The sequence below is a fragment of the Macaca thibetana genome, chromosome 6 (assembly GCF_024542745.1).
Source record: "Macaca thibetana thibetana isolate TM-01 chromosome 6, ASM2454274v1, whole genome shotgun sequence".
NCBI classification, from domain to species: domain Eukaryota; kingdom Metazoa; phylum Chordata; class Mammalia; order Primates; family Cercopithecidae; genus Macaca; species Macaca thibetana.
Window position 1 is genome coordinate 142,943,814 of NC_065583.1, and position 58,277 is coordinate 143,002,090.

The following is a 58,277-nucleotide window of genomic DNA, read 5'->3' on the forward strand; positions in this document are numbered from 1 at the left end:
GTTAAATATCAGATTTAGAAAAGCAATATTCAACCACGTAGACTGGCAACTCCAGTAGTGTTTGGAGCTCCCCATCCAGATGTACTACAAACTCTTGGAGACTTGGATGTGTTACACAGGGGACCGGTGGGGTTTCCGTTTCGGACCAGGAGATTATAATCACTTTAAGAACCTCCTTACTACAAGGCCAAAAGTGACAAGCCCTCTCTCCAGACCCTCGCGTCCGCCCTCCAGACTGTGGTTCCCGCGCCGGATAGGGAAGCGGGAATGCGGACGACAATCCGCATCCTGCCAGCCAGACGTCACCAAGCCGTCTTCCAGGAGGCAGGAGGAGAGAGCCGACTTTCCATTGGGTCAGTCGAGGGGCACGGCTGGCTCCCTATTGGCTTACAGGAGGGGGCGAGAGAGAGGCGTGCCTCAACGTCACACCCGCCCCTAGTCTCCTTGCTGCTCAGGATTATGGGAGGGAAGGAAAGTCCAGGAAAAATGACCCGGAACGACCTTTGCCGGCCTGGGCCAGCCCTCTTCCGGAGCTGATGTCTCCTCCCACCAACCAGGAGAGTTCCGCCCTACGCCCCGCCAGTGCTGGAGGATCAGGTGATTGCGGGCAACACGGTCACGTGGCTGGGGCGCGCCCGCAGATTGTGGCCATGGCGGCCGCATTCTGTAGTGTGGTGAGACGAGTGGAAGAGCTCGGGGACCTGGCTCAGGCCCACATACAGCAACTTAGCGAAGCTGCCGGTGAAGATGGTGAGGGAGCGGAGGAGAGGGAGGCGGGCGGGGCAGACGGCGCTAAGGTACTGGCGCTCGATGGCTATGAGGGCTAGAGGCTGAGGCCTGTGTTCCCTTGGGTCCTAGGCCGCAAGTAGCCAACAGAGGTCTGTTGTTTCTGATCCTCGCTGCTCCATCGATTGCCCACTCCCCAGAACTCACATTGCCAAGACGTTGTCTTCGGAAACCGCATTTTTCAGAACTCATGGAAAATCTGTCCAGATCCGTGCTGATGTAAACTGTCTCGGTAGCAATTTGGTAAAGGGCAGAATCTAAATAAAATACAGAAGTTTAAATAAATGGCTAAGGTGAATGATAACACTCAAATTGGTAATGGTCGTTTGCATCCTGTAAAGATAAAAAGGCAGGTATAACAGTTCCACTTTTTCATTGCTGCGTTGTAAATTTGCATCTTACGTTTTGGAGTCTAAACAACATTCTGTAGAAGAGCTTTACATTGGTGTGTAGACTATTCTGCCTATACATCATGCCAGTTCTCACAAGGGCTCTGTTAAGTATTGGCATAATTGTTTTGGAAAGGTGTAAGCTGTTAGGAAAAACTGGGCTAGGGTATTACCTCAACCTTCTGAATTTAAGTCCAATTCTCTTCATTAGGTCTCACCTGCCTTTAGGTTCTACATTATTCCTTTTCGAGTTTGAGCTATTACTACAGATAGTTTTTAAAATTCTTATGGACTCACTCATATCATTGGACTCATAGGAAAACAGTGGTGGAACATTTTCTTAAGCGATTGAATAGTTGGTGAATTTCTTGTTAAATAGGATCTATGATGAAATGCCTTAGTTTCAGTGAATATTTTTTGCCGGATTATCTTTTCTCAGGAGTGTTTTGTTTTGTTTTGGTTTTAGAGACAGAGTCTCATTCTGTCGCCCAGGCTGGAGCCCCTCTAGTAGTGGGACAACAGGCGCACACCATCACGCCTGGCTAACTTTGGTGTATTTTGTAGAAACGGGGTTCATCATGTTGCCCAGGTTGGTCCTGAACTCCTGGGCTCAAGCATTCCACCCGCCTTGGCTTCCCAAAGTGCTGGGATTACGGGTGTGAGCCACTGTGCCCGTCCAGGAGTGTGTTCTTTAAAGACCTACTACAGACCATCCTGAAGCGGACTTATATTTTGGTCTGTGGATTCACATGAATAATTCTTGGGTAGTAGGAGCTATTAAGTTGAAAGTGTATCTAAGTTACCTGTAATTCCCAGATTCACTTGAACCAGTCCAAAGAGACCAAAGAGTGTTTTTTATTCACTTATCACTGAACCAAAAGCCATTCTCATTTCCCTTGGAAGAGTTCTTTAATCTGGAATGAATGAGAGCTGGAAATAAAAGTCATGTGCTATATATGGAATTCTTGTTTAGAGGCTTTATACTTCTGAAAATTTGCTAAAATAAAATGACAATGTTAGTGGTTCATATTATGAGCCATGGTCAGTATGGAAATCAGTTCAGCATGGAAATCAGTTCAATCTTAAAAATATTACAAGATTTATGAACTGTAATTAAAACAAAATTTCATGTACTTGAATTGAATTTGACATTTTTCCATGCAACAAGAATAATATACATTCAAAATTTGTTCTTTAATGTAACGACTATGTATTTATACTAGGGTATAGGGGTTTGATAATTTCCATTGTCTTCGTCAAATTAGATGAGATACAGCCAGATATTATTTCATCTAATAATGCATTTTTTATTTTAGCCAATTTTTGTTAATTTATTTCTCATTGTACAAGCACAATCTGTTTACTCTATGGAAGTATGTCATGAGGGAGTTTTTCCAGAGATTATATAAGAATCAGTTTCATCTTTTGCTTTGCCAGTCATTACTTTGACTAAATAGTTCTAGTAAAACTACATTTTATGGGCTTTTCCAAAATGTGAGCTATGCCACCACCACACCCCTGCCACAGTAATTATGTCATCAGTTTATGTGACATACTCTTTCAGCAATGGTTTAATGAGTTCGATGCAAATCTTTACATTGAAAATAATGCTGCAAGTTAAAAAACATATCAACACATTCTCTAAAGAAGCACCTAAGGAGTGTCATGTTCCATATAATTTCAGTTTATAGTAGGCTCTTTTTCTGTGTTGTGTGGATGTCACTTCTGGGCTAATGAGAGGTGGGAAGACAGTGCTAAGAAGCAGATTTCAACTCAAGTGAAAGTGGATCTTACAGCAATCAAAATCCAATCTCAGGCTTTACCTGAGAAGACTTAAGGCAGCAGTCACATGATTGCCAACAGACATAACCTGATGGTGCTTTTGCTGCAACAATGAACAGCTTATCTGTCCGTGTAACTCCTGAGGCTAGATCAGGTAGGCCTACACCAAGTGCTACACTATCTGTTCATTGGCCTGTGAAGAAGAAACAGATATATTTTAGAATATCAGAGTATGTTTCAGAAGGGAAGCACAGAGAGGCAAACTCAGGGAGTTTAGTGTCTTGATAGTGGGTGTATCTAAATGTGACTACATGAAGTGCTGCAGAAGGGTGGATAGTACCTTGGAGTGGACACATAAGAAAAGGTGAAATCATAGAAGCAACAAAGGGATTATGACATTAGAGAAAGGGAAAAAAAATCAGGAGATGGTGAAGGTGGAGGGAGGGTGAGTTGTGATTAGAAGACTTATTAGAAGTGTTTAGTTCCTTTTCTTCCAAGTTTTGAGGAAATGAGGTAATTTGTTTCTAAGTTTTTAAAGGAATTAAATACATAGATGTATTATATAATTTTAATCGTAGTAGATATAAACAATTATAAAATTATAATTGCTCATAATGCTGGCATTTTATAAGGAATGCGATTTTGTCAATCATGGTTTTTTGCATGACATTTGCAACTACATTTATGAAATTGTAAGTTTTCAGTGGAAGCCCTTTCTGTAGATTTATGTATATTATTTGTATATTCAGTAAGTTTTAAATTTAACTATTTTGAGTGCATTATTATCATGAAAGAAGCATAATGAGAATACAGACTGCATTTGAGAAATGGCAAGATTGACTCTAGAAAGTTTTCAGTATTTTGCTTTCTAGAATAAATTTTCATGATAAATTTACTTAATTAGGATTAGGCATTATGAGATATTTCATATTTTAGATATTATGAGCCATGGTCAGCATAGATATTATTACTATAATGCTGTTTCTCCATATGCCATAATATTATTTCATCTTGTCATTTCATCATTTCATCTTCATACATAATTTGTTTTTTGTTTAAATAACACTCTGAAACTATGTGATGTAATTCTCATGTTTTTATTTCTTATAGATCACTTTTTAATTCGGGCCTCTGCAGCATTAGAAAAATTGAAACTCCTATGTGGAGAAGAGAAAGAATGTTCAAATCCATCAAATCTTCTAGAACTTTACACACAGGTACTGAAAGAGATGTGGACTCTGGCATTTTATGAGGGCAGGTTGTTTATTTAGATGATTGACTCCAATTTTAGGTAAAATGAAATCAGTTTATTCCATATTTCAAGTGTTTAATTTTGTTCAAAAAACTATGAATAAAACACAAAAACTTGAAACTTTGAGGCAGTATGAAAAGAAGTAAGATTTATTAGATGTGTTAATTAGAAAAGTCAGGAAAAAAATCTTACAGATAATAGAATTGTTTTCCTTTAGAGATAATTGAACAGGACACTAGTGTGTGCAATGTCCAATCTCTTGAAAGTTTCAGAGGGAGCAGGGGGGGATATAAGGGCCCTGACTTTTTTTTTCCCCCTGAAATTTACCTTCCCTAGGATTCTCGATATTACTCTCCCTGCTAGTGTCATGCATATCTATGCGATTTTTCTGTTCACCCACTTGTTTTTTAACTTTCCTTTCCAAATCAGGCTGCTATGTGGACAATGCCTTTTTTTCTTGGTTTTCTGAAATGCTGCTGAGGCATGCTAACATCAAGAAATGTAATTTTATTACAGTAACTAACATTTATATAGCACTTTGTAGTTGATAGAGTGTTTTCATATGCCCTTTTTGGATTGCTAAGGGATAATAAAACTGAAGTGGTTACAGAAAGTACAGTAAACTTAGGCTTCCCAAGTGCCCATTTATAGCATTTAAATGCCTCGTGCTGTTCTTCCTGTTAGGAAGTTTCTAAAGATAGCTTCTGCCTTCAAACACCATGGCTGAGTAAGCCTAACAGCTACTCACAAACCACAGAGAACTGTTTAAGTTTGGCAGGTATTTTGCTTGGCTTTCTTTCCTTTCAGAAAACTCTGGGCTTGTCTGCATATGTTGTATGTCATCTCATTTTTTTCAAATGAGAGTGTTCCAAACATTTAACTTAGTTACTAGAATAAGGCAAAAGACCTAGACATACAGATTTCAATTTTCCAAATCCTCTTAAAACCTATTTATGGTTCTGAATCAACAGATCACCTTTCATATGATGATGAAATCATATATGATGATCTCTCCTTACTGGCTTAGGCCTTTCACACAATAACACTTACTGCTCCTTTTCACAGAAAGTAAAAGCACTAACTGGGTGCTAGGTAACATTTCTAGTACTTTACATATGTTAATTAATTTTATACTCCAACAAGGAACTTTGAAAAGTATTTTAGTCCGATTTATCATTTAGTCAATTAAGAAGCTGAAGCTCAAAAAAGATAAAACTGACTTGTCTTTGGTTAGTTAAGTGATTAGTGGTAGAACTGACACTAGAACCCAGTTTCCTTAGTCTTAGTTCAATAGATTGAAAAAGGAAAAAGGATTGAGGAGTTTTATATGCTTTAACAGCATCTCTAATATTTAGGAATACTGGGGGCTTAGTGTTTGAGTTGCATATGTTGATGGTATGTTTACTCTATTGGGTAGCAGGATACATATGCCCCTAATACTGGCTCTGTATTTGGGAAAACAAATAAATCCTTTGAAGGTTCAAAACTGGAAGTAGTGACCTTAACTTGATACAGCAGGCATTTAGGAAAATTTCAGGGATTATATAAATAGCAGAATATAATAATTATGTTTTTCATAATTCTATATAATTAAATTCTGTAAATTAAAGCTCTATTTTTTTTTGAGGGAAAGAAAGATTATCATTAATTCAGTACTTTAGTAAAATACCTATGAAGTTTTCTTTAAAATCTTTCTCAAATTATATTTACATCTAGACATTTTGCCTACTTCTCAAATTTACATATTGAGCTAGAAGATTTAAATGTGTAATAAAGCACCTATATGTGCAAGGTGAAACTGTAAGAATTGTTGTTTTTCAATTTTAAATCATTGATAAATGCCTTTCTTTTTTTTTTTTTTTTTTTTTAGGCTATTTTGGACATGACATATTTTGAGGAGAACAAGCTAGTAGATGAAGATTTTCCTGAAGACTCTTCTTCACAGAAAGTAAAAGAGCTGATCAGTTTTCTTTCAGAACCAGAAATTTTAGTCAAGGAAAATAATATGCATCCAAAAGTAAGTTTTACGTTCCTGTTAATTATGATGGAATATTGCTGGTACTGTCCTGCTCTTTGGAGTCTCTATTTTTTTTCTTCTTGATTGTATCTTTGTTTCTTAAATTAAGATTGGAAGAGGGAGATAAAAGAGCTTAACGCTTCAAACCAATGTTGCAACAAAAGTATCATATTTTACTAAATGTATTTCAGAATATTTGCATAATAGAATTTGTAATAGCAGTGCCTACTCATTTTTTTTAACATAGATATTCCCATATCCACTCCGTTTACTTTTGCAGATGCTGTTTTCTTGAAGGTCACTATTAATCTAATTACCACATCTGTTGTCCTTATAGTCCTTAGTCTCTCGAACATTTACTCCCCTTCTTAACATTGATCACCCCCTCCCTCTGAGACCCTACCTGCTCCTTTTCCACTTCTTCATGTCTGAAATGTCTTCTCTTGCTAGCAACTGTCCTGCCTTCCATTCTAGAAGCACAGGTACTAGCCAAGGATGTCTCCTTCATCACTGATAGTCTCTATTCTGTCTTTACTTGACAACCTGTTCACAGGCTTTGTACTGTCATCTCTATTTGAATAATCCTATTATTTTTTATCTCTAGTCCTGGATACTCTTTCATGCAAATAATTTCTCATCTTTAACTGCCTGCTGTCTATCTACCTAGATATTTTTTTTCTCTGTTTATATATCAGGGGAGGCTGTGGAAACATTATCCCCAAATTTAAATGACAAACCGCTTTAAAATTTTTGATTTATTAGAATTATTTTTGGGTGTAAATTTTCATTATTTTATTCGAGTGATAGTAGAAATAGATATGATCTCACTTCAAGTAATGTATTTGTGAAAAGTTACCTTTTTAATGAAATGATGACTACTTATGTTGCAAACCTGTTAGGATAATTTGCTAGTAAAAATGTGTTTTAAATTATTTTGTAAAACTACTTATAAATTGAAGTAGTTATTTTAATTTTCATGCATTAATAGGCTTGCATATTTATAATTGATTGAAACTAAGGCTTCCCTGTGTAAGTAGCTAAACAAAGGGCACATTTTGTGATGTGAGAATGTTTTCAATTGCTGAGTTTTTGAAATTTAACTTCAACTTTTACAGACATCCAGTTTCCCTTTTTAGCTATGTCTTTTTGTGTGTGTTTCAGCACTGCAATTTGCTTGGGGATGAGCTACTGGAATGTCTGTCTTGGAGACGAGGAGCCCTGCTGTATATGTATTGTCATTCTCTTACCAAAAGAAGAGAATGGCTCTTAAGAAAATCCAGTTTGCTTAAAAAGGTAAGAAGACATTCCCTACACATTTTTCATTGTTGACATTTATAGGTTTCAAAAAGCTGTCTATGTTGTACTACTAAGAGGAGTGGATCAAAGGGTCTTTGGTTTGTATTCTATATCTTTTATTTACTAGCTGTGTAATCATAAATAAATTGGGCTTGTTGTGAAGACTAAATCAGATAACATGTGAAAGCACTTTGTAATCTGTGAAGTTCTTTTTTTTAAGGATTTGTATTATTTTAAATATAAGATAAACTATATTACTTTCTAAACTTTTAAACAAATTTTGTCCTGAAAGAAACACTTGTGAGCCTGTCAGCAGATCACTTCTAAGGAACTCACATGACCCTGCTTCTAGAAAATGGTGGCCCTCTGATTCACTTGACCATTATGACTGAATCATTAAATCCAAAATATGAGTCTTGGTATTGTATCACTAAGGATTCTAACTTGGGTTAAATGTACACATAATTTAGGTGGGCTTGGAAATGGGAGGCCACACTTGCAGATATAAAAGTTTGATCATAATATTTCTAAATTATAAGTACATATGTGCTTTGAATACATTGTTGTTGAGCACATCTTTATTATCTTTATTCTTTTCTTCCTCTGATAACATCTTTAACAAATATATTACTGAAATGTGTTTCTGGTTAATGCATTCTTTTTTTTTTTAGTACTCTTACTACTAGAGCATTTCAAGGGGTATATTTATATTAGCAGAGTCTTGGGATAGTGGGTCTTTATACCATTGAAATAGAATAGGTGTAAGCTATGTCTATATATTAACCAATTTTCTCTTGAGTGAAGAATGGAAAATATTAATATTTGAAGTTTATATATCTCTGCAGATAAAACTTTCAATTCTTTGGCTCTGACTTTTATTTAGTACCTTCTTGATGGAATCAGTTACTTGCTACAGATGCTAAATTATCGATGTCCTATCCAGTTAAATGAAGGAGTTTCTTTCCAAGACCTAGACACAGCTAAATTACTGAGTGCAGGTAATGTGATCTCTCATTAAATTTTCTAAGTGATTTAAAGCTTCTTAAGATTTTAGGAAGTTTATTAGATTTCACTTTGATTTAAATAAATGTCAAGGTAGATTATAGACAAAAAAGTAATCGGTCATAAAAGGGCTTATACAAAATTCAAAGATAAAATCTTTTGATGTGATACAGAAAAATATTTCTAATCCCTTGTGTTAAGTAATTTTGGAAGTTATGTATTGTGTTCCTTCTGCTCATTTTGCATCCTCACACAGTTGTGTAATTAGTTTGTTTTCACACTGTTATAAAGATACTACCTGAGACTGGGTAATTTAAAACAAAAGAGGTTTAATTGACTTTCAGTTCCACTTGGCTGGGAAGGTGTCAGGAAACTTACAATCATGGTGGAAGGGGAAGCAGGCACGTCTTAAATGGCGGCAGGTGAGACAGAGCATGTGTGAGTGCAAGAAAAACTATTATTTATAAAACCATCAGATCTCATGAGAATTCACTCACTATCATGAGAACAGCATGAGAGAAACCACGTGAATGATCCAGTCCCCTCCCACCAGCTTCCTCCCTCAACACCTGGGGATTATAATTCAAGATGAGATTTGGGTGGGGACACAAAGCCAAACCATGTCAATCCTCAGTCAGCATTTTATCAGAATTAGATTTGGCTACTTGTAACTAACTGGAAGTAACTTGTAAACAAGGTAGATATTTAGTGATCTTTCACACAGGAAAGGTCCAGAGCTGGTACAGTGGCTCCATCTCATCATGTTCTTACCTTTTTCCTCCATTCATCTTTAAAACAAGACTCTCTCTTTATGGGGAGGCACTTTATTTAGAATATAATACTTTCCAGACTGTGCAGCATGCATCTCTGTTTAGGACATTGCTTTTATTCTCAGTATCCCGAGATGTTCCTGGAGCTCCTTCAGTCTCACCTGTGTTTCAGGCTACAGGCATAGCAAAAGGGAATTTCAGTCTAACAGAACTTCAGAAAGTCTGTTCTGTTAGACCGTCCTTCTCAGAAGTTTCTTACAACCTCCATTTCACTGGCCAGAATTTAATCATATGACTTTACTTAGCTGTAAGGAAACCTGGAAAGTATAGTCCTTAACCTGATACATTGCCATCCCAAATAAAATTAAGGTTGTTTACTAAGAAAGGGGTATTGGGGAGAATGAATACTGGTTGGCAACTATACATTTCTGCCACAAGCATCTGTGTACTTGAAAATTCAAGGAACTGAATATAGAGCATCATCTGGGTTTTAGACTTGTGTGTGGGAAGAGAAGAACCATTTACTTTTACCATCTCCTTATAAATGGAAGAACTGAGGTCCAGGTAAACCCAGATGAATTGGTCAAGGTCAAATAGCTGCAAGTAACATTAGATCACATGTGTAAATTTTTTTACTTCATCTGAAGTTTTGATGGGAAAAAAATGAAATATGAAGAATAATTAGAATACCTCTTTGGAAATATTCTAGTATTTTAAGTATGTTTTAATTCTTTCTGTTTCTTTGTTAGCCTCTCCAGGATTGTTCTATTTGAAAGCATTTTATAGAAAAAAAAAATGGTGATTTAAGTGACATGATGTCCAAAAATTATTACTTTCTGCTCATTTAGACAAATATTTCATTCTAAAACAACTTATTGTGAATACAAAAAGCTCCCTCAGTGGGCATGACATTTTGACAAACATGGGGTATTTGATGTATTTATGGCAAGTATATACTAGTTATTAGTTATTTCAGATAACTAGGAACCAATTAGAGGCATTGAAAATGCCTTGTTAAAAATTTCTATTTTCACACATAGACTGATTAAATTGAATTCTTAATGTGGGACACTTTAAAAGAAAAAGGTGGGGGTAGGCACTAAAGCTCATTTAGAACCAAAGGGAGTGGTACAAATCACCTGCTTTCCTAATTCTCCCATTTCTAGTTATAAAGTAAGACACTCTCATAGCCTGGAATTTTTTCTTCAGGAAGCAGGTAATATTGGTGGCATCTCTTTGTCATACTTTGAATTTACTAGCTCCTAGTTTCAGTTGCTTCTTCAACAAGGGAATTAAAAGGGTCAGATAGGGTAGCATTTTCCAGACAAAAAGAAACAGTATAGGCACCACAGCAGTTTTGCTACATACTGTCCTAAGTCCTCTTATGGTGCTGGCTTTTTGTTCTCATCTAAACAAGTTTACGCTTGAACCCGGGAGATGGAGGTTGCAGTGAACTGAGATCTCGCCACTGCATTCCAGCCTGGGGGATAGAGTGAGACTCCGTCTCAAAAAACAAAAACAAAAACAAAACAAAAAAATGTAAGTTTGCCTCCTTTAGGAGGCCAAGGCAGGATGATCACTAGAGAAAAGCCAGGAGTTCAAGACATAGTGAGACATCATCCATCATCTCTACAAAAACTAAAAAAAAAAAAAAAAAAAATTATCCAGGCTTGGTAGCGCGTGACTGTAGTTCCAGCTACATGGCAGGCTGAGGTGAGAGAATCAGTTGAGCCCAGGAGTTTGAGGCTGCAGTGAGCCCTGATTGCACAGCTGCACTCTAGCCTGGGTAACAGAGTGAGACCTGGTCTGAGAAAAAAGAAAAAAAGGTTGCTTTGCCCAAATGTATCTGTCTGAACATGATTAGATTAGAAGCCGGGAAACCTACTTTCATAGGCTGAATTACTCCTAAGTCCCTTTTGGAGAGGCTCAAATTATTTTTTGTTAGTCGATATAAAATACAATTCTGAATAATTCTTAATATTTAGGGAGAAAAGTTCTATATGAGACATCAAATTTTCTATGGCTAGATCTTGGTGATAATTTACCTAATTTTAGATAAAACTCAAAACTGTGTATGGTTTTTGTTACTTTTTCTAAGGTAAGATAATCATATTATTGTTTAGACATTATCTGTATATCATTAAATTTTATGCAGTAAGCCCTTGTGTCTCACCTCTGAGCCTCATTGTTCTGTGAAGTGGGGCCAGAGAATTTTAATCTTTGGACATGGCCTTATCAGATGAATGTGTTATAAAAATTCCCTTGTCAGAATAAACCTGGAATCACATGGGGGTAAATAAAAAAACTGTCCAACTTTTATACCCTTTGTTTACACCCTTAATACAACTGAGGACCCTCCCTCCCCTACAAATCAGAGCTGGTATCACAAAGGGTTGTATGAGTGGGAGGGAGGTGATGAAGAGAGGTTGGGTTAATGGGTACAAACATACAGTTAGAAAGAAGGAATAAGTTCTGAAGGCAAAAGTTTGAGAACCACTATTTATTGTATAGCCATTTGTATTAGTCCATTTTCACGTCGCCGATAAAGACATACCCAAGACTGGGAAGAAAAAAATAGGTTTAATGGACTCATGGTTCCACGTTGCTGGGAGGCCTCATAATCATGGTGGAAAGCAAAAGGCACTTCTTACATGGCGGTGACAAGAGAGAAGGAGAGAGAAATGAAAGCGGAAACCCCTTATAAAACTATTAGATCTCTTGAGACTTATTCACTACCACAAGAACAGTATGGGGGAAACCACCCCCGTGATTCAGTTATCTCCCTCTGGGTCCCTCCCACAACACATGGGAATTATGAGGGTACAATTCAAGATGAGATTTGGATGGGGACACAGAGCCAAACCATATCACCATTCATTCAGCTATTCTGCTGAGCCTGTTGTTTCTCTTGCTACTATTTATAAGCAGAAATTGAGGTGAAGTGAAGGTGAATACTGCAGGAACAAATTTTGATACTTTAAAAAACTTGCAATAGATTCAACACAGAAACTACCACCGTTCTGAAAGCTGAATTTTTCATATCCAGTGCCATCATAGTCACTTTTGTTGTATCATATTAGGTGAACAACAGACATGATGCTCATTTATTTGAAGTAATCTTTTCTAATCACAGAAGCACATTAGAATACGTCATTTATTTTTTTCTTTAATGGCTTTTAAGAAGTTACATTTTTATTTCATATGTTCTTTAGGAAAATTCCATGAATTAAGTAGGGGATGCAAACTCCTTATTTTTCAGATTTCAAACCTGAGATTCAAAGAGCTTTGGTGACTTGCCCAAAGACACAAAGCCAGTAATTTATACCCAGATCTTTTTCATTCTAGGTTTATTTGTCTTTCTGCCAAATTAATACACTTTATGCACCATAAATGTTTAATTATATAATTGCCTACTGGAAAAACTACCCATAAGAAGAAAGAGTTCAACTTTTGATGAAAATTCTGCAGCATATTCTCTTTTTTTCTGGTAATACAAAGCATCTTGGAAATAACACCTTTAATAATTGTATGGACTCTCAGGCATGATTATGCATGATAATTTCTTAGACTTTTAGAGAAATATAGGATGTCTAGGATGCCTGACTTTAGCTATATGAATCATCCTAGAGCATACCCCAAAATAAAGGGTGTGTCCATGGATGGAATTCAGGGAGTTTATAAGTACTCTGAAATTGACTGCAGAATTTGGGGTGTATATTCTGGGAGAAGTTCTGTTCCTTAAATTAGATTCTTGGAGAAGTTCTAGAGTGGACCCCAAAAAGGTCAAAATCACTTACCTAAATGATTCTCTAAAAAAATTCTCTGGTACTCTGTTTTTCTTTTTGTAATGGGCCTCCTTTATCAGCAAAATAGATATAAACATGCTTATTAAATGAAGATTGTATTAGTCATATTTTGCTTTTGTGTTACTGTTAAAGTGAGAATAGAAAATGCTTAATGACAAAAGGAACTTTAATTCAAGTTTAGTTAATAACTAGGGTTTCTTTTTAAGCTTTTAATTCTAATCTGTCAACCTAAATGACTTTCCCAGGAATATTTAGTGACATTCATCTGCTGGCTATGATGTACAGTGGAGAAATGTGTTACTGGGGATCGAAGTATTGTGCTGATCAGCAACCAGAAAATCATGAAGTGGATACTAGTGTTTCTGGAGCAGGCTGCACTACACACAAGGAACCCTTGGATTTCCGAGAAGTAGGAGAAAAGATCTTGAAAAAGTATGTATCTGTGTGTGAAGGACCCCTGAAAGAACAAGAATGGAATACAACGAATGCAAAACAAATTTTAAACTTCTTTCATCATCGCTGTAACTAGAAAGTTCATCTAGTCCTTTTCAAATAGAAAAACAACAAAACCCATGAAATGGAAAAGAGAGTTCCAAAAAAGAAGACATGTTGATACTGAATATGAGAACATTACACTGCATAAAGATATCCAACTTGGGTATCCTTCTTTAAACACCATCACCATCTTTTTCATTATATATTCTTAAACCTATGAAGGGATGATTCTTTAATTTCTAAAGTGTTTTTCAAACTCACTTTAAAATACAGATGTTATGTCACTAATAATGAGTAGTAACCCAATTTAGCTTTACAAAGATTTTTTCTGTTACTTTAGATTTTTTTTATTGTGGTATATGTAACACAAGTTTACCATTTTTATCATCTTTAGATTATTTTGTATAATCTCCCTACCTTGAAATTTGCCATGAATCAGAAATTAAAGTCAAGTTATCTCACTGCTTTGAATACATAGTATGGATATAAATGTAGGCAAAATGAAAGATTATGACTAATATTCAGATTCCATTTTCAGTAAGGTAAATAATGAAAGATCTCACAAAGGAATCATTGTGTTTAATTATTTTGTCATGTTTTACTAATTGTATTTAAAATTTCTACTTCCTTTAGGCATTTTATAAAAATTTAAAAATTATTTTTCTATTTTGTTTAAAAGAAAATGCATGGCTTTTCAAGTGAGTAATGAAGATAAAAATCAAGTTAGGTTAGTCTACCATTAGTTCATATGCTTTTATAGCACATCTTTTCATACCGTATTGAAATTTTAATGTTTTCTACTTTTAATAATAGGGGTGAGTGTTAAAGGCCAGAGAGCCTAACTTGATATCTTGCTCATGGTCTTTCTGTCTACCTCAACTCCTGTTGTCATCTTTGGATGATCTTTCTGATACCTTGCTGATATCTTGGACTTCTGCCCAGTGACTTTATCACATTCCAGCAGCTTACTCCCGTGCCACACTTTGAATGTCACCATCTTGAATTTCTCTTTCTGGTAAAATTTCAGTAACTGATAACTGCCCTCTTTTCAGTTTTTTCACTTCCTTATTTTATTGACTTTTCTCTCCTTTATGTTCGTTCCACATTCTTCAGTTCCTTCTTACCCCCATTTCTTGACTGTTCCCCTTCCTCCTAAACTATCAGCCCCTTTCAGGCTTTCTTCCCTATCTACCCTCAGCTTTATGGGACACTATATGAACTGATCTCACCAGTTATTCTTCTTCCTCTGGTCTTTTAGTCTAATCCTTCAGCAAGACCCAACCTCAGATTAATCCTATTTATTATCTACCTTTTCTGGGATGCTGAGTTCTTTGTGAAGGGTAGTCCTTCAAAGTAAAATCACTACAAGTATCTCGCTTCAGCCTTAGAAAAGCCCTCAATGTAAACCTTATGTTTGTTACTAGGGTGGCCTCTCTCCCATTTCCCGCTGTGGCTGAGCCAAACTTCATTACTTTCCTTAGGCCCTCTGCCCCTCCCCTAGCATATGACTCTTCCTCCTATTGAACAGAAAATTGGGACTATGAAGAGTTCAACTTGTATTTTCCAACTTCACTCATATTCCCCTGTTTTAGCGGAAAAGAGGTTGCCTGCTTCCTATCAAAGGCTACTCTGCTACACGTTGGTTTCATCTCTGCTGTCTCCCTCATTTCCCCACAAAGTGTTGTCTCACTTTCTGCCTACCTTTTAGGTATTGATCTTCACTAGATTTTCTCTCTCTCTCTTTTTTTACTTTACATATTTTATACAATGTCATTCATAACTATGGCTTCTTTTACCACCTGTAATATCAGACTGAGTCTCAAACATGTAACTTGTATCCTGTCTTCTCTCTTGCTCTCTAAACCTTGTTTCTAATTACCTATCAAATGTCTTCATTAGACATCCCACAGTAATTTTAAACTCAGTGTGTCCAAACATTAAGTCCTCATCTTTTATATAAAATCCTTTCTGCTTTCTAAGTTTTATCTTTTTGGGATTTTCCACAGATCAGGGCAACACAGAATGGCTACCTTCCCAGCCATGTCTCTGTAGTCATCCTGTGTAATCATGTTCTAGTCCAGTGTTGCTCAAACAGTTAAAATCCAGGGTGCTTTTGGTAAACATACAAATTCTGATATAGAGCCTTTGTGGCAAAGGGAATCTCAATTCCTGCCCCAGCCCCCTTGCTTATCCTTACACAGCTAAGATTTTTATTTAACTTAACATTTTAGCAAGTTTTATTATGAAAATACCTTTGTGCTTTCTAAGTATAAAGATTTAAATTATTTTTAATATGGTTTTTAGAACCACAGACTATCCCTCTTTTTAGAGCATCCTGATCAATTGCAAGTACTTCCAGTGCTTCCCCAAATGTGCTTTGTGTTTTCAACCTCAGTAGCCTTGCACACATCATTACTTCTACATCCTTCTTTGTGACCAAGTGAATACCTACCTACCTCTTAGGATTCAGCTTCAGTGATTCTGTTTTCATAGGCTTTTTAAAGCCCTTTTCAGTCAAATTAGATGCTCCTTTGTTCTTGTCCTTTACTCTTCCCCTCCAGTGTTATCACACTGATCACACTGCTTTGTAATTATTTTCTTTATTGTTGGTAAGCTCCATATTTTAAAAATTTACCTGTATACATAGTGCTTAATGCATGGTAGGCCCTTAGTAATGCTTTTGAATTAATGAGGCATGATTCTAAATGCCAAAGTTTGCACAAAAGGGTTGTTGCTATTGGATTCCAAACTGCCATGCCCTCTATACCAGTGGCTGACAAGGCATATAGGGATATATGTCATCCTGAGAGGAGTAAAGTATTTAGATTCTGAACCTGAGGAAAGAGAACTTTCTCTTAAGAAGTTGTAAACTTCCATTTTACCTTCATGTCCCTTGTAGACCATTTTGTCTAACTGGTTGGTACAATTATGAGGGTAGTACTGGGTGCTTTTTATACAACTTTCCATCCCCCACACAGTTGGAGAATAATTTGTAGACCATAGCAGTTAAAATGCTTTTTACTCTGGCATATTATAAAATAATGAACACATTTTATATATATGTTAAAGCCTGCTAAATCATTCACTTAGAATGAAGTAACCGCAAGGTACCAAATACCCCACATAAAGAAAGTACTACACTAAATTCACTCAACTATTGTATGCCTACCATATGCCAGATTTTATCCTAGACACTGAGAATATAGCTTTTTAAAACCCCCTGCTGTTTCAGAGCTTGTATTCTAGTGGAGGAAGTTAGACAAAACATTTTAAGAAATAAATGTATAGAGAGTGTCAAGTGATGAGTACCATCAAGAAGAAAAATGAGGGTAAGGGGCTAGTGTGATAGGGAGAGGGGTGGGATGCTATCATATTTAGGGGTGGTTGGGAACTGTCTACTGCTTCAGCATTCGTATCTTCAAATTTCCCTCCTTTGGTTATATACCTTACATATTCAGCACATTCATATAGAAGTTCTGATACTGAATTAAGGAATGGGTCACTACTTAAGACTTTATCATTTCAGCTACACATAAAAGGTTTCTCGCCACTGTGGATTTTGCTAATGGTTGAGTGATATCTGAAGGCCTTGTTGCGTTTTTTTACACTTGGGGTTTCTCTTCAGTTTGAATTCTCCCATGGTTACCAAAACTCTGTTAAAGGACTTTTCACAGTCCTTAAATTTGTATGGCTGTTTCCAAATATGATTTTTTTTTATGTTAACTGGACTTTCAGACTTTAGTTAAAGACCTGTGTGCTCTGCTGCATTTATAGGGTTTTGGGCTGCTGAGAATAATTGATGCTCATTAAGGTGCAAATCATGACTAAAGACTTTTCTTTCTTCTTTTTCATATAGTAGAGTGAGGTGAGGGTCATGGCTAAAACCCCACAATAACATTACATTCCTAGCTTTACAGTCTTGCTGTGAATTCTCTGGTATTCATTAAAGTGTGAGCTGTGTTAAAAGGCATTCTTAGATTCATTTTAACGGCATTTTTAAAAACTCACAGTTGGGTTAACATGCTGGTTTTAGATTGCTTGTCTCTTCTCTTTCTATCTTACAGGGTTCCTTTTCTAGCTTAAATAAGGGTACTCCATCTGCCATAGAATCCAGGATTCTGTAGTTTTTTAGTTTCACTTCCCTATATTCTTTTTTTTTTTTTTAAATTTTTTAACAATGAGATGATACCATGTTACAGCAGTATTACATTAAGATACATTTAATATAACCACAATTAAAGTATGCATTGTGTATTTATGCTGGTGTTCTTTCATGTTTTTTATTTCTTCTAGTGAAAATTTCCAAGTAAACAGTTTTTGAGCATATACATTTTTAAAAAAATAAAACCATACACCCCTACTTGTTGCTTGTTTTCTTTTATATTTGGCTGTTGCATCAGAATTAAAACTTTCATCATCTCAGTTTACTATTTTAACTTCTGAATGTTATTTCTTCTGGTCCTAATAACTTTTAAAGATGGGGTAATATAGTGGTTAGGATTCTGAGTTCTGGAGCCAGAAGGCCTGAGTTTAATTGTAGCCCTGCCATTTATAATACTAGCTGTGTGACTCTCTCTGTAAGTTATTTAATCTTCCTGTGCCGCCTTATTTTTAACGCAGTAGTAGTACCTACCTCAAGGGTATCGAAGATAAATAATGTTGAGAGTGCTTTAGTTCAGTGCCTAGTACATAAGAGCACAAGAGAATTAGCTGTTACTACACTGTTTCCCTTAATGTCTAGTTCTGTATATAGGCATACCTCATTTAGCATGCTGACTCATTAGCCAGACAATTGAATGACAAACTTGTTGGCCAGGAAAGCACTGCTTTTTCCTTGGTTCAAGTCATGCCAGCCTTTCTAGGTGGGAAGCAGATTTCAGAAAAGAAATCAGGACTTGGATAGGCATCTCAAATGTTTTTTGTGGATATGACTGGAAGAAAACATCCAATTAATTTTCAAAACATTTTCAGCCCTCCCTCAAAATATATATAAAATCCACTGTATTGAGATGTACTAGTCATCTAAATATGTTATACATACCCTATTTAAAACTGAATTTTTCAATCAGCCTGATTGCCTTGACTTCTGATACCTTTTGGTCTAATTCTTAACTCACAGGTCAGAGGCATTCAATGAAATACTGGTTATTTAAATTTAAATACCATACTTAAAAATAGATTATTCTAAATCCTAATATAGCCACATGATTGAGTAGTATGTAGCTGTAAAAATCCATGAGGTATATTTCTGTGTAACTCTGCAGAGTGGTCTTATTAAGTAAAAAACAAAATGGAGAAGGTATATATATGTGTGTATATATATATATACACACACATATATATAATCATATTTAAGAAAGGGGATATAAAACTGTGAGAGTGTGTGTGTGTGTGTGTGTGTGTGTGTGTGTGTGTGGTTAAAAAAAAGAAACAATGGAAGGATAACCAAAACTTTAAAAAGTGGTTACTTATGGTGCTTATGGTGGAGGCAGGAGGAGAGAAACCAGATGGAAAGAACCAGGATGGAAGCTAGATTTCTCTGAATATATCTTGAATTTTCAACATTTGACTTTGGTACATATGTTATTCTAAAAGGAGGTTTAAGTAAAGTTAAGGAAAGCCCTACAAGTCCAAAGCAAAATCAAACAGATGACCTGCGTTGCATATCAAGTTGATGGCTTGAATACACAGGTATGTTTCAATTATCTTTAAAGCATAGTAATTTGTGTGTCCATTCTTAATGGGGTATATCCAAGGGCAAAAAGAAATGTGAAAAAATCTTAAACTCTTCAGTAATTGTTAATCATAACTATGTTAATATAATTAGAAATGAGGATTTTTAGTGTATGAGAAAAGAGACACACATACAAAATCAAAGAGTAAAAAACATCTATAATCCTAAATTTGAATGGGAAATAACACGAAGTTATGTTTTCTCTATATAGAAGACAGTAGGCCTGGAAACCATGTTCAAATACCATTCCCATCAAAATAAGCCAGGGTTTTCTGGAAATATAGCTAACTCTGGCTTGAGCAGGACAATCAAATGACTGATGAGGGAAAATTTTTCTTTAATTCAGCTAACAAAAGAAATTATAAAACTAGAATACTAACATTTTATAACTTGTAAGCAAATAATATTCATTGATAAATGCTGTATCTTTGAGGTGAAAAACTTGCAAGAAATTTGAATGGATCAGTCCAGTGAAACCATTGATCGCTCCGAACATTAGAAAATAAGAATGACTTACAGCTTTCAGTCTCAGTATATAATACCATTTACGAATGTGTTAAAGACACTGTTGACATGCCATCAAGAGTGTCCAGGCCGGGTACAATAGATCACACCTGTAATCCTAGCGCTCTGGAAGGCCACAGCAGGAGGATCACTTGAACCTCGGAGGTCAAGACCAGCCTGGAAAACATGGTGAAACTCCGTCTCTACCAAGAAAAAAAAAAAAGAAGAATATAGAAAAAAGAAAGTCCAGAGTGGTCCAGAAAGACCAACCTGGTTTCTTTAACAAATTTCAAGGGAAAATAAAGGAGGGGGAGTTGTACAATGAAACTTAAGCTTTAAGAGTATGTGTAATGTGTGGACCTTGTTGGGCTATGATTCAAACAAATCAAATGTGAAAAATTATTTTCAAAGCAGATGGGGAAGTTAAACACTGACTCGATATTTGGTGATTTTAATGAATTAAAATTGCTTAGGTACAGTGGTCTGTTTCTTAAAATGTGTTTTTTTAGGGACAGATACTGAGATATTTACAGGTGATAGGTCTGGGATTTGTTTCAAAAGAATCCAGAATTGGGGGTGTAGTATTAGGTGAATATAGCAATAGAGCAAGATTAACCAGGGGTTGGTCATTGAATCTTGGATAATGGGCACACAGGAGCATATTATTCACTCTTCTTTTATAAATGTTCAAAATTTTCCATAATAAAAATAAAAGTTTTTCTCATTCATTTAACAGATATTTTAATACTTCATACTTAAACTGATTTTTTTTCTTGCTCTAGTTCTAGTTTTTTGCTCTCAAAGTAAATCATGTCCTAGAAAGTGATGAGAAATGCCATGTGGTTAATTTGTGGTCCTTGTCCAGATTGCCTCCCAGAAATGAGGCTGCAATTTTATTGGTTATTGGCCCCTACCAACGGCATGCAAATAATATAATGAAACTTAAACTTGTATGTTACAGAGCCTCACAGAACCTTACTTATCAGGCTTTTTTGGATTCTGTTTAGATCCTCAGAGATTTACTTTTTGAATGTATACATACCCAGTTCTATATAACAGATTGACTTGTAATATGTTCTCTTAAAGCACTTTTAAAGTAAGCCCAAAGTAAGTAGAATGGGCATCTGTTTTGAGAATTAAAAAACTCACTAGCGGGATTTCAACACCACCACATCTGGGTTCTCTTCTGGCCTTTTTTTGCCACCCTTTTATGAGCTACATAGGTTAAGCAAATTTTAAATGTGCTTATATGTTTGCATAGTGGGTCCAGACTTCTCATTTTGGCAAAAGGTTCTTAATAATTGGCCTGCTGACCGCCTCTCTAGTCTGTTTTTCCTGATACTCAAAAAAATAAATGGTAACTTGTTGACTGAGGAAACCACACACACACAAAAAACACCCCACACGTAGCATGGCAGTGCTGAAAAGGAAGCAAGTGGTTATTAAGTCCAAGATAGTGGCAGAGGGCAGAGAACAAGCGGAGTCGCCTAGGACCAGGCCTAGTGGAAATGATCCCGGAGAGAACATCTTGAATGAAGTCAGGAAGTCAGCGGGTCGGAGGTTGTACAGGGGCTCTGCCGTTGGCGTGGCTGAGGTTGAGGCCACAAGTTACTGAGGAAGTAACTGTTGACAGGAGCTTCGTACTCGGCTCACAACCACGCACACTGGGCTTCCTCCCAATAACCTCCCTTGCCCCTGGGCCTAACCCTGTCCTGGAGGCGGACTCGCGGCAGAGGCGGGAGGCTGAACGCCCGAGGGCGACCGCGGCTGGCGCGGAGCTGCGCAGAAGGCTGACGCGCTGGCGTGGCTCTGCGACGCGTCACCCGCGCTGCGGGCAAGCCATGGCAGGAAGCGAGCCGCGCAGCGGAACTAGCTCGCCGCCGCCGCCCTTCAGCGACTGGGGCCGCCTGGAGGCGGCCATACTCAGCGGCTGGAAGACCTTCTGGCAGTCAGTGAGCAAGGAGAGGGTGGCGCGTACGGCCTCGCGGGAGGAGGTGGATGAGGCGGCCAGCACCCTGACGCGGCTGCCGGTGAGCGTCGGCCGCAGGCCGCGGAGGACAGTGGGGCCGGCCCGGGCCGGAGGGACCTCCCCTGGAGCCCTGCGGGGCCTGAGGAACTCCCGCGCCCGGGCCTGGGTCTGGCTTCCTCCATGCAGCCATTCCTGGCAGTGTAGTCACCGAGAAGCTACAGTTGACCAGAAGCGTGTTGGCATTGAACCTGGTGCTCCGCAGGGGGCCTGAACATCTCAGGGAAGCAACTTCACGGGGCCCCTGGTGACCCTCCCGATCGACCTCAGGTTTTCCACCCCCCAAAACAGGCACATGTGACTAGGACACCCTGAATGTCCGGTTACGAAATGAGACCGTTCCCAAGTTGCTGATTAGCTTGGGAAAAGCATTCCAGCCTCCGTGTTCCCAGCGTCTTTAATTCCGGATCATAGTACCAAAACACCTGGACGGCCAAGGTTTTTACCCTCTCAAGAGGACATTGTGCCTGTGGCTGTTATTGTATATTTGAAGAAACAGAGCTGCCCCTCAGTTGAAAATAAATGACTGAAGTTACAAGTGCCTCAAGTTACATCAAGGCCACGAAAAATGATACACATAATTTATTGTTAAACGTTAGGGTAGATAGGTAAATGAGAACAAAAATTATTGAAAATCATTACAATTTTTTGTCTCATTTGGACTATTGACACCTCCCTCCGACTTGTATATCAACATGAAAACTGCAGGTTTAGAATGCTTCCAAGTTTCTCCTCGCAGAGGTTTTTCATAACATTTTAATGGATTCTGTGCAGGAACTAAAATGACAAATTTACGGCCGGGCGCGGTGGCTCACGCCTGTAATCCCAGCACTTTGGGAGACTGAGGTGGGCGGATCACGAGGTCAGGAGCTCAAGACCATCCTGGCTAACACGGTGAAACCCCGTCTCTACTAAAAATATATAAAATTAGCCGGACTTGGTGGCAGGCGCCTGTAGTGCCAGCTACTCGGGAGGCTGAGGCAGGAGAATGGCGTAAACCCGGGAGGCAGAGCTTGCAGTGAGCTGGGATCTGGCCACTGCACTCCAGCCTGGGCGACAGAACGAGACTCCGTCTCAAAAAAAAAAAAAAAAGAAAAAGTACACTTTTTGATTTGGTCTGATGATAAAATGAGATAAAGGTTGATACAGGTTTTTTTTGAAAAACAAATTATTTCCTTAACTAATTTATGTAACGAACTGGTATATCCAAACATCTCTGAGGAAAAATTAAAGGAACTGGTGATTTTACTGGAAAGATAGCAAGAGGGTTGGTTTTTCAGGAATGTTTCAATGTTTCAGAAATTAGTTTAACAAATACAAAACTAAAATGTTCAGTTATGATCCTTTGCTGATGGCAGGAAAATAATAGATTTAATTATTAATGGTAGATTTAGTTATTAAAAATACTCACTAGTCAGTTGACCTTTTATTTATCTGTTGATTGTGTGATTTATCACCCAAAAACTATTTTCTTCATTCCTTTTTCCTACCTGCTTTTTTCTTCTGTTTCAGATTGATGTGCAGCTATATATTTTGTCCTTTCTTTCACCTCATGATCTGTGTCAGTTGGGAAGTACAAATCATTATTGGAATGAAACTGTAAGAGATCCAATTCTGTGGAGATACTTTTTGTTAAGGGATCTTCCTTCTTGGTCTTCTGTTGACTGGAAGTCTCTTCCAGATCTAGAAATCTTAAAAAAGCCTGTATCTGAAGTCACTGATGGTGCATTTTTTGACTACATGGCAGTGTAAGTATCTAGTTTTATGAATTAAAAAGAAGATATTAAATTTTACTGTATTACTAGTCAATATCCAATTTAGTCCTTACCCTGCTACTGATTTGTTGTGTGGATTTGCGGTCTAATTGTTCTCTTGTCAAAACTGGGAGTTAAATGACTTCCTTCATAGTACCCTTTCAGCTTTAATATTTTATTATTTCCCTGCGGTGCCTAACCAGTATTTGAATAATTATAAGTAGTATAGATGACAAGTAGTAAAAGACTTCTTAAAATTTTCATGATCTTTAGAACAATTGTCATTTTGTTAAATAAGTAAATACTTTTCTATATCCAGAAAAAAGATGATCAGAGATCCCTGTTGTTTAGTAGGGAAGAAGAAAACCATTCTAAAGGCTGTGAGAAATAAGATTACATTAACACCCAAAAGCACTGACATTTTTTAATATCATGTAAGTGAGATAATTAATGTTACTGAGCAACTGCAGTGTACTGGATTCTATGAGGGATGCTTTATGTATATTTTACTCATTTAATCCTCATGCAACAAGAAGGTGTTATCTTTGTATCACAGATGTGGAATTGAGGTTCATGGAGGTTACGTGATTTGCCTAAAGTCATATAGTTTGTAAGGGACTATTCAGACTGGAACCCCATTATGCTACCTCAAAGATGTATAATGTCATTGGATCTGGATATAGCCTGTTTTACTGAGAAACTCAAACTTAATGCATTATTTTAAAATTTTAAAAATACTTATTCTTTAAAAATTGTTTTGTTGTGCTTGACTCAGTAGCAAAATACAGGATTTTTTTTTTCAAATTTTAAGTTATTCAGAGCGTTTCCCTATTCTAATACAGATGCCATTATGTAGAGTGTTGTGAGACTATTTGATTCAAAGGTGTGTCATCTGTTATACATAATCTCAGCAAGTGCCACTGTATCTCACTTGCTAGGCAATACCTGTACAATGCCCCGTAGCTAACCATTGCGTTGAGTGTATGTGATGCTGTGGGAATTAGATTTTGCCCAGAGAATAGTAATAATAGTAACTACCATTTATGGTCATATAAATTACTTCTAATTTTTACAACCCTGAGTTATTTCTGTTGCTCAAATAATACAGATGAAGAAACTGAAATTCAGACTGTAAATGGCTCATATAACTAAAAGTGGTGAGGCTTGGCCAGGTCTATCCAGCTTCAAAACTGGTTTTTGTTTGTTTTTTCCCCTTCATGAGTTACAAGGTTTCTAATAAAATGATTTTGTTAGGTTATTGATTTTGTTAACCAGCTTGACTTATTTGAAGGATTTTAGGTTTTATTTTGATTTGGGTAACTTTTAATTTTTGATAAAATGCATAATTGGTACTTTAGAGATTTATAGCTATTTCAAGAAACGGAATTTTTTTACATGATTCTTAGTTTGCTAAGTTTGCTGCAAGGATCATTTGAGCCTCCCTCATTTAACTCTTACTAAACTGTTATATTTGAGGCTATTAATAGAAGTACCCAAGACATTTGAAATTTGGTTATATTGGTAGTGTTAGCAGTTTTTTTGGTTTGTTTGTTTGTTTGTTTTTTACCTCTAGGGATATTATGCTAGCTATCTGTGTGTAGGTTATCTTTAGTGCTGAGTTTCTCAATCTTGGCACTATTGACGTTTTGAGTCAAATAATTCTTTGTTCTGGGGCCTGCCCTATGCATTATAGGATTAATGTTTAGCAGCATCCTTGGCTTCTGCTCAATCCTTCTCCCCTCCCCAGTTGTGACAATACACGTGTTGTTCAGACATTGCCAAATGTTCCAGGGGACAGGGGCAAACCTCCTCAGGTTGAGAACCTTTGTGTAGTAAAATTTCACCATTCAAATGTTCCATGAGAGAATCTAAATTAAAGATTAGAAAGTAAGTAACCACTTCATGGGGGAAGAGTTTCTTAGCTTCTGGGCCACTCCCACCCCCATGGCACGTTGTGCTTTTCCCTGTCAGAGTGCTCCACATACGTATTATAAAGGTGTCTGTCTACCATTGTCCTCCTGGAGGATTGGGACTGTATAATCATTGTACCCCTTGTGTCTAGCAAGTACTCAATACATTATATATTTTTGAATGAATAACTGGCTAAGTGTTTTCTATGTTAATGTTCTAACTGTGACAATTTTATACAGCTATAGAATGTGCTGTCCATATACAAGAAGAGCTTCAAAATCCAGCCGTCCTATGTATGGAGCTGTCACTTCTTTTTTACACTCCCTGATCATTCAGAATGAACCACGATTTGCTATGTTTGGACCAGGTTTGGAAGAATTGAATACCTCTTTGGTGTTGAGCTTAATGTCTTCAGAGGAACTTTGCCCAACAGCTGGTTTGCCTCAGAGGCAGATTGATGGTAATTTTCATGTTAATCTACAGTTAATTCAAACACTTTGAGCTTGACATTCTTGTTAAAAAGAAAGAAATTGCTTTTAAATTAATTATTTGCTATAATGAAATACAGTACTTTGGTTGTTGGGAGCCCCACCAGGTTCCACTGGACTGACAGAATTAATTTACTTACTATAAGAAAGCTTCCTCTTAATTCCTCAAATTTGTACAATCCAGACTTTAAGATTATGTGAAAATAAATTATTTGTTGTCAAGATGTTGCATTTGTACAGTGGGATATCATATTTATCATATTTGAAAAAGCAGAAAATATTAAGCATCTGTGTGGAGAGTATTTTGATATGTATTGGAATTCAAAAGAGTTAAATCATCACCTTCCCTTTTAAAAAAACAACAACAATGTATAAGTATTTGGCAAGGCTGGATAAATATAAATATAAGTGATAATAAAATTTAGCCTTTGCTTTACTTATTTATTGAGAACTAGCCCCTATTAGTGAGATGATAGGGATGCAGAGATTTAGAACAATGTCTCTGTCTGCCTTCAAGACATGTGTAGGTGTAGGTGAGGACATAGACAAGTGTACAGATAATTAGAATATGATGTAATTAGTTCCTGGGTAGAAAGGTAAGGGTGAAAGAAGGCTCCATATTGAAGATGAGGTTTCATATGAGTCACTAGGGTGAGTAGTTGTAGGCCATCACAAAAAAACAGTAAAGGTGTTCCAGGCAGTGAGAACTACATTTTTTTTTTTTTCTTTTTAAGATAGAATATCGCTCAGTCGCCCAGGCTGGAGTGCAGTGGCACAATATCGGCTCACTGCAAGCTCCGCCTCCCGGGTTTACGCCATTCTTCTGCCTCAGCCTCCCAAGTAGCTGGGACTACAGGCACCCGCCACTATGCCCTGCTAATGTTTTTGTATTTTTAGTAGAGACGGGGTTTCACCGTGTTAGCCAGGATGGTCTCGATCACCTGACCTCGTGATCCACCCATCTCTGCCTCCCAAAGTGCTGGGATTACAGGCGTGAGCCACCACGCCCGGCGGAGAACTACATTTCTAAAAGCACAAAGCTCTGGATGTGGAGGACACATTTGAAGTATCACTGTGTATCTAGAAAGAGTGGAGCTATGTGAAAAAACACGTATGTACCATGCTTAAGCATTTGGGAGCTGTTGGAGGATTTTAAGTAGAGGATTGAGATAATCAAGATTGCATTTTAGAAAGATTACTCAGGCTCTTGAGTGAAGAATTGATTAGAAGGGTCTAAAGATATGGAGACCCGTTAAGAAGCCACTGTCATATTGTGATTAAAATATGAAGAGGATCTGAACTCTAAGTCACTGTTAGTGAAGATGAGAGAAGAGAATGAATAGTAAGGATATAAATTTGACAGAATGAATGTATTAGCAGTAATAAGGACGGCTCCAGGTTTCTGACTTGAGTTTTGTGTTGGATGATAGAGGATTCACTAGGGTAAAAAGTCACTGGAGAAGTAAGAAAAATTTGGAAGAGAGCAGGTAACAGTAAGATCTGTATAGGGAGAATGACAGCTATTCTTTGGAATATGTTGACTTTGATAACTATGAAAGAGCCAAGTAGAGATACCTACTATAAGCAAATCTGCTAGAATGGAAGCTCCATGAAGGTAAGAATCTTGTCCACTTTATTTTTAGCTGTATCTGTGGTGCCAGGCACATAGCAGGCACTCTGTATATTTGGTGAATGAGTGAATGACTTTATGGATTACTATATGCATCCAGCTCTGAAGAGCAAGTTCTGGGCTAGAAATCGAGATTTGGGAGTCATATGGAGTCCACATGGATGTGGAAGTTATTGAGGATGGAGAGGAAGATTGGAGACAGGTGCTGAAATGTTTAGTTTATGTTTGGGGGAAGTGATTATTAAATGGAGATTCATAAATAATAACAACAAAGAAGGAAAGAGTGCTACAGCTGAATGATGTGTTTCTCAAGTAGGATTTTTTTTCAGAGGGTTGGTGAGTAACATGAATCCCACCTCTTTACCTTCAGTTGTGAGAAAATAAGCATCTTTGCTACTTCAGAGTTCACTGCAGGAGAAGCCTCACCTAGGAGTAGGCCAATTTCAAGTACGGCTATTAGGTCGAAGGAACACCTTAAGAAGAGGTTGAGGAAATGGGGAAGTTTGATGGTTATAAAATGGAGAAGTAATAAAATGGCACTTCCATTTTCTGTAGAGCAGCTGAAGTGATTGTTTTAAAATTTCAGCCTATGACTCACACTCAGCAAGATGAGAGAATATGGCGTTACATAATTGGCAAAGAAGGGCAGAACAGTATGGCGACTATATTGGACTGAAGTTAGACATGTTGAGAGGATAATCTCTGGGAGTACAGCTGGTGAAAACAAAGGTCAGAAACATGGTAGATTTTGATTCTGTGGTTTCTGTGAAACATGCACCAGACCTGGTGGCTGGAGGACTAGGATCACGTGAGCTGGGATGGTTGCAGTCCTAGTACTTAAGAGCCCTGTACCGTGTGTTGCCTAGAATGATGACATGAGATGGTATGGCATAGCTTATTTAAACAAATACATTAGTTATAATGCAGGAATTAAGAATATTAAAGGCTGGAGTTGTCTCTAATGAGGTTAGTAGGGGCCAGATATTAAGGTTTTATTTCTTCATCTGAAGAGCAATGGCTTTGTAGAGAAGACAGTTAATTAGATACCATTATTAAAAAATTCTTCCAACTGATGTCAGAGGAAAGGATAATAGGAGGCCAGAAGATATAGGAGACGGGTTAGAAGTGATTGCAGAGGCCCGGGTGAGTGATGATGACAGTGTGAACTCAAATGTGGTCGTGGGGATGCAGATAACTGAACAGATCTAAAAGAACATTTATATAACAGGATGAAGTAGAGCCATGGAAGCCCAGAAGGGTCTTTCGAGGAGGCAAAAGGGGAACCAGCCACTTAGTGTTAACACAGCCCAAGGAGGGAAGAGGTTAAGAAAGGACAAATAACAGTGACTAATGACTCAGATATAAAGCAGTAAGAAACTAATATGTAGCACTTGTGATTTACTAGTTAACCTACTAGGAGTTTTACATATATGATCTCATTTAATCTTCCCAGTAAACCTGAGAAGAATATATTAGTTCAACTTCTTTTTGGTGTCAAACTAAGGGATACAAATACATGGCTATAAGTGAGAAATTCAGAATTATAATCCAACTCTGTCGAATTCTAAATTTCAGTATCTTCAGTATTTTCTCAATTTACTAATATGCTGTTGGCAACTCCTCATTAATTTATATTATTTGAGACAAGGTCTCTGTTGCCCAGGCTGGAGTACGGTGGCATAATCATGGCTCACTGCAGCCTTGAACTCCCTGGCTCAAGTGATCCTCCTACCTCAGCCAACCAAGTACCTGGGAAACAGGCATGGGCCACCATGCCTGGCTAATTGTTTTGTATTTTTTGTAGAGATGAGGTTCTCACCATGTTGTCTAAGTTGATCTTGAACTCCTAGCCTCAAGTGATTCTTACACCTCAGCCTCCCAAATTGTTGGGATTACAGATGTGAGCCACTGTGCCTGGCTCCCCATCAATTTAAAAACAGCTTTTCAGAGGGGGAGAAAGACACTTAGTTGAATGTATACATGGATTATTAGACTAATGAGAAACATAAAACTATGAAAATGAGTCTTAGTCTTGAGGATAAATAGCAGTAGCTGCGATGATGCAGCTGCTACTGATAAGATGATAAAGTTGTTGACGATAGTGATGATGTTATAAGGACTGTTATAAGCCTAGCAGTTTTTTCTTTCTCTGTATTTTTATTGCCATGTGAATGAAAGTTACATACAGTATCTTTTCTTCAATGTAGACATTTTATTTTATTTCAAATCTATGCATAAGTTGTTATATAATTTTTTTCTTTGCTCTTTTTGCTTTCACTGGGTAATTTTCAGTGTGATCTTTTGCTATTTTTGTTAACGACTTGTTTTGGTAACTGTGATTTTCTTTCTTAGGTATTGGATCAGGAGTCAATTTTCAGTTGAACAACCAACATAAATTCAACATTCTAATCTTATATTCAACTACCAGGTAAGGCTACATACTTGGTGGCTTAACTGAAACATCAGAACTAGAACATTTCAGGTGAGTGGAGCCTGTTTAGTGTCTTCTTATAGTCTGTCTTTACAATTTTTTTTTCTAGAAAGGAAAGAGATAGAGCAAGGGAAGAGCATACAAGTGCAGTTAACAAGATATTCAGTCGACAGAATGAAGGTGATGATCAACAAGGAAGCCGGTACAGTGTGATTCCACAAATTCAAAAAGTGTGTGAAGTTGTAGATGGGTTCATCTATGTTGCAAATGCTGAAGCTCATAAAAGTAAGCACTCATATATATATTTTTAAGCACATTGTTCTTTTCAAAGCAAATAGAAATTACCTTTTTAGTCTTTACGGTGGCTTCTTAAGAATATGATGGCTTATTTTATCAGTGTGATTTTCCGACCCTTACTATTAATAGTGGTGTGTATTAGGATCACCTGAGGAGCTTGTTAAACATGTTAACAAGCTGATTCCTACCCTGGGGAATTTTATTCTAGATTTGGGTTGTGTGAATCAGATTTGGGCATCTGTTTTTTCCAAGCACCCAGGGAATTCTGATGCATTCCAAAGTTTGGTACTACAGCTATACAATATTTTTTTGTTGTATGCTTTTACAGTTTTTTGATACTGACATTTTGTCTGCTTCTGGCTTTATTCAAATAATCTATGCAAATAACGATGAAAAATTTTACCTTTGTTTTATCCAAATAGTAGAGAGATGTGATGGCAGGGTGTTAAGTAGATTAGTTGAGAACACTGTCCATATATTCTGAATAATTGTCATTCAGAATGCTATTTTTGTGTGAAATCAAAATATCATTGGGCCATGAGCTAGTATTATAATATCTTTCCCAAATCCTTTGTGAACAAGGTAGAATATAAATATATAATATACTGTATATATATTATAGTTCTCTAATACACTGGTTTGAATTTCTATTGAATTTATTTTCCCTGTCATCTATTAGGCATGAACGCAGTTGCAATTACTTTCTGTTATTACAGGGGTATCTGTAAAAAGAAAACTTAGAAGCAAAATAAAAGACGAGTTCATTTAACAAATAGTTTTTTAGTTCCTACAGGCATGTTGCAGTTACAACTGGGAACTAAAACAGATACGCCCATATTTTATCTAGTTTTCCAATCTGCTCCTATAAAACAAGCAGACAAAAAATAAATTTAAAAAAATTACAAGACACAAAGAGACTATACTCACTTACCAACTTTTTCCCACTGGCCTCTACTAGGTGCTCATGTAAAAGGTTAGTGGTAGGGCAGAAGACCTATGAGTACCCTCCTTAGTGGTACAGGCATGCATGTGTTGACCAGCCGGTGCTTGGAGACAGGTATATCCTCCTGCTTTCTATATCCTTTTCTCAATGAAGCCAAAGCTGTTTTCCACAGACAAAAGTTAACTGCTGCTATCTCAAGAGAGATAGAAACAAAAGCTGTCTTGGGGAGGAGCAGGATTTCCACTTGTACCAAGGATCTTGCACTGATACAAATTAAATGATTGCTGACTCTGGAGGAGAGGCAGGAAATTTGCAGTGGAGACCTTTCTACCAATGAAGGGCAGAATTCAGCAGTTATGCTGGAACACTGAGAAAGCCCATACCACTGAGGCTCTGGGGCACAGGGCCTCTAAGGCCTTAGGCTAGGATGAGAAAACTGAGAAATCTCCATGTCCCTACCAATTAAGAAGCAATAGCAGACTACTGCAGGGATGGGGGAAGGGTGTGGAGAGGCTCTCCTTGCCTCTTCCCTATAACCCCCATGGCAGTTACAAAGATAGGCTGAAAGCTGAGAACAAGTAGAAACTCTAAGAAACTCTGGCACTCCAGTGCTCTTACTGAGAACAAGATAGCAGCAGCATACTGCTGGAAGAATTTAAAGTCTGTGTGTTACAAAGTTAGCTATAGCAATAAAAGCCAAATCCAGCTCAACTAGACTAGTTTGATTCAGTCTACTGCATTAATACCCTAACCAAAGTATGATGCCTATTTTTAGGAGTAAATCCTGTTTACCTTAGTCTCTACTGCTCTTCTACATAAAACATCTAACATTAAATCTAAAAATTATGAGGCACACACAAAATCAAAATGAAATGACACATTGTCATGAGATAAGGCAGTCAGTTGAACTGGACCAGAGATGGTCTAGATGTTGGTATTCTCAGAAAGAGACATTAAACTAACTGTGATTAAAAGATCTAGGTCAGGTGCAGTGGCTCTGGGAGGCCAAGGCGGGCAGATCGCTTGAGCCCAGAAGTTCAAGACCAGCCTGGGCAACATGGCGAAATTTCACCTCTACCAAAAATACAGAAAATTAGCCAGGCATGGTGGCATGTACCTGTAGTCCCAACTACTTGGAAGGCTGAGGCGGGAGAATCACTTGAGCCTGGGAGGCGGAGGTTGCGTGAGCTGAGATCACACCACTGCACTCCAGCCTGGGTGACAGAGCGAGACCCCGCCCCTTGCCCACAAAAAAATGAGAGATTGCGAGAGACCTAGTGGAAAAGGTGGACAATATGTGTGAACAGATAGATTTTTCAGCAGAGAAGAGGAAGCTGCTTTGAAAAAGTTAAACAAGAATGCTAGATATGAAAATATGACAACAGATGAACAGTTCTTTCAGTGGGCATATTAGCAAAAGAAAGAATCATTGAAAGTGAAGATAAGTCACTCAGAATTATCCAAATTAAAACACAAAGAGAAAAAAAAAAGTAAGAGCAAGGAACAGAGTGAGAGTTGGGGGAATCTGTCCAGTGATCTAACTCAGGGGTCAGGAAACTTTCTTAAAGGGACAAATAGTAAATATTGTAGGCTTATGAGCCATACAGGTTTTTTGTTTGTTTGTTTTTTTGTTTTTTAACCATCACTTAGCTCTACTATTACAGTACAAAAGCAGCAAAGACAACACGTAAACGAAAGGACAGACTGTTTTGCAATAAAAATTTATTTAGAAAAATTGACCCACAGAATGTAGTAGGCTGACCCCTGATCTAACTTATCTGTAATTGGAGTCCCAAAACATGAAGGGAGAGAGAAAAGGGGAAAAGGAATTTTTGAACAGATAATGGCCAGAATTATCTCCAAATTATGGAAAGACAACAAACCGCAGATTGAAGATGCTCAGAGAGCACCAAGCATAAATATAAAGAAAAATACATCTAAGCACATCATAGTCAAACTGATAAAAATCAAAGATAAAGAGAACATCTTTAAGGCAGCCAGAGAAAATGAAAACATACATATAGAAGGCCAAGATGATAGTGACAACAAATTTCCTGACAGAATTGCTGCAGGATAGAAACTAATAAAGAGAAATCTTTATAGTACTACAAGGGGGAAAAAAACATCCTACATCTAGCAAAAATATTTTTTGAAAATAAAGGTAATGTTAAGATGTTTTCAGACAAACAAAAGTTCCATGTCTTAGTTCATTTGTGCCACTATAACAGAATATCCCAGACCTGTATATCAGTGCATTTCTGTTTTTAGATTATGGAGACATCTGAATGGTACTGTGATTTTTTTTTCCCTCTGGCGTCACCTAAATTCCTATTCTCCCAAGACTACTTAGTCTAATTTTATTACAGATCAATAAATGAATTTTTAAAGAACAGAAATTTATTTCTGACAGTTTTGGACACTAGGGAGTCCAAGATTAAGGCACCAGCATCTGGTGTCTGGTGAGTGCCTTTCTTGCTGATTTCTTATTTGGCAGAAGGTAGAAAGGGAAGCTGGAGACAACATCGCATTTTCACGTGACAGAAGAGGGAAAGACAGGGCTGCAAGCCGATTTTAATGGCAATATTAATCTACTCATGAGAGTAAAGCCCTTATGACCTAAACAACTCCCAAAGACACCCCTTCCCCCAATACTGTTGCCTTGGGGTTTAAATGTCCAACACATGAATTTTGGGAAACACATTTGAACATAGCACTGAGAAAATTGGTTGTTAACAGATCTTCACTATAAGAAATCTTAAAGGAGCTCTTTAGGCAGAAGAATATATAACAGATGGAAATCTGCATCTACCGAAAAAGATGAAGACTCCTGGGATGGAAACAAAGAAGCTATATATACAAAAAAGTTTTTTTTTCTAATTTTAATTAAAAAAAACTAATAGTGTATTATACATGTATGACATTTTAAAGAAAAATATGTGATAATAGAACACATCATGGAAGAGAGAACATTGAAGTATATTATTTTGTAAGTTTCTTCTGTATGTGAAATCACATATTTAAAGGTAGACTTATAAATTAAAAATGTGTATTATAAACACTTGAACCAACTACTAAAAAATGTATAATGAAGTTGTAACTAAGCCAGTAGTGGATATAAAATGGAACCATTAAAAAACTCAGTCCAAAAGAAGGAAGGCAAAGAGAGAAGAGGGAATAAAGAACAGATGATTTAAATGCACCTTGTTGTTAAGTACATTAAATATTTATTAATTTTCAATTGCTATTAACAAATTACCTCAAATTTAATGATTTAAAATAACTATATTTTTAGCTCACAGTTCTCTAGGTCAGAAGTCTGGTCATGGTAGTACTGAGTTCTCTGGACAGGGCCTCTTGGGCTGAAATTTGTGTATCATATTGTTGCATCCTTTTCTGGAGGCTCTGGGAAAGAATTTGCTTCTGAGATCATTCAGGTTATTAGCTGAATTCAGTTCCTTATTGTTGTAGGACTGACCTTCCTGTTTTCTTGCTAGCTGTCAGCTGGGGGCTGCTATCAGCTTCTAGAGGTCACTTATATTCCTTCCCATGTGACTCCCTCCATCTTCTAATCCAGCAATGGAGAATCTCCCCTGTATTGAATCTTTCAACAAGAAGAGCCGCTTTTAAGGGCTCACCCGATTAGGTCAGGCTCAATGAGGATTACCTGTCTTTCTTAAAGTCAGCTGTGTCTCAAAGCCTAATCATGGGAGTGATGCCCCATCTTATTTGTAGGTTCTTCAGACACTAAAGGGGAAAGGGATTATGCAAGGGTTTGGAACATTGAGGTTATCTTAAAATTCTGCTTACCACAAAATGCAAGTGGTCCAAACACTCCAATAGAAGGGTGAGATTGTTGGTATTCATAAAAAAAGCTAAACTCAACTATATGCCTAAATTTTGAAAGTAAGCCCTTTGAATGAAAGGGTAGTGACATCTACAGAATTTGTGAAAGGAAATACCTGTATCAAGCATTTTTGCTTTTAGACTATGGAGACATCTGAAGAGTACTGTGGTTTTTTTCCCCCTCAGTTTACGTTCGGATCCTGGTAAATTTTTGTTCCCTCGCTTTGTTAGTTTTTTATTTTATTATTTTCAAAACTATTAAAAGTAATGCAAATTAAGGGTTTTGACTTACATTCCTTAGGACATGAATGGCAAGATGAATTTTCTCATATTATGGCAATGACAGATCCAGCCTTTGGGTCTTCGGGAAGACCATTGTTGGTTTTATCTTGTATTTCTCAAGGGGATGTAAAAAGAATGCCCTGTTTTTATTTGGCTCATGAGCTGCATCTGAATCTTCTAAATCACCCATGGCTGGTAAGATCATTTATACTCTAGTGACAAAAATTTTATTTCACACTCTATTTTCTATTTTTTTTTTTTTAATTCAACTTCTTTAATGAAATAGCATTCTAAAATCAATTTTAATAGGTTAATCTATGGAAGCTATTTGATTGATGATAATAAATGTTAGCTGATCAATTGTTTCTTACTTGCCTCTTCTCTCACAGAAACAGTGAGATAACAATTGGGGATTTTTTTTCTTTTTTTTTTGTTTGTTTTTTTGAGACAAGGTCTCACTTTGTTGCTCAAGCTGGAGTGCAGTGGCACGATCACAGCTCACTGCAGCCTCAACCTCTCGGGCTCAGGTGATCCCTCCACCTCAGCCTCCCAGGTACCTGGGACTACAGATGTGTGCCGGCAACCCAGATAATTTTTTGTATTTTTTGTAGAGATGGGGTTTCTCCATGTTGCCCAGGCTGATCTCAAACTCCTAAGCTCAAGCCATCTGCCTGCCTCGGCTTTCCAAAGTGCTGGGATTACAGGTGTGAGCCATCGTGCCGAGCCAGGTTGTTTTTTTTTAGATGCTACTATTATGTTTCTTAACATCAATGTATTATGCTTTATGGATCATCAAAGGTATATTCTCCATCTTATAGTTTATTGCTTTCTAAAAAATATTTTATTTATTTTTTTGAGACAGGGTCTTGCTCTGACCCAGGCTGGAGTACAGTGGTGCAATTTTGGCTCACTCCAACCTCTGCCTCCTGGGTTCAAGTGATTCTTATGCCTCAGCCTCCCAAGTAGCTGGGATTACAGGCATGTGCCACCACACCCGGTTAATTTTTGTTTTTTAGTAGAGATGACGTTTCACCATGTTGGCCAGGCTGGTCTTGGACTCCTGGCTTCAAGTGATCTGCTCGCCTCGGCTTCCCAAAGTGCTGGGACTACAGGCATGAGCCACTGTGCCCAGCACTAAAATATATTTTAATTATGGCATTCTTTCTTCAAACAAATCCTGACATGATAACCCCTGAGTAAAACAGATAAAGAAAAATTAAAGTTGGAAACGCTTTTGCGGAAAAAGTAAGTGGATTTTCTTTGTTCCCCTTCCATCTCTTCCCTGGAGCTCCAAAGACTCTTTGGAATGAAGTTTGAAAACCACTAATAAAGTTTCCCCTTCTGAATGGTGGCAATTTTAGCTTTACCATTAGGAGGAGTGGCAGTCTTAAAGACATATTTTTGTAACATGATGTCACATATATGACGAGCTGGGTCACTAAAACTGTTTTAGTTTTCAAAGTGGATCCTTTGGAGAATGTTTTTTCCCCTCATATATGGAAGCAAGTCATGGAAATGGTATTTCTTTCCATTTCCAAAGCTGAATTTCAAGGCAAATAAGCTTTATATTGGTAATAGTTAGAAGAGAAATGATCATATTTTTATCTAAGTGCTCTACAAAACAAAACTTGAGCAACTTATCCAAAGTTTATTGGGATTTTTAAAAGTTCTGTTCTCTTTTTAGTGTCTAGAAAAATGTTCCTCCTACTCATAAGATTTTGGACTTAGTTTTTTACTAACAACATTCTCTGTTATGTATTCATAGGTCCAGGACACAGAGGCTGAAACTCTAACTGGTTTTTTGAATGGCATTGAGTGGATTCTTGAAGAAGTAGAATCTAAGCGTGCAAGATGATTCTCCTTTAAGATCTTGGGAACTGAAACCGTTTGAAATTTATTACTAAGGTCATGATGTGAATATTTGCTCAGTTAACCTACCTTGTCCTGCCTTTTTGCAGATGGGCTTTAAATTGGACAGCTATAACTGCTGTGTTTTTGATATTATTTTTACTCTTTACCATAAATCAATTGCAAGAAAAGAGTTTCAATCCTAGTATTTAGCCCCAAAATGAACCTTTAAACATTTTTTTTGGTAATTTTTATATTTTCTGTCTTTTAAAAAATATTAAATTCTAGAAAAAAGACATTTGTGCCTCTCATTCCCTGAGTTTCTATTCTTTTGAGTACAAAGATTGCCTTAGTGAGAAATAGCAAATTTGCTAAACTTTCCATTCAGTCTTTTCAAGCGTTTATAAGTAGTTATCAGAAAAGACATTTTTATCTATTCTTAATAAATACACAGCTTAAAGACTTAAAAATATACTGGAATTGCATTTAATATTATAGCCATATAATCCCTGTTTTATTCTGAAACAGTAAAAAGCAAGCTTATATCATATTTAATACTGCTTTCATGAAAAATAACTTTTCCTGACAGTTCTTACTATTTTCAGATAACTTCACAAGCCCATAAGATACTAAAGCCAAACTCTATTCCATACTCAGAGTGAAAACTTCCCGGAGACTTGTATGCATCATATTACTTCCTTCCACAAATGGCTTATACTCAGCAGAAGAAACACCCTAATATCTCACTGGAACTCAGGAATTTTAAGATTATAGTAAAAGCCATAAATATCTATATACAGTTTATATAAGTTCCATATTTAAATGTATTTCTGTTTTGGACAGAAAGTTTGTAACATATATTATACATATAATTGTATTTATTCTCTTTTAGGTCAATGCTATTACTGTTTTGACCTTTTTGTTGAGGGGGCAGAATTTTGCCTAATGGACTATTGGGTTAGGAGACCTTTGAGAAAGACCTGTGTGAACATATGGTTTCACATTTGTCAGAATGTTTACTTAGATATTTGTAGTTTTACTATAATGAGGCATTATTAATATTTCTAATAATTAATAATCCAAAGTTATGATAGAAGAGTGATTTGATTTACTCAGTACCACATGGAAGCAGAACAATGCTCTTACATGAGCTATCTTTTTTTTAAATGGCATTTCAGTTCCATAATTAAGATATTATATCTGATGAATGGAAAAATGAAATAGTTTAGTATCAAATGCTAGGTCATTCACCAGATTTAAACTAGTACCTTATGCTCTTTTCTTCTTATAGCACACTCCAGCATTTATAATCTAGAATTTTGTTAAAGCAAGATACATTCATTTTTCTAGTTTTTAGTTTAATTTTCCACAGAGTCCCAATCAAATCTTTTTTTCCTCCTCTATACACTATGAAATTTGTCTCTCTTATATTAACTCATTTTATATGGTCTTTTCCTAGTCCTAATTATCTTTGGATAGGACTTGTCGCATGTCTTGGGGTTCTTCCCACTCTGACTCTTTGTAGCATGAGATATAATTTATTTTATTTGATCCTTGATGACTTTGACAAGTACATAAGCCATTTGCATTTTAGGTGTTTTTCTCCATATAATTATGGGTAATAAAAGAGATTTTTAAAATTACTAATTATGAGGATACTGTAAAATTTACAAAATCTTCAAATATTGAAGCTAAGGCTAAATGCTAGCCTTTATGACAGCTATGTCAGACAATGTGTATAATACTTTGTATACATAAACTTTAAATCTTAGAAAAACCTTATAAGCCCACTAGTATTATCCTCATTTTTTAGGTAAAGAAATTGAGACCCAGAGAAAAGCATTCTATTATAATTCAAGTCCATATCATGGTATACGTAGCAAAGAAGACATTAGACATGAAGTCCGAAAATCCTCTCATCCAAGTTAAAAAGACCTACAAGCTATTTTGATGTTTAATTAAAAAATTGATTTCCTGGACTCTACTATGGTTCATCATCAGTGCTATATTAGCATTATCCAGGGATGAAGCAAAGCAAAATTGTTATACATACAACCTCTGGAGTTGAGAATGACCTAACACAAATTTCCACTCTGCCAATTTTTATTGACATGGCCACAAGTAAGTTCCTTAAATTCTGAATCTCAATTTTCTCATGTACAAAATGAGAATAACAATACCTACCTTGAACATAAGTTTGGCTTTATCAAAAACTGATGTAAGCATCTGGACAAGTACTTCTCTGTGGGAAGGCCTCAACTTTAGCACTAACATTCTAAGAGTTTTTATGGGTTTTTCAATGTCACTCTCTGAAATGATTATCCTGACGTAAAACAACTATTTTATAGGTACGTTTAGATGGTCATATAAAAAGTAAGGGTCAGTGTTTAATCATCCAAACTCTATCACCGCTATTGAAAATTACTTGAAAACTGTGCCTCTATATAGTGTGTGAACTGCATGTGCATATTAGTAACTGTTGATGGATTGAATTTTGTTTCCCCAAATTCATATGTTGCAGTCCTAACTCCCAGTACACCTCAAAATGTGACTGTATTCGGAGATAAGGCCTTCAAAGAGAGAATTAAGGTTAAACGAGGTCATATAGGTGGCCCTAATCCCATAGAAGAGGAAGAGAGACAAAGGATGTTTACAGACAGACAAAAGACCACATGAGGACATAGTGAGAAGGTGGCCATCTACAAACCAAGGAGAAAAGCCTCAGGAGAAATCAAACCTGTTGACACTTTCCTTTTATTTATTTATTTATTTATTTATTTATTTATTTATTATTATAATACTTTAAGTTCTAGGGTACATATACATAACGTGCAGGTTTGTTACATATGTATACTTGTGGAATGTTGGTGTGCTGCACCCATCAACTCGTCAGCACCCATCAACTCGTCATTTACATCAGGTATAACTTTCATCTTAAACTTCTAGAGTCCAGAATTGTAAGAAAATAAATTTCTGTTGTTTTTTGTTACGATCTCAGGCTGTCCTTCTGTAGAAATCAAATGGAAGTTCTTATTTAACATATTGAAGCATCCAGTTCTACAACTGCAATTAAAATAAGCGTATATTAAAAGAATATTTGTTTTACTTATACCTAGAGAAAGTACAATTCTCCATATTATTGTCAAAATAATTTTTCTAAATCATGACATACGTGTAGTTCCTCTGTTGAGAAACTTTCAGTGGTTCACTGTTACATCTAGGATAAGGCCTAATATTTCTAGCCTGATAGCACTATAGAAAAGAGAAACTTTCTCAGCCCATTTGTTATTTTTAGAGACACAGGAAAACCTAGTGTTTGTGAAATTATGATTGTTTACCATCATGATGAACTACAATATCAAACATTACTCATAAATTATTCCTAAATAAATCAGATAAAAGAATGAGACTAGATAAATGTTAGAAGTTTTTTCCTTTTACCAAATATTCCATATTTAGCAGTCATAGGAAATGTGAAAATAATAAAGTTCAATTTTTAGTGCATGCCCACTATATGCCAGGTCTTGTGCAGTTTCAGGATAACTGAAACAAATAACAGCAATTTGGAGCCATTAGCACAAATTGCTTCTTCAGCAATTTGCTCTTTTAGCTAAGGTTAAGATTGTACTCATGCAGTATTTTGCAATGGTACATAAGCTGATAACTTAAAATGTAGTCCACAACCAAGTAGATACTTCACTTGACAGGAAACTAAAGAAGCAAGGGTCTTAACTTCAATTAGCAAAGTTTCTATTTGAAACATGTAAAATGATAGCAGAAGTGATGAGAGTCTGGGGGAGATCTAAGCTTTCTAGGAAGGACTTGACAAATTGTGTCAAGGGCCTTAGAGCTATTAAATGTTCTAGCCTAATAATTTTATTTCTAAGATCTCATCTTCAGGAAACTGTCATTAACATGCACAAAGCTACAACTAAAAATATAGTCAATGAAGCACAATTTCTAATTTACAGTAGCAACATTGTTTTAAAAAAGTGTAAAGACCAATATGATTAAGAAACTTTTACTACAACTATGTAAAGGAATAGCATATGAGCTTTATGAAAGTGACTGTTCTATTTTGTTCCTTGCTTAGTATATATCATTAAGAACAGTGGTTGGAACATAGTAGATGGTTGGTAAATATTTTTTAGAATGAATAATGAATAAATGGCTAAATGTGGACATTAAAAATAATGCTTTTAAATACTTAAATACATACAATATTCACAATCTCTTAAAAAGCAGATTATAGAATTGTGTTTATAATGTGGCCACTGTCATGTCTATTCACCTGTTATTGTGTTCTCCAGATAAAAGGGCATAAATCACAGTTGAAAAAGGCATTTTCCTGTTGAGAATCAACATATTAAGACTTTTGTAGCTGCTTGAATAATATGCATCAGCAGAAATCCTTCAAATATGTCAACAGAAAAAGTAGGACACTCTGCTTTCTGAAAAGCACTTGCCTTGAGTAATTTTCCACTGCAGAAACGATCTATCTGATGACTTTTCAAGACCCCTAGTCAATTAGAAATAAGTAAGCAAGCTAAAACACTTTTACATGCCAAGTGATATCTAAAAATACTCCCCTTGGTTCAACTACCATTATGACAAACAACTTCACGTAGTTTTTGACTAGCTTTCTTTTACCAAAACACAAAAACAAGAAGTCAAGCCTTCCCCCAAACATCCCCACCAAGGATTTCTATCCATAGCATTACAATTCAGAAATATTTGTTTTGATCCCAAGGTTCAATAGAAGACCCCACACTGTCTCCTCTGCTCTCTTCGTTTACTCTCGAACATTGAAAGGCAAGGGTACAGCAGCATATGGCTTTCTTCAAGATTTCAAATATAGCCACAACAGACCCATAATTTCAATCCCTAAGTACTCAGAATCAGAAGTTTATAGGCAGCATTGTTCACAAGTTTCCAAATAAAGGACCATTTATACTCTGATTTCTTCAGGAGACTTTGGATTCACTGCCTAAGCTCATATTATTGTATTGAATAAATAGGTGATACATAATATATTCCAACAGAACATAAAGAGCCCTAAAAAATTGAAATCTTATCGTATAAGACAAGGGATATTTCCTCCTTAGAGGAGGAAATGATACTAGGGCAGATGAAAGTATCTGGAATATTTGAGGTACAAAGGAAATGAAAAAAGATCGTGATGTATGTTCTTAACTACCTTCATCAATTAAGAGATAAAATCACCTACCTGTCAAAGATGAGGAGGCAGGACTGGGTTTAGGCTGAAGGAGGAAGGATTAAAATGAGGCATAGAACAGCTGTTGTGAGAAATACACCAGAATCCAAAGGAGATGAATAGATTGTTGTGTAGGAATGAAGAACCATTTGAATTTGAATAGCAGGAAGATGAGCAGGTTAGCATGGTTTAGAAATTTTTCAACTAATGTTCAGGAGTCCAGAAGTGGAAGCCAAGAGTGCATTTTGTGGAAGTTAATCAGGCTTAAGCTTTCACAAGAGGAGCCCAGAGGATTGTCAAGGAGTGAAAGACTGGGGAGTAGTGGGAAAATATCATCAGCCTGGTATAGGCTAGAAGTACATTCAAGCATTAATGGGAGGAGGCAGGAAATTGGGAGAACACGGATAGTAACTAAGCTGCCACTTCCATAAGATAAAATGAGAGAGGTAGTCGTATGTAGGTTGTGGTCAAAGTGAGAAAGCTTATAGTTTAAGTATGAGAGGATGAGAGTTCTGAGTGATGATAGTTTCTACAGTGTAACCATGGGAAGCTGACACTGATATGATCTGTACTTTCCTTGAGGCTCAAGAAGTAGGGATCAGATATCACAAGGGACCCTAACATAAGTGTTGACTCACCCAAGATGGTGATGGGGCAGAGAGAGGCGAGCTACTCAATTAAGTTGGTGCTATTCAATAAAACTCTCTACAACAATAAAAAGTTCTATAGCTGCAATGTCCAATCTGGTTAGTCTCTAGCTATTAAGATTTTAAAAGTACTTAGTGCAACTGAGGAACTAAATTTTAAATTTTATTTAATTTTAAATGACCTTATTATTAGCCACATGTGGCTAGTGGCTACCGCAAGCTCCACCTCCTGGGTTCACGCCGTTCTTCTGCCTCAGCCTCTGGATTAGCTGGGACTACAGGCACCCGCCACCACGTCTGGCTATTTTTTTGTATTTTTAGTAGAGACGGGGTTTCACCGTGTTAGCCAGGATGGTCTCGATCTCCTGACCTCGTGATCCACCCGCATCGACCTCCCAAAGTGCTGAGATTACAGGCGTGAGCCACCGTGCCCAGCTGCTAGTTGCTACTATCTTAGTGCAGCATCCAGGGAATATAATGTATTTCCTGTGTTTATCACAGTCTATCTTATATTAATATTATACTACTTTACATATAATGAATGAACGTTACAGCAGTAGAATTTCCCCTCTCCTCCCTTTGGTGATACTGTTGTCATACAGTTTAATTCTTCATGTATTATAAACACTATGATATATTGTTTTGCTTTTATCAGTCAATAATCTTTAAAAGAAATTAAGACAAACAGTCTTTCATATATACTCTTTATTTTTGCCATTTTTAGCATTTTGTATTTTCTAAGTAGATACAATTTTTTTCTGATGTAATTTCCCTTCAGTAAGAAGAATGCTTCGTTTATATTCCTTTTAGTGCAGTTCTGCTGGTAACAAAATCTCTCTGTTTCTGAATGCCTCCAGAAAGCTTATCCACCACCATCAAGTCGGCTTCACCCCGGGGATGCAAGGCTGGTTCAACATAAGCAAATCAATAAATGTAATACATCATATAAACAGAAACAATGACAAAAACCACATGATTATCTCAATAGAGGCAGAAAAAGCCTTTGACAAAATTCAACAGCTCTTCATGCTAAAACTCTCAATAAACTAGGTATTGATGGAACATATCTCAAAATAATAAGAGCTATTTATGACAAACCCACAGCCAATATCATACTGAATGGGCAAAAACTGGAAGCATTCCCTTTGAAAACTGGCACAAGACAAGGATGCCCTCTCTCACCACTCCTATTCAACAGAGTAGTGGAAGTTCTGGCCAAGGCAATCAGGCAGGAGAAAGAAATAAAGGGTATTCAATTAGGAAAAGAGGAAGTCAAATTGTCTCCATTTGCAGATGACATGATTGCATATTTAGAAAACCTCAGCGTCTCAGCCCAAAATCTCCTTAAGCTGATAAGCAACTTCAGCAAAGTCTCAGGATACAAAATCAATGTGCAAAAATCACAAGCATTTCTATACACTAATAATAGGCAGAGAGCCAAATTATGAGTGAACTCCCATTCACAATTGCTACAAAGAGAATAAAGTACCTAGGAATGCAACTTACAAGAGATGTGAAGGACTTCTTCAAGGAAAACTACAAACCACAGCTCAAGGAAATAAAAGAGGACACAAACAAATGGGAAAACATTCCTTGCTCATGGATAGGAGGAATCAATATCACGAAAATGGCCATACTGCCCAAAGTAATGTATAGATTCAATGCTATCCCAATCAAGCTACCATTGACTTTCTTCACAGATTTGGAAAAAACTACTTTAAATTTCATATGGATGCCCTCTCTCCACTGGTAAAAGTGAGAGCCCACATAACCAAGACAATCCTAAGCAAAAAGAACAAAGCTGGAAGCATCATACTACCTGACTTCAAACTATACTACAAGTCTACAGTAACAAAAACAGTATGGTACTGGTATCAAAACAGATATATAGACCAATGGAACAGAACAGAGACCTCAGAAATAATGCCACATATCTACAACCATCTGATCTTTGACAAACCTGACAAAAACAAGCAATGGGAAAAGGATTCCCTATTTAATAAATGGTGTTGTTGAGAAAACTGGCAAGCCATATGCAGAAAGCTGAAACTGGACCCCTTCCTTACACCTTATACAAAAATAAAGTCAAGATGGATTAAAGACTTAAACGTAAGACCTAAAACCATAAAAACCCTAGAAGAACACCTAGGCAATACCATTCAGGACATAGGGCATGGGTAAAGACTTCATGATGAAAACACCAAAAGCAATAGCAACAAACGCCAAAATAGACAAATGGGATCTGATTAAACTAAAGAGCTTCTGCACAGGAAAAGAAACTATCATCAGAGTCAACAGGCAACCTACAGAATGGGCGAAAAATTTTGCAATCTATTAATCTGACAAAGGGCTAATATCCAGAATCTACAAAGAACTTTAACAAATTTATGATAAAAAAATAACCCCATCAAAAAGTGGGCAAAGGATGTGATCAGACACTTCTCAGAAGAAGATATTTATGCAGCCAACAAACATATGAAAAAAAGCTCATCATCACTGGTCATTAGAGAAATGCAAATCAAAACCACAATGAGATACCATCTCACGCCAGCTAGAACGGCGATCATTACAAAGTCAGGAAACAACAGATGCTAGAGAGAATGTGGAGAAATAGGAATGCATTTACACTGTTGGTGGGAGTGTAAATTAGTTTAACCATTGTGGAAGACAGTGTGGCAATTTCTCAAGGATCTAGAACTAGAAACGGCATGTGACTGAGCAATCCCATTTCTGAGTATATACCCAAAGGATTATAAATCATTCTACTATAAAGACACATGCACATGTATGTTTATTGCAGCACTGTTCACAATAGCAAAGACTTGGAACCAACCTAAATGCTCATCAATGATAGAATAGATAAAGAAAATGTGCCACATATACACCATGGAATACTCTGCAGCCATAAAAAAGGATGAGTTCATGTTCTTTGCAGGGGCATGGATACAGCTGGAAACCATCATTCTCAGCAAACTAATGCAAGAACAGAAAACCAAACACCACATGTTCTCACTCATAAGTGGGAGTCGAGCAATGAGAACACATGGACACAGGGAGGGGAACATCACACACTGGGGCCTATTGCGGGGTAGGGGGCTAAGGGAGGGATAGCATTAGGAGAAATACCTAATGTAGATGACTGGTTGATGGGTACAGCAAACCACCATGGCAAGTGTATACCTATGTAAGAAACCTGCACGTTCTGCACATGTACCCAGAACTTAGAGTATAATGATAAAAATGTTGTAGAAAGAGAGAAACTGATGATTTTTTTTTTCATCAACCTTATTTCCATCTTGCTTAAACGCCTGTGGAAGAACGGCTTTAACACTATTTAGCAGTTCTTCCTACCCATTCAGTGGCCTGAGTAGTAGGAGGGCAAACCACCCTTCAGTGGCAGGCTGAGTGTTCCAGTGTTCAGTAGGTGGCTGCTGAATAGGCACAAAGCACAAATGCAACCTGCACACCTTCAGGCCAGTCTGCAACCTCACACTAAGTAGCAGTAAACTCAGGTGCTTAAGAAGTCTGTTCACGCTGAAATTCCTCCTTGGTTACAGCTTTTTCAGCAGCAACGTTCTCTTTCTTTACAATCTTTTCAGGAATTTTGTAGAAGTAGAGATCAGTCATAATCTCCCATGGGTGTTCACAGGAGATGGCGCCAAGCACATGCATAACTTCTTGGCCACCATCCACCACATCAGGTCCACCGAGTGAGCTGTTGTTGCATGGGATGGAAATGTCCACATAGCATGGAGGAAAACCCGTGTGACCTAGAGCAATGGTAGACAGGTTAGCATAACATGCCTCTATGAGAGGCTTGTGGTCAGCCCTGGAATCAGTAACCACCAGCAATGCAACTCCTGTAAGGCTGCCTGGATCTGGTTAATGAAGTTTCCAGGAGGAAGTGGTCATCGACAGGAATAGCTCCAATGGCAGCAGTAAACTTCAGCACAGCCTGGTGGCCAGTATTTCTGGAGGATATGACACTGACATCAGCAGGGTTTTCAATTGCAGCAATGACATGAGATGCCAGCAGAAGCCTCTAGGTCCTCTTCAGATTTATGATGCAGATGCTATCACTTTTTCTTTTGAAGTCAAGGATGGTGCCACCTGAGTGCATTCATACTACAAGAAATTTGAGGACATTTTCTGTCCTTCATTTTCAGGACATCAAGGGCTCTGAACATCGTGAAAATTTCCCTTTAAGTTCCCTTTACATCATGCCACAAATCTAGAACAAGTCCATGTGGATCTCTCCACAGTGCAAAGCTGTGGGAAGGTTTTAAACTGAAAATTTAGTATATTTAATAAAGATAGGACAATTCACATGATATATTGATCTATTTCCTCTTTAGTAAGCATTTGTTGTTTGTGCCTTTCAAATAATGTGTCCATTTATAAAAACTGGCCAGTTTATATAATATATTGGCATGAAGTTGTAATACCCTTATTACATTTTAAACAATAATATGACCCAGTGATTAATATATTTATAATTCAGTAGTCAGTACCATTCAGTTATTATATATGTGTAACCATCAACACAGTCAATTTGAGAACATTTACATCACCTCAAAAAGGAACTCTGTGCCTTTTAGCTGTAAATACCCTATCTTCCCATTTCCTGTCCACTCTCTCCTAGCCCTAGGCAACCACTAATATAGTTTCTGTCTCTATAGACTTACCCATTGTGGACATTTACTGTAAATGAAATCATAAAATATGTAGAATTTTATCTGTGTTTTAGTTTAAATATTTTCTGTTGGCCTCTCTTTGAGTTTACTATTCTTTTCTTCTTTGTCTAGTCTCCTTTTATACCTGTCAATTTTAAACAATTTTAGGTGTATTTTTGAGTTCTAAAATTTTCATTTTGTTATTTTTAGTTTCCCTTTTTCTGCTAAAGTTTTTCATCTCATTAGTCATTCTTTCATCTCTATTCTATCATTTTTTTCTTTTTTAATGTCATTTGTGTGTATTCTTTCATTGATTATTTTTTCAATTCATTTGGGGCTGTATTCTTCCTGTTTCTTTACATGTGCCCAATTGTTTAAATTATATATATGAAATTTTTAAAAAAGAATGATATATTCTGAACTAGAAAATATTTTTTAATAATATTCTCCTTTTTTGTCAGTTGCTGTGAGAGGCTGATTATTCAGATTCCACCATGCATCCAACTCACTTGGAGCTGGACAATGTCTTTATTTCTAGTTCAAATCATACTATAGCTCTAATTTCCTTTTATACTCATCCCAAATCAGCTGTGCTGCTACCAAGGAGTTGATCTCTTTGATCTTAATAGTTCAAAAAGCATTTGGTTGCTTATGCAGTAACTTTCAGACCGTATGCAATTCTAGCAGAGCCCTGAAACCCAAGCATAGAATGAAACAGATATTTTCCTGCTTTTCAGGTTTGTCCTTTCTGTTTCTTACCAGAATTCCTGTGGGGGAGAATTGTTGGGCTAAATTTTTTTTCATTGGAGTTCTTCCATTTGTAATCCACTGCAGCAGCCATATTATCATTAAAAGCTTCAGTAGTACAATTTTTTAATTCTAGCAAAGTCTCCCTGCTTATTCTGAAGACGTGCAATTCAACCCATCAATACCCAGAACAGGTAATTTGTCCCAAGAAAACAATATAGGACTTTGATCACCAAGAAAAGTATTTTTCTACTTAGAATTTAGTTTTATTTAGATCTGTTTGCATCTACTGCTATTTGATGGTTTAAAGTATGAATTTTAGTCTATCCTATGGTTTACCTATTACCCTTTGATGGATTAAAGAAAAGTGTAAACTACAGTTTATCCTGTGTTTTCTAGTTGCAGGAACAATCTTTTGTGACCTTCTACATTCTATCTGAAAGTAAATCCTTGGTGGCTTTTACATTGTTTCTTAAATACCTTATAATCCCCCAGATTTGCTCATTTATTAAAACACTTCCTAGCATTATGTCTGTACACAGTGGCTGTACTAAACTTATTTAATTATTGATCATAATTATATATTGTGAAAAATTCTGTAGTGTCGTATTCTCCATGATTATCATCATCATTTCATTTTAATATATAGTATGATGACATTTTGCTGTTTTTATTTTTGTGATGGAGCTTCTTGACTTTTGGAATAAGCAAGTTTATGTAACATTTGAGATCTGACTCTTGCTACATCCTCAACAAATTAAATTTCCTATATTTTAATCTTCACATCCTAGAAGGTACTTATTGTTTTCTACACATTTGTATAAGAAGTTTGTAAACTATACTCTATTTGTAGAGTATACAAATAGAAAATTTGTATAATTGTAAGAATTATACAAATAGAAAATTTGTATAATTGTAAGAATTATACAAATAGAAAATTTGTATAATTGTAAGAATTATACAAATTTAGCCCAAAAGTTCTCCCACACAGGAATTCTGGTAAGAAACAGAATGCACAAACATGAAAAGCAGGAAAACATCTCGATTTTGTTCTATGCTTGAGTTTCAGGGCCCTGGTAGACCTTAAAGCCAAAGTAGTTGGAGTTCAAATCTTAACTTTATCACTGGGTGATCTTAGGCAAGTTTCTTATTCTCTATGTGCCTAAGTTTCCTGAATTGTAAAATGAAGATAAACAGGAATTATACCTTATAGGGTTCTTAACAGGTTTAAATAAATAAATATTTTAAAGTACTTAGGATAGTGGCTGGTATTAAAAAAAAAAAAAAGTACTGTAAGCCTAGGCAATATAATGAGACTCCGTCTCTACAAAAAAATAAAAATTATCCAGGTGTAGTGGTATTTGCCTGTGGTCCTCACTACTTGGGAGGCTGAGGTGGAAGGATCTCTTGAGGCCAGGAGTTTAAGTTCATCCTGGGCAATATCGTGAGACTCTGTCTCTACCCACCAACCCCCAAACTAATTAATTAATTTAATGAAGCATTTTAAGAAATACTCTAAGAGAGTCTGTTTAATAAATAAGATGTTTTTGATCTTCAGAGCAATATCATTATCAAAATGAGTTTTTATTCTTAGTCTCATAAAAACCTCACAAGACAAGGATGCCCTCTCTCACTACTCCTGTTCAACACAATATTGGATGTCCTGGCCAGGGCAATCAGGCAATACAGAAATAAAAGGTATTTGAATAGGAAGGGAGGAAGTCAAATTATCTTTGTTTGCAGATGGCATGATTGTATATCTAGAAAACCCCATCATCTCAGGCCATAAGCTTCTTAAGCTGATAGGCAACTTCAGCAAAGTCTCAGGATACAAAATCAATGTGCAAAAATTGCTAGCATTCTTATACACCAACAACAGGCAAGCAGAGAACCAAATCATGAATGAGCTCCCATTCACAATTGCTACAAAAAGAATAAAATACCTAAGAATACACCTAACAAGGGAAGTGAAGGACTTCTTCAAGGAGAACTACAAACCACTATTCAGAGAAATCAAAAAGGATACAAACAAGTGGAGAAACATTCTATGTTCATGGATAGGAAGAATCAATATCATGAAAATGGCCACACTGGCCAAAGTAATTTATAGATTCAATGCTATTCTCATTAAACCACCATTGACATTCTTCACAGAATTAGAAAAAACTTTTAAAATTCAAATGGAACCAAAAAAAGAGCCCAAAGGCTAAGTCAATCCTAAGTAAAAAGAACAAAACTGAGGGTATCATACTACCTGACTTCTAACTATACTACAAGGGTACAGTAACCTAAACAGCATGACTTCAACCTATACTACAAAGCTACAGTAACCAAAACAGCATTGGTACATTAACAGACACATGGACCAATGGAACAGAGTAGAGAACTCAGAAATATGACTGAACGTATACAACCATCTGATCTTTGACAAACCTGACAAAAACAAGCATGGGGAAGGGATTCCCTAATTAATAAATGGTGCTGGAAAAACTGGCCAGCCATATGCAGGAAATTGAAACTGGACCCCTTCCTTACGCCATATACCAAAATGAACTCACTATGGATTAAAGACTTAAATATAAAACCCAAAACTATAAAAACCCCAGAAGAAAATCTAAGCAATACCATTCAGGACACAGGCATGGGCAAAGATTTCATAATGAAGATGTCAGAAGCAATTGCAACAAAAATGAAAATTATCAAATGGGATCTAATTAAACTAAAGAGTTTCTAAACAGCCAAAGAAACAATCATCAGAGTGAACAGACAACCTATAGAATGGGAGAAAATTTTTGCAATCTATCCACCTGACAAAGGTCTGATATCCAAAATCTACAAGGAACTTAAATAAATTTATGAGAAAAAAAAACAAACAGCTCCATTAAAAAGCAGGCAAAAGATATGAACAGACACTTCTCAAAAGAAGACATACAAGTGACCAACAAACATGAAAAAAAGCTCAACATCACTGATCATTAGAGAAATGCAAATCAAAACCACAATGAGATACCATCTCATGCCAATTGGAATTGCTATTATTAAAAAGTCAAAAAACAAAAGATGCTGTGGAGAAAAGGGAACACTTTAACACTGTTGGTGAGAGTGTAATGTTCAACCATTGCAGAAGACAGTGTAGCGATTATCTCAAAGATCTAGAAGCAGAAATAGCATTTGACCCAGCAATTCCATTACTGGGTATATATCCAAAGGAATATAAATCATGCTGTTATAAAGATACATGCACGGGTTTGTTAGTGTAGCTCTATTTACAATAGCAAAGTCGTGGAATCAACCTACATGCCCATTAATGATAGACTGGCTAAAGAAAATGTGGAACATATACACCATGGAATACTATGTAGCCATAAAAAAGAATTAGATCATGTCCTTCGTAGGGACATGGATGTAGTTGGAAGCCATTATCCTCAGCAAACTAAGGCAGGAACAGAAAACCAATCACCACAAGTTCTCACTTATTATTATATTTTATTTTGAGATGGAGTCTTGCTCTGTTGCCAGGCTAGAGTGCAGTGGCACAATCTTGGCTCACTGCAACCTCCGCCTACTGGGTTCAAGTGATTTCCCTGCCTCAGCCTCCCGAGTAGCTGGGACTACAGGCATGCACCACCATGCCCAGCTATTTTTTGTTTTTTAGTAGAGGTGGGGTTTCACCATGTTGGCCAGGATGGACTACATCTCCTGACCTCATGATATGCCACCTTGGCCTCCCAAAGTGCTGGGATTATAGACATGAGCCACCACACCTGGCCTTGTTCTCACTTTTAAGCGGGAGCTGATTGATGAGAACACATGACATGGGTCGGGGGAACACCACACATTGGGCATCTGTTGGGGGAAGGGAAAGCATCAGGAAGAATCGCTAATGGATGCTGGGCTTAATACCTGGGTGATGGGATGGTCTGTGCAGTAAACAACCATAGCACACATTTACCTATGTAGCAAACCTGCATATCCTGCGCCTGTACCCCTGAACCCAAAAGCAAAGTTGAAAAAAAAAAAAAGAAAAAGAAAATCTACTAGAGATATGAAGGTGGCAGTGCCAGGGAACCGGTGGTGGGAACCTCCTGACCAGACCAAGCAGCATGTAGGCCATGGTGGGACACCCGAGGGAGAATGCTACACAGATGAGGTTTATCAGAACCAGATCTTGTGGAACTACACTTCAAAGTGCGAGGAACCCACAAACTACACAGTATCAAATGAATGCCCTCTGCAAGGGTGAAGGGCCTGGTAGGATGGAAGGATGGAGGCAAGGTCAGAGAGGAGAGATTCCTCTCTGGAAAAAAGAAGAGCCCTAGGGACTGTGGAATGAGGGGTGTGGGTACCAGTGAAGGTGAAAATGACTTCTCACACCCCACCTCCTTTCATAGACTTTGGGAGCGATGTCTTTGGAGAGGGCCTTGCCCATATCACATTAGATGTATTAAATATATTAAAATGCATCCACATCACTATGAAACATTTTCATTATAGAAATAAGAGGTTGAATAGCTTTTTCTAATTTTGCTTCTGAAATATAACTATTTTGCAGGAAAAAAATAGAAAACCACGATGTATTTATTTAAGAAGGGATATACAAATCTATCAGTATGTCTGATAAAGTCATTCAGGCGGACTATCAGGGATCTTACTTTTTGTAAAGATATAGTAAATTTTAATTAAAAATAGAAATTTGCCAGAATATTATTTAAGTTTTCTGCTTGCCATGAGTAGCTCTGTCAGTTTTACACAAAACTACATTGTAGGTCATCTTCTAAACTCTATCTTCTTCGTACTGCTTTTCTGTAACTTATTTAAGGACAATGCAAGAGTGAGAGAGAAAATAAGTTGTCTATTTGACTAATTTAATAAGCACAGTCCCACAATTTTGCTCTCTAAAATATTTTTAAAAATTTTTTACCAATACGTTTGCCAATAGTTACATTGTTCCTATGCTATTTATTTCTAGAAAATATATATTAACGATGGCAAAATGTCAGCGTTTTTTATTTGTTTTGTCTTGTTTTGATTTAAGAGAATGTAGAAACACAAAGGCCTAGCTCATTTGTCAAATGATGCCATAATTAATGAAGACTATTCTTACATTCTGAAAAATATGGTAGTGCTATCTTTAGATTTCCAGAAGGTGGTACTATTGCTACATACAAGAAGACAGAATGTATGACCTGAAAAACAGTTATTTTAACTTATATATATATTTTTTTATCAGATTTGACTTTCAGTAGCATTTTCTAAAGTATATTCTAAAGCATAGGGACTTTCTTGAATACTAAATCAAAACATTAATTCTTAGTGAGTTAAACAAAGTTAAGACAGCTTACACAAGACTTCTTAGAACCTTTAATATGCTGATATGGAATGTGAATTGAAGATTTAGTGTGAGGCATTTCTCATAATTATTTTACCCTGGAATTCCCTTTTCACAGAATGTATTTAAGAATTTGTTTTTAATGGAATGAAGTTAAGGAAATCTTTTTAGAGGAATTCAAACCCAATAGAATATGTCATGAAAATCCACAGAATGGGATAATTTTTTTGCAAATGATATCAGTAATAAGATAATTGTATCTAACTATATCAAGAACTATTATATATCACAAATAAAACACAAATAATCCAATTAAAAATGGGTAAATAATATGAACAAGCATTTCTTCAAAGAAGATATACAAATGGCCAATTAGCATGTAGAAAGATTCAACATCATTAGTCATTAAACAAAGCAAATCAAAACCACAACGAGATACCATTTTGCACCCACTGGAATGACTATAATAAATAGAAGATAGTAACACATGTTAGTAAAGATGTGCTGCTGGAAGTGTAATTGATGCAGTCACTTTGAAGAACAGTTTAGCAGTTCCTCAAAATGTTACACATAGGGTTACCATATGACCCAGCAATTCCACTCCTAGCTATATACCTAAGAGAAATGAAAACATATATTCACATAAAAATTTGTATATGAATGTTCATAGCAGCATTATTCATAATAGCTAAAAAGGAAACAACCCACATTCCATCATCTGATAAATGGATAAATACAACTATTGTATATTTATTCACTGGAATATTATTTGGCCAAAAAAAAAAAAAAGACTACTGACATATGCTACAACATGGAAAACTCTTGAAAATATTATGCTAAGAAGCCAGTCACAAAGGGCCACATACTATTTAGTTTTACATAGGAAATGTCCAGTACAGGCAAGTTTATAGGAATAGGAAGTAGATCATTGGTTGTCTAGGGTGTGGGTGGGTGATAATAAGATTTCAAACACCTATCTAGACATTTGGATCTCTCCTTGAAGAGTTAAACTATGTATTTCTGAGTCTCAGTAGCCAATCCTGGGGCATGTGTGCTTTTCCCTTTTCCCTTTTGTGTGAAAACCATATATATATATATATATATATGTATTATACTTTAAGTTCTGGGATACATGTAGAGAACTTGCAGGTTTGTTACATAGATATACACGTGCCATGGTGTTTTGCTGCACCCATCAACCCATCATCTATGTTAGATATATTTCTTCTAATGCTATCCCTCCCCCACCCCTACCCCCTTACAGGCCCTGGTGTGTGATGTTCCCCTCCCTGTGTCCCTATGTTTCATTGTTCAACTCCCACTTATAAGTGAGAACATGTGGTGTCTGATTTCCGTTCCTGTGTTATTTACTGAGAATGATGGTTTCCAGCTTCATCCATGTGCCTGCAAAGGACATGACCTCATCCTTTTTTATGGCTGCATAGTATTTCATTGTATATATGTGGCACATTTTCTTTATCCATTCTATCATTGATGAGCATTTGGGTTGGTTCCAAGTCTTTGCTATTGTGAATAGTGCCTCAATAAACATAAGCATGCATGTGTCTTTATAGTAGAATGATTTATATATTATTAAATTAGAAATCAATCTATTTACTAAAAAAGGTAGAAAGTAGTCATTAGTAATAAGTTGATAGATTGTAACTGTGTAGACCAGTATTTTTGTTTTCTTGATCTTTGAATTAGAGTGAAGTATTAAGTACCTAATTGCTAGTAATATTTCTATTTCTTATTGTGCTTTCTGTAGCTTATGCTTTATTAAGATACTTTACTATTTGGTGAATATGTATTCAAAAGTATCTTCCTTTTTTGAGTTGCAAGTTCCTTCCTTATGATTTCCACGTATCAGTACTAATTGTGTCTTTTGAGACAACATAGAGTAAATCACATTTGTCTTCTATGTTCTAATAAAAGCTGATTCCAAGCCATATAATCTTTTCTTTGGAAGAATTATCCATAGATTCTTTAACCATTACTCATATGATGAAGCTTTGGGTTACATCTTTCTCCACATCATTACTGTTTTTATCAAAGATGCTAACTCATCAGGTACGTTGTTTTCCATAATGTATTTACCAGCATAATCTAAGGACATTATTGCCATTGAAATAAGTTAAAAAAGCAATTCAAAAGTTCACTCTTAGAACAATTACTTTTCTTTGTCTGAATATAATGACTTACGTTAAAAAAAAAGAAAAATTGAAGATGGTACAAAACATATTTTTATATTTTGCTTTCAACAAAGGACAATCATCAGTTGGCTTAACCACAAACAGCGAGTATTTGTTCTGACTGGAAAAACAGCTAATGTAGCTTAATGTTTCTAATCAAACATAGCAAATAATTGTAGAATAGCTTGAATGAATATGAAAGCTTATAACTCTCTTAATTTGAAGTCTAGTGCCACAGAATGAATGCTAATAGAGCAAAATAGTACTTCTTTTCTTGTCCTCATTTACGTGGCAATAACAGGGTTATGCCTTTTCATATAATGAAGGAAGCAAACCCTAAGGTGTCTAAAAACCTTCAACATTGGGCGCAATATGCTTAGGAGGTTTAAGTAGGAAGATGATAGGAGAATGTGGGGAAATTGAGCAAGACAGTGGAAGTTGAGAAGGTAAAGTGAATATAAGGTTGATAAGAATGTGTCTTCTAACTTTGGTGGTGGCTATTGGTATAAAACAAAAATGGGACTTAATGAAGCTAAATGATGCATTTTCCTTATGTGACTTTCCCCACCCTCACTTCCATATGGTCTCATATTTTTATTGAAGAGCAAAGAAACCAACCTGTAGCTTTGGTACACAAAGATATAGAAACTTAAGCCCAGACAATAAAGTGAAAAGTTTAAAAGTCCACTAATTTACTAGTTTGAAGCCATGGGAACATTCAGTGACAAAAATATATAAGTATCACTAGTACTTCCTTCACAAATGGGGTAATAATATAGAAACTCATTTATATTTGTGCATAATTTTCTAGTTTACCTATTTCCTATATTATCTCATTAAATCTTCAGAGCAACTGTATACACAACATGTGACTTGTCCATAGACACACAGGTAGTGGCAGAGCCAGTGCTCAAACTGATGTATTCTATTGCTGCTGGAACACAGCACGTTAGGAAAATACAATTTAACACATCATTCACTTCAGTACTCAAATACTTCTAGACCTCAGACTTATGGTTTTGTAGTAGTAAGGCAAGGCTGATTAAATATTTAAGTATGTGCAACACACACACACACACTTACATATACGGCCATTCACACATACTCATATGTGTATGGATATGCACATTTCCATACCTATGCACACACAAACTGAATAAGTATTTCTTAACTATGTTGCTCCTACTAAAATATAAGCTTCCAGAGGGTAAGGATGTTAGTTTTTTTACTCATTGCTGTATCTCAAACACCTGAAGGAATTACTGGTACATAACAGGTGGTCAAGAAACATTTTAAAAATAAAAGCACCAGTGAGGTGTTAATAATTATGGTTATTTTGCAAATGATGTTTTTGTATATTTTCTGTATTATTTAATAATAATCTTTCTTAGACAAAACTAAGTAGAGAGAGTAAGCATGTAGTTAGTGAGACAGGCATAGATAAAACCAGTGGTAGAAGCAAGTAAGCACTCAACATTTATGAGGCATAAAATATTCAAGACAGTTATGATGTTCTTAAATAGGCTATTCGTTGTTGACATTCATTCCGACCCCATGTGTCTTTGGCTGAAGCTGCTCAGGAGGTTATTAGCAAGCTAGTGGCTCATAATACTTGCTCCTTCATGGAATATAGTCCGCATGTGTTGGCTCCAGGTACCTTCCATCTGCTTAGTCCTCTTTCTCACCTTCAACCCTAGTCCTTGTAACCACACTGTAAGCAGGAGAGGTTGATGTGTCAGAGAGTGAACTCAAGCAAGAGTAAGAGAAAAAGTGAACAAACGAACATTATGTAACACAGAACATGTATCATGCCACCCTTATCCTGCTTGAATTCCAGATTAGGTATATTAAACTACCACATTTCTTTCCTCTTGCTCTTGCAGTATTTTATTTTTTAATTGATTTAATGAACTGCAATTATCTTCTGTTCTAATTACCTCTGGGACAGCCTGCTTTGCATATGAATACTTAGAGACTGCCATACATCAAGTTATTTCCTACCACTGTGATGATTTATTTTAAATAAGTTGGAGAAAGATTAAGTTTAATTTCATGATGAAGTCACTTTATTTCACTTGCCTGTCAATGGGAATCATAGCTGGCAAGCCTAGATAATGCAGATGCCTTGTCTTACATGTTACATTTCATGTGTCAAAGTGAAGAAAAGTTTGAAATCTCTGAATAAGTA

The 58,277-nt window shown here is 36.6% G+C and overlaps 2 protein-coding genes across 3 annotated transcripts; both read left to right on the forward strand.

Annotated features, from left to right (window-relative positions):
- The first annotated feature begins 481 nt into the window (after positions 1 to 481).
- Positions 482 to 17,955, forward strand: RIMOC1 (RAB7A interacting MON1-CCZ1 complex subunit 1). Its single transcript, XM_050793471.1, has 6 exons — positions 482 to 750; positions 4,068 to 4,174; positions 6,080 to 6,226; positions 7,388 to 7,519; positions 8,406 to 8,520; positions 13,346 to 17,955. The coding sequence occupies exons 1-6, from the start codon at positions 537 to 539 to the stop codon at positions 13,627 to 13,629; spliced, it is 999 nt and encodes a 332-aa protein (XP_050649428.1). The 5' UTR covers positions 482 to 536; the 3' UTR covers positions 13,630 to 17,955.
- A 3,585-nt stretch (positions 17,956 to 21,540) lies between these two features.
- Positions 21,541 to 37,572, forward strand: FBXO4 (F-box protein 4). 2 transcript variants are annotated; one of them, XM_050793467.1, is made up of 7 exons: positions 21,541 to 21,863; positions 23,372 to 23,607; positions 25,764 to 25,984; positions 29,995 to 30,070; positions 30,183 to 30,358; positions 35,458 to 35,633; positions 37,204 to 37,572. In XM_050793467.1, exons 1-7 carry the CDS (start codon positions 21,675 to 21,677, stop codon positions 37,291 to 37,293), a joined length of 1,164 nt encoding a protein of 387 aa, XP_050649424.1. In that variant the 5' UTR covers positions 21,541 to 21,674; the 3' UTR covers positions 37,294 to 37,572. The 2 variants fall into 2 exon arrangements, with proteins under 2 accessions (XP_050649424.1, XP_050649425.1); XM_050793468.1 differs by lacking the exon at positions 35,458 to 35,633.
- The last annotated feature ends 20,705 nt before the right edge of the window (positions 37,573 to 58,277 follow it).

Coding starts and splice junctions, on each gene's coding strand:
- FBXO4 (XM_050793467.1), top strand. CDS start 21,675: ATGGCAGGAAGCGAGCCGCGCAGCGGAACTAGCTCGCCGCCGCCGCCC. Junction 21,864..23,371: donor GCACCCTGACGCGGCTGCCG/GTGAGCGTCGGC, acceptor CTTCTGTTTCAG/ATTGATGTGCAGCTATATAT. Junction 25,985..29,994: donor GCCTCAGAGGCAGATTGATG/GTAATTTTCATG, acceptor TTTCTTTCTTAG/GTATTGGATCAGGAGTCAAT.
- RIMOC1 (XM_050793471.1), top strand. CDS start 537: ATGTCTCCTCCCACCAACCAGGAGAGTTCCGCCCTACGCCCCGCCAGT. Junction 751..4,067: donor CGAAGCTGCCGGTGAAGATG/GTGAGGGAGCGG, acceptor TATTTCTTATAG/ATCACTTTTTAATTCGGGCC. Junction 6,227..7,387: donor AAAATAATATGCATCCAAAA/GTAAGTTTTACG, acceptor TGTGTGTTTCAG/CACTGCAATTTGCTTGGGGA.